This window comes from Hakea prostrata, chromosome 3 (genome assembly GCF_041222555.1).
Source record: "Hakea prostrata isolate BN-2017 chromosome 3, UWA_Hpros_2, whole genome shotgun sequence".
NCBI classification, from domain to species: Eukaryota; Viridiplantae; Streptophyta; class Magnoliopsida; order Proteales; family Proteaceae; genus Hakea; species Hakea prostrata.
In genome coordinates this window covers 23,076,210-23,148,298 of record NC_142602.1, presented here as the reverse complement: position 1 = coordinate 23,148,298, position 72,089 = coordinate 23,076,210, and the positions used below count along the sequence as shown (strand labels likewise).

Here is a 72,089-nt window from a genome sequence, read left to right as displayed (position 1 = left end):
ACATCTTCGACTTTAGCCATGGTTTCTCATATCTGACGCTCCATCAACCTTTCTACAATTCGTAGATAATTTTTTTTTTCAAAACTAGGGTTTTTTTCCCTTTTTATTTCTCTTCGGATTTCTCGTCAGTTAATGAAAATTTACTTTTTTCAAATTCTTGAATCTTGTTTCCACTTACCTGAGTTTTCCAAAGTAGCCCCGTGAAGCAAGAGAGTTTAAGCTAAGGATTCAAAGTTTAAATGAGTTGAATGAAGAAACATTCAAGTGTTTGATGTTCTTAAAGCAGTTGTGGTGTTTAGCTACAGTTCTGAAGAACGGGATTTTGAGAATCACAAATGAATATTAACTTCTTCTTCTTCTTTTTTTTCATTTTTATTTCCTATGTTTTTTGTTTAAATTAAAAAAAAAAAGGGTAAATTTGTCATGAAAGTGATAATTTGTCCTTAAATTGACTTTTTCTATAGTACAGGGGAGGTAGATGTAAAGTTTCAGTTTTTTTGGACTAAAAATGACATAGACCAAACCTCAGGGGGTCCAGATGAAAATTACCCTTCTTTTTTATGGTGTGAATACAAGCACTAATCCTTAATAGTACCCACCTGAATACATGCTGGAATTGATAATGTTTTCCTTTTCCACTCTCAATCCTCCTCTCGTAGTTACCTTAATGTGGTCAAGGATCACATTAATTACCAACTTAAAATAAACTGGAACAGGAATGTTGAAAAAACTAGAAAGCTATATCAAGGTTTATGTTCTGGTTAATTAAATTCAACCTGACTCATTTTGGTTAGAGGATAAAAGCATATGGACTATAGAGCTTTAAAGCATAGTTGCACTGGTGTGACAGAATCTTGAGAGTGACTTGACTTGTAGCTCAAACCTATTTGAGTTTCCATGGAATCTTCAAACTCAACTGCTGCAATTCTTATCAGGGTTTTCCACTTGATCTGCGTCCATGGAAATCTTCTTGTAACTTCAATTTTCTGGAACTATGTATGGATAAACATACACCCTCAACTCCAAGTCCCAACTCCATAGTCTCACTCAGTCGAGTCTATATTTTAATTGCTGTCTCACCCTATTGAAGTGTTGTGATTTAGTAGAATCATATCTAACTAATCTCATCATAAATATAGGATCTGCAGATCGTTTTCTACAACATTCTTCCAGATCTCCAGTTTTATCTAGCTGTATTGAAGCGAAGGTGAAGCGATACTTCAAAACTATGTTGGTCAAGCTAGTTCATTATCTTTTTGTTTGTAGGATCAAATTCAACCTAAGGAAGCAGTTGCATTACAGAATGCCCATAATAATCCAACTATCCATCACAGACCATGAGATGGATTACAGAAAATAATAAAAACACAAGCAAAATATTTGTTTATATCATGAATATGAAGTTAGAAGCTGTTAATCGAGTGAACAACAACCGGACTTCTGACAGTATGAGTGCCATCTGACCACTCCAGGGAACCAAATGCAGCAGAAGATGCTGGAAATTTGGTCCCAGAAACGAGGTGACCATAAATGATTTAACCTGATTCAATGACTCGAAATGCAGAACAGTAGGATTAACCGTGACATTAAACACAGACTGGGAAGTGATTGATGTCTCGTATGTGGAGTTTGCTGAGCCAACATTCTTAACTGTCCTTGTAAAGTTACGAACAAAAGGCTCATCTTGTTGAAGAAAAGCTGTCATTGCTGGATAATTGAGATCCAGCTCCGTTCCATTAGTTCCTGCTGCTTGACAAGTAGTGTTGTTATCTCCTGCTAAAAGTCTTACCTTCTTGGTATCCCAGCCTATATTGCAGAGGAATTTGATATAATCATCTTCTACAATTTCATATACCGGACCCGGATTTATCGCTTTCACGGGATCAATATTCCCAAGACCATATGCAAACTCAGCATCTGGGTTCTTGGTGGCGTTCATCCGCAAAGCTGTAGAGATTTTATGAGAAAGAAAAGTTGGATTAAAGCTAATAAATACGGCAAAGCAAATTAATGTAGATAGAACGAGCGTATCACCAGTGGTCATGAGTGCAGATTTGATGGCGGAGGGCGACCAATCCGGGTGAATGGATTTAACATAAGCAAGCAGCCCCGGTAGCATGAGGGCACGCCATGGAGGTTCCAGATATTATACCGTACTTCACACTCCTTTCATCACCTTCAACGGTTGATGGTGAAGCAATAGGTGAATATGCAGCCAAGATATCTACCCACCGGGGCGCTTATATCTCGGCTGTAAGATTAGAGAGGGAGACCTTGTGATCAGAAAGATATACTAAATGAATGAGAGGCAATGAAGCAACACAGAGAAAGAGAGAGACCTTGAGAATAGATGGTGTAATGCCATTTGGTCCACGAGAAGAAAACGAAGCAACTTCTGGAGCAGATGAGTCGTGTATCGCCTCACTCTTCAAGATGTTTGCAGTAGGATTTCTATAGATTAAAAAGTATAAAAATGCTAATTAATTGTGCTTAACTAATTATCCTAATAAAATCTTAAAAATATCTACTAGTCTAGAACCCACATATTGACCAGCTTTATGGGTTCCCAAAGCATCACCAAATAACCAATATTGATCATTAATTCATACTCAAATAACAATTTTGAACTTACATTGTGGAGTTAATGTAGGCCTTGACCTGATCACCCTTTTGGAGGATTAAATGTGTTGCAGCAATAGGAAATATTGAAGAGAAGTCAGAAGATTCATCATCTAGTACTATTGTCCCTGAAGCACCAGCTCGAAATGGTTCTTCTCCCAAACTCAATTCATCACACAGCACAATCTTTCCTGTCACATTCGTCAAGCAGTTACCACTGCAAAGTCTGAAACACAAAAGAAAATAATCTTTGCATATTATTGTCAAGTAAGATCCATACACAATCTACGCTTCCTTATTTTGATTCTTTCATAACAAAAATGATCCGTTTAGATTTTTTTTCTTCTTTGTGTGTGTGGGGGGGGGGGAGAGCGAAAAAAAGAGTAATCCAAAGGGTTAGTAAATTCATTACCGTGCATCCCCTTCATCACATGGTCGTGATATTACATCTTTTCCATATACTAAAGGAAGACTTGTTCCATTCGAAGTAAAAGAATTAATTGCCATACCCTGACAACAAAAAAGATAACACTTGAATGTGACCATTGTAAATTCGAAGCCTACAACTTTTGGTATTTGACTCCAGTCCCAGGAGGAAACCTCCTAATGAGTGCCCAATGAGATATAGATTCAACCATATATAATATTCTAATCCAAGAGTAGTTATTAGATTTGTCGTAACTCTAGGATTAAAATATTACATGTGGATGAATTCTCTAACACATTGAGCACTCATTCTATTGCTCTATGAATATCTAAACTGAGCAATAAAAGATTAAAAATAAAATAAAAGCCAAAATAGATTTGGTAGGGCATTATTTCTTGATTATTGCCTGTTTGTAGTGCACTTTGTGTCTCCCCTTAATGCCCATGTAGAGGGTGAGGGTATGCAATTCCACTATATGTGTTTTTATTGAGCTTGCCAGATTATTATTATTTTTTATATATCTTTTTCTATTTTTCCTCTAATAATGAAGAATAACATATGGTCACTTAGATGGTGCTAGTACCTGAGTATAGCAATAACATTCATCCCCACCCTCACCTAAAGGATAAAAAGAAATAGAAAAATTGCTTACCAAAGTTGCATAATGCTTCTTACCTGGATGACCTTTCCATTCCCAAGAACAACCTCATTAAAGAAGCGCCGGTCAGTATTGCTTGCTGCAACAGATAGTATCCAAGGTGCCACACTTGCTACTGTTCGCTTGAACGGACCCTCATTTCCACCGGCCTGTGATGTGAGGATTCCTTTCTGCATCGCATGAAATGCCCCTATTGAAATAGGATCAGTGTCGAACGGATTAAATAAAGCCGGTCCTAACGAAACTGAGATGATATCCACTCCATCGGCAATGGCATCATCAAAACCTGCCAGGATATCACTCGTATCGCAACCAGTTGCTGTGCAAACTTTGTAAGCTGCAATCCTTGCTGATGGTACACCACCCTTTGCATTCCCTTGTGCCAATCCATAAAATCCCACATCATATACTAAGGTACCAGCAGCTGTGGAAGCAGTATGTGTTCCATGTCCATCTAAATCCCTTGTTGAGTTATTTTTCTTGGCATAAAATCGAGCACCAATAATCTTGCTGTAGGAGATTAATCGAAAATTGTTACAATACATATGCTTTCTTACAATGGAGATAACATATTATAATCGACTAATATTAATGAACTATTAGACCAAGAGATTTACTTGTTGCATGTAAAATTAAAGCCACCTTCACAAGCACCCTTCCATTTCTTAGGGGGAGCACTAAATCCTTTATCACTGAAACTTTCTGATTCTGGCCATATTCCAGCGTCAAGAATGCCAATAATTAGATCACTCTCAACTTCAGGTTTTCTTATCACAGCACTCGAAAAACCAATGAAGTCCCAAGATCTGGTTGTTTGTAATTGGAGAGTGCTACTAGGAAAAACGGATACCACACCTTCTTTGCCTGGCATTTCAACAAAGATATTATGATGATATTGTCAAAAACTGAAATCTAATTTATAAATTAAAGTTCTTTGGTTAATAACCGGCAAGCTTTTCTCTTTCTTGTTCATTGAGCTTTGCTGCAAATCCATTGAAACTTCTATGATAGCTTCGCACAAAGCTATTTGTTATAGAGCTGCACAAAAAGGTTGATATATTGATAAGAATTTTATAATATTTTTTTAGGTTAATTTAATTGTAGCAAACCATGGAAATACATAGCTGTATCCTCAAATGAACCACTTAATTATTATATATGAAATGAAAAATCTTTATCAAGAAGATTTGATTGTTGATTACATTGCTACAATTTTGTATTAAGTTAACATTCCCATATAACCATTTTGCTCATATTCTTTTATGCTCTAGATTTCATGTGGCTATATGAAATTTCTAAAAGAAATAAATTGATCAAATTTCATTCCAAAACCTGAAATAAATAAGAAAGCATATTCGAGAATGGCATTAGGTTCATCAACAGAAATATAATTGGAAAAAAAATGCTTTGGGGAGGAGACTTATGGTTAAGATTTTAATTGATCTATCCTAAATTTTTCCCAAAGGAAAATAAGGAAAAAGACTATAGATTCAACTTATCTATACCTTTGCTTATTCTTTATTCCCTCTAATAAGGAAGTCTTGCATATTGTTCTCCTCTAATCTTTTAAAATGGCTAAATTACCCTCAATTTTTTTCCCCTTTGTCAATTGAAGTAATTCTTTCTATTTTTTGTGTTTCCCTTCCTCACTTTTTCTATGTATGACTAGCTATGTTTTTATTTCCATTTGATGGCTTCTAATAAAAGTGGGGGGGGGGGGGGAAGTACATCTAATGTTGCTTAAAGGGTTCTGATAAGAGGAAGTAAGAAAAAGAATTACATTTAATCGCATTGGATGGAATCTTGTTAAATAAGAAGGAGACAAGAAAACTTAAAAAAAAAAAATCCTAAGGAAGAAAAAAATATAAAAAATGAAAACCTATGTCCTCGTTAATATTCCTATTAAAGGAGGGAGAAAAGAAAATAAATATTATATCAAAATAACCAATTAAGAGGGTAAAAATACGAGGTAATTTTGCCAAAATATTAAGGGAAAAAAGAGAGGTATCATACATTTTTCCCAAGGGGAGGGGGTGGTAGTAGTGAACTTTTGAGAGTGAAATTAGAGTAAATAGAGAACAAGTACAAGGGAGAGATTGAAAAATTTTCACGGAATAATAATCAACTTCTTAAATAATTAGCATCTCAAGATGAAGAACAAATATCACCTAATATTGCTTGAACATGCATGATTGATAGTGAAAAACATTTTAGATAATTTTTAAAAGTATTACCTTTCCTCGAGAACTTCTTCCAGCATGCTTAGGTGGTTAGATGTAGGAGAATATGCTCCTTGAGGAAGTGCACCCATATACACAATATAGATCTGCACAGATTATCAATATATGCATGCTGATCAACAACATGATAGAGCCATGAATACAATTTTATTCATCAACTGCATAATATCCATGCTAATTTAGTTAAGATAGGATGAATTATATCAACTAGTACTTAAGGATACCACTAATCTCATCAAGTAAATATTAGTGACATTGGCCACATAATTCAGCATGATCAACAATCCTACAATGATAATGTCTCTATCAATACTTATATGTAATTCTCCGTATCATAAGGATTAAATAATTTGCCCTCAAGATCAGCATAAAAGATCAGCATAAGAACCATCAACATAGATAAAGATTTCACATCTTATAGGCTCATTGGATAGAAAAGTGCAAGGATAATAATAGAGATTCACATATTACTTGCCTTTCTATCTTCTCCGATGGCACCACACAAAATGCATATTGCACAAATGAAAACCGCAAGAAAATGAGAAAATGAAGGTGCAAGGAAGTAAGCCATTCATAAAGGTCTGCTCAATGCTCAATTAGAACAAGCTTAAAAGCATTCAATGAGGAGATTCATTTTTTTAAAGGGGCGAGGTGCTCATATATAGTAGATAGAATATCGTTTGGTTAGTAAGTTGGCGCATTTACAATCTCTTCTGTTTTTCCTATTTTAGTTTAAGAATATTATTTGGTTGGTAAGTTGATGCATTTACAATCTCTTCTGTATTTCCTATTTTAGTTTAAGAATATTGTTTGGTTGGTGAGTTGATGCATTTACAATCTCTTCTGTTTTCCCTATTTTAGCTTGTCATCCGTACCCGTATATTGCTTTCTTGCCATATTTTTTATCAATCAAATATCAGCCTACTTTGTATATACTCCCAAGACATTAACTACTATATATATTTATCAAATTTTTAGCAGTAAAATAAATTTTATTTTTAGATCAGAAAAAATAAAATCTATTTGAAAAGGCAAATGTTTGACACAAGGTACAGGATTGTTTAGTGGATCTCATAACTAAAGAGTGGAGTTGGGCTACAATGTAGTTCAAGCTAGGGAAATAGGGAATTGCGCACAAAACTCAATTCTTTTAGTACAAAATTAAACACACAATCTTCAAATTTGCTAGCGAGCACATCATTTTTTTTTAAATGAATTCAACAACCACATCTAGATCCTCCACAATACACGGGATCCCAAGTGGGCTTACTGTCAAACCACTTTATTTGTAATTGCAACAGAGGGGTTAAGTATTTCTTTGTTTTTTAATTTTAATATAATGGAAGAAGTTAAACATTTCAGTATATATATATATATATATATATATATATATATATATATATATATATATATATATATATATATATATATATATATAACAATATCAGTTTGGGGAAAACATCCTCTGCTATGCACAGCGGTGCACATATATACCAAATGATTGGCTGAGAAAACAAAGTAAATATATACAAGACTATTGAGGATTTTTAAATTTTAAAATTAAGCTTTTAATCTCAGCCAGTCATTTGGTACAAAAATGCACTATTGTGCATAGCAGAGAGATTAAAAGGTTAATAATTTTAAATTTTAAAAATCCTCAATAGTCTTGTATTTATTTTGTTTTCTCAGCCAACCATTTGGTATATAAGTGCACTGCTGTGCAGCGCAGAGACTTGTGCACAGTAGGGGATATTTTTCCTAGCAGAGGATTTCCATCAATTTGTAACCAAAATTGAATATCAAATCCAAAACCAAACCAAATTAACTGGGCTAGACCTAACCAAATTAAATTGAATTGGATTTGGATCAATAAATTGCAATCTTAATCGAGGATTCAGTTCAAATATGGTTTATAGACTAGAACCCTTAGTTCTAACTAAAACCAATTGAATAAACGAATTGATTTGACCTATTCAATGTTTTATTATAAGGGCAAGGTGCTTATATATGGAAGAAATAATATTATTTGGTTGGCCTTTTTTTTTTTTATTTTTTTTTTAATTATATTCATTAAACCTTTTTTTTTTTTTTTTTCTTTTTTTTTATCAATCAAATATTACCCTACTATATATGTACTCCTAGACATTAATTATTATATATAATTTTCTGTTATAAATAATATTTATTATGGATGTCCATTACCCCAAAGAGATTGTACTTCCAATTGAAGATCTCAACTACCTCAGGATGCAATATTGGCGAAGATCACAACCATCTCATTACACAATGTTGGCAGTCAATATTTCCATCCTATGCACCTTCTATCTTGGGTAGCAATCTATCCTTCCATATCAAGAATATCTTATTGTGTGCAAGAATCATATATTGTATTTCTATATCAGAGTAGATGTTCATTCTACTATAAATATGTAATGCACTCAATTGAATGAATCACTTCTGATTGATCTTGTTATAGTTTTATACTTTGTCTCTGATATATTCTCTTTATTTTATAATACGTTATCGCGATTCTCGCTCAAGACGAATCAGCTCGAAGTATTGCGTTTTGAGAAGAAAGACAGCAGACTATGTATCATTATGTTTTTTATTCCAAAGTGAAAAGAATGATCGACCTCCTCGCACGTTTTTGTAAACAACGGAGTTTACCTTGTCCATCTTGAAATGTAAGTGCATCATGATAAAAAGGTATGTGTTTTATTGAATCTAAGAATCAATCAAATAATAAGATATTATGTTGCTTTAACGATTGTGGTTTTATTTATTGTATATAGTGGTTGCTAGCTTTGCACCACAAATATTGTTAAATGCACATGAAGTTGCAAGATTTGAAATTGTAAATGAATACGCTTTCTGGATGCATATGAAGTTGCAAGATTTGAAACGTAAATAAGTCGTTCTGAGATCACTGAGTTGCAAGATTTGAAGCGTAATGAATCGAAGATGCACATGAAGTTGCAAGATTTGAACGTAAATATACTTCTAAATGCACATGAAGTTGCAAGATTTGACTGTAATGAATACGTTCTACAAATGCATATGTTGCAAGATTTGACTGTAATAATACGGTTCTACAAATGCACATGAATTGCAAGATTTGAAACTGTAATAAATCATTCGTAGTTTTTGAAATTAATTCTCTTTTGAAATTATAAGGAGAAAATATTATTCATGAAAATATCCCAGCAAATTTTCAAGTTTCAGATTTGTTGTTACAATAGTAATATTGTAAAAGGAGTTTTAAGAAATAATCTGAGATATCATGCCTATTTGTGGTGGTAAAATAATGGACTATTAATGAAAAGTCATGAAGCTCGTCTTATTGGTTCTGTTCCATTCCCTAGTGAATGCAACAATTCATGATTGCCCGAAAGAAGGCAAAATTAAAATTATGGTCATGACTGTGGAAGAGGATGAGACAAAAGACGGAATAATTACCGTCATTATTATGGAAATAAATAAGAGAATAATAAGGATTCTCAATATAACAATTCAAGGAGTGAAGATAATATTTGTTACCAATGTGGTATGAAAGCCATTAGACATGTATCTGTCATACTCCACAATATTTAATTAAGCTTTGTCCAGCCTTAATTAAAGAAATAAAAATAATGTGGAGATAAATTAGATTTTCCAAAATCATGATACTTGAGTAATTTTTGCCTATAAAAGGAATGATTTTGATGGCCTCACAGATACTACCCATCTAGATGCTGCAAACTTCTTTGAAGATAATAGTTGAAGATTTGATTATGTAATTCTTTTCTCTTCAAATCTCATCTCATAAGTTAGTTTATCATAAATTTAATCTTTTTCCTCTATTATTTTTTTTTATTGACTTTCTATATATCTTTTAATTATTTTGTTTCATTTTTTATGAAGAATGTGAATATTCTCTTATATCTTTGTGACGCATATTATATTGAGAGAAATATTTCTTTTATTTAATGATGTGGAGCCAATGTTCATATAAAATCGGTAGTACAATATTGATTGAAGCTCTGGAAGAGCTAATCTATTATTATTTGGGAGATAAAATTGGCTATGAATAATTCATTATTTTGTAGTAAGTTTGAAACTTATTAAGTTTCAAAGCTATTTGTCAAAATGATTATCAAATTGAGACTACAAATAATGGTATAAGTAAATATCTATTCAAAGGTATTAGATATTTCTCCCAATTTGTACTACCGTAATATCGCATGGTTGAAACACATGCTTGGGTAAATCAAATGAACATTGATTCCAATAATTTTATTATTTGGCATGACCGGTTGACCATCCCGGATCAAGTATGATGCGAAAAATTATTGAAAATTCAATTGTCATCCATTGAAGAACCAGAAGATTCTTCAAATAAGTGAATTTTCTTGTATTGCTTATTCTCAAGAAAAAATTATTATTAAATATTCACCAGCTAAAGTTGAGATTGAACATTCTACGTTTTTGAAACGTATAGAGGGTGAAATATATGGGCCCATTCACCCATCATGTGGACCATTCAGATAATATATGATTTTAATAGATGCATCTATAAAGTGGTCACATGTATGTTCATTATGAACTCGCAATTTGGTGTTTGCGAGATTGTTTGCTCAAATAATGAGATTAAGAGCATAATTTATGAATTATAAGATAAAGACCGTTTGTCTTGATAATGTTGGTGAATTTACATCTCAGGCTTTATGATTATTGTATAACAACTGAGATCACAGTTGAATAGCCTGTTGTTTATGTTTATATCCAAAATGGTTTAGCAAAATCATTTATTAAATGTCTCCAATTAATAGCTAAACCATTGGTTATGAGAACAAAGCATCATTTGTACGCATCGGGCCAAAAGGTTGTCATAAATTCTCCTCTCTTTACAATTGGCTTATGGTCGAAGCCAAATATTTATCATCTTAGATTTTTGGATGTGCGGCTTACGTTCCAATTGCTCCACCACTGCACAAAGATGAGTCCCAAAATAAAGTTGGGAATATATGTTGGATATAAATCTCCTTATATAATTCAATATATTGCTAAGGATAGGAGATTTATTTAATACAATACTTGTTGAGTATTATTTTGATAAATTAGTTTTTCCAACATGAGGGGAGAGAATAAACAGTTGGAAAAGAGATTGATTGTATGCATTATCATTATCTCATTAGATCCTCGCATCGAGCACTTGTGAACTTGAAGTTCAAAGGATAATGCAATAAATATTATAAATCAACTGCCGATTTGTTTGACTGCTAAGAGTTACTAAATCTCATATTCCAGCTGTAATGCTCCAATTAGAATTGATGTCCCAGGACAATCTATCGTGGCAAATGAAATTAAACCACGTTTAAAACGTGGAAGATCAATCGGTTCCAAGGATAAAATCCTAGAAAAGGAAGGAGCAAATGATCAAGATGGTCATAATATGGAGACAATTGATTATGAAGATCCTGACATAACTTTCTATAAAACCCCGAAGAGGTTCGGTACCTAAAATAATGAAGAGATCTCGATTAGTTATGTCATTGCGGAAAAGATGGACCAAGATAAAGTTGTTGACAACATTTTTGCATATTATGTTATTTTTGAAATAATACATCAAGCGAGGATCTTGAACATAAATTTGTTGATGAATATAAATCAAGAAATGATTGGCCAAAATGTAGAGACGCAATTCGCTATTGAATTCGCTTGGAATTAAAGTTTTTGGACCTGTAGTCCAATATCTAGGTATAAAGCCGTGGGGTACAATTGAGTTTTCTGTGCGTCGTGATATATAAAGCATGAATTATGGCACAATAATTTTCGCAGATGCCTGGCATTGATTACATGGAAACATGTTCTCTTGTGGTGGATACCCCTTAGATATCTTATTAATCTGGCAGATATGAAAATTTTGGCATGCGTCTAATGGATATTATTACAGCCTATTTATATGGCTCACTCGAGTGTGAAATATATATGAAAATCCCCAAGGATTCAAAATGATTGAAGCATATAAAAATTCCTAGGAAGTTTGTTCAATAAGGCTTCAAAGATTATCAAAGCATATATGGTAATCTCCTTAGTGGATATTTACTAAATGAAAAGCATAAAAATGATCCAATTTATTATTGTGCCTTTATTAAAGGATATGGATCTAATTTTAGTAAGTATATATGATGATGATTTAAATATCATCGAAACTCCTGAAGAGTTTCCAAAAGCAGTAGATTATTTTAAGAAAGTTGAAATGAAAATCTTGAAAAGACAATGTTTTGTCTTGATTTGTAAATTGAGCATTTGACGAATGAAATATTCGTTCATCAATCAACTTATATAGAGAATATTTTGAAGAGATTTTATCTAGATAAAATACATCAATTGAGTACCCCAATGGTTGTGAGATCGCTCAATATAAAGAAAGATTCATTTCGACCCCAAGAAAATAGTGGAGAATTTCTTGGTCCTGAAGTACCATATCTTAGTGCAATTGGGGCATTAATGTATCTTGCTGATAATACACAATCGAATGTAGCATTTTCTATAAGTGTATTAACAAGATTTATTTATTCTCCAATACGAAGACACTGAAATGTTATAAAACATATATTTTAGTATATTCGGGAAATTATTGACATGATATTATTTTATGAATGTGGATATCAACTTACTAGTTTTGCAGATGCAGGATATTTATGAATGTGGATATCAACTTACAACTCTTGATCTTCAATGAAATGGTGAAATCTATGTTCATTGAATTCGTTCAAGTGATAACTTGACAGGTTTATTTATTGAGGCGTTGCCTACTTCAAATGTTGAGAAGTTGGTATATGATAATGGAATGTACGTATTCAAAGATACTCAATGATGTTATCATCAGGGGGAGTAAAATACGTGCTGCACTCTTTCCTTAACCAAGGTTTTGTCCCACCGGGTTTTCCCGGTAAGGTTTTTAATGAGGCGATTACCAATACGTATTATTTAGATATGTATACTCTTTTTCCTTCACTAAGATTTTTTCCCACAGGGGTTTTTCTTAGTAAGGTTTTAACGAGGTACATTATCTATTAATGGACATCCAAGGGGGAGTGTTATAAATAATATTTATTATGGATGTCCATTACCCCAAAGAGATTGTACTTCCAATTGAAGATCTCAACTACCTCAGGATGCAATATTGGCGAAGATCACAACCATCTCATTACACAATGTTGGCAGTCAATATTTCCATCCTATGCACCTTCTATCTTGGGTAGCAATCTATCCTTCCATATCAAGAATATCTTATTGTGTGCAAGAATCATATATTGTATTTCTATATCAGAGTAGATGTTCATTCTACTATAAATATGTAATGCACTCAATTGAATGAATCACTTCTGATTGATCTTGTTATAGTTTTATACTTTGTCTCTGATATATTCTCTTTATTTTATAATATTTTCAAATTTTTAGCAGTAAAATAAAATTTATTATCAGGGGAAAAAGATAATAATAATTATAAATTTATTAAAAAAGGCTTATGCTAGACACAAGGACAAGGCACAAGATTGTATAGGGGATCTCATAACCAAAAAGTAGAGTTGAGTCACAATGTTTTGCATACTATAGCACAACCCTCGAGCTAGGCAATTACCCACAATGTTTTATTTTCAAAGGAATATTGGTGTATTACCATACTAGTCTAAACCTTATCCTTCAATTGTTTCATTAACGAATCAAGATTTCAACAAATCTTTTTTTTTTTTCTTTGGTACAAAGGAACTTATTAAGCCAGGGGATGGGGATATTAATATGCCTCAGCAAGAGTCGAACCCATGACCTTTGCACTAAGAGGTGTTGGTTTCAACAAATCTTTCATTTAAAATGTATGTGTATTATTAGTGGTTGACTATCTTAACCTTTACTTAAGGTCAAGAGTTGGAATTCCCTTGGGCCAAAAGCGGAAGCCCGCCTTATATTTAAGTTATATGTAAAGCTAACCCCTTCAAGATATAGTCAAGGGCATGCATGCTACCCCAAGCAAACCTCAGTCCCCCCCCCCCCCCCAACCCCCAACCCCCATATTTTATTTTATTTTTCATTTTGTTGTCTTTTCATCAACTTTTTTGAGAGATTTAAGACCTTGTTTGGTTACTTGGGTCTAAAGATTTCAAATATCTAGAGATTCCAAATCTATGGAGTCATGGTTCATAATGTTAACTGTTTGGTTAACCTGAATCTATGGTTCAGAGAGTTCCATCAAGGTGATTTTGTGAATACACAAATGTTTAGCATTTTTATAGTAAGGGTAAATTCTTTGGATTTCATCTTATACCCATAAGTTTACATATTCACGTTTTTAGTGTAAAAAGGTGAATCCCTAGATTTCATAAATCCAAGGATTCCCACAACCAAACGAGTATAAATTTCCTATTTATGAATCCAAAGATTTGAAATTTTTGGATTCATGTAACCAAACAAGCCCTAAAGAATTCTATCCACATAAGAACCATAAATGCAACTAAGCATATTTCTAACTTTTTCATCTTATAGACACATCGATACAAATATGGGAGGATATAAATATAGAAATTCAAAAACTACTTGCCCTTTTATCTTCTAATATTGCAAAAGCAAAAACCAATAAAAAGAGTTTCTCCCAAAAAAAAGTATATATGTATATATATATACACCAATAAAAAGAGAGAAAATGAAGTTTGCCATTGTCGGAACCACAAAGGTATGGTTGCTGCATTGCATTATATAGATATTATATAGTACAATTCATTTCTATAGTTCAATACAAAGCACTTCTATCGGGTCGGGCAAGGACGGGTTGGCCCGAGAGCTAACCCCCCCAAACCCAACCCGACATTGTGTTAGTTTAATTCAATGATTGTTGTATTTAAAATTTAAAATTTTTCCATAATCTCATATTTCCATATCTAAATATACTTCTCATTATTATTGTCTTTTTCTATATTCCATATCATAAATCTCATATTTCCATTTTCCATATTCTATAAGAGTTCATATTTTCATAAATCTCATATGTCCATATTTCTACATATCATAGATCTCATATTTCCATATTCCATAAATCTCATATTTCCATATTTATGGCTAAATATACTTTTTCTCATATCTAAAAATATTTTTTTCATAAATCTCATCTTCCATATCTTTTTCCACCAATCTCATATTTCCATATCAAAATTATGATCTTTTTCTTAAGAAGTGACTTTTTCATAGGAGTAATCAATGGCCCTAATTCATTAAATTAACCCTTCGATAAAAAAATAGGGTCAAGATTAGGGTACATCAGTGCCAACCCGACCGTACTAATAAGTTTGTTTTATGCATACTATTTTGAGAAATTAATTGGATACATTTTCATGTGTTCTCAATCATTTTGTATCATATTACCCTAAAGTCACATGCAAATGAACATTAGATGCATTTTCCTTAAATTTTGGTCATTTATGTTTATCCCGGCAAATCTTGATTCAAATTTATTATTTGTACTCGTAGTGAATCATGTTAGTTCGTGGACTCCTTCAACAACTAGGATTTGCTTGTAATGGAGTTTGAAGGTTGATCAATGAAGGAAAAGGAGGAAAAAGAATCCTATTTAGAGAAGGAAGAAGGGGAAATCCCATTTTTTAATGTGCTTTGTCCAATTGCGATCAAATCCTTTACTGGATGGTCATCCGGTGTCCAATCGAGCTAATTTTTGGATAGAAGCTTCATGACTCTTGCTCTTTAAATCCAATGGTGGGATTTTGCATTTGAGATCTCTAAGTTAGTGCAATTTATACGCTACCTAGACAAGCCAATTTCTTAGCTAAGTTAGATTAGGAACTGATCATAGTTTATTTCAAATTGTGTCAAGAATCAAATACAATGTAATATAGGAAACCACTCTATAAAGGGGAGCAAACTCCAGCCATAAGGGACATTTCTATAAGGGTGGGAATGAATTTCATAGAGGAGGAGCTGTTGGAGACAATTAGACTAGCATAGTTTGTTTGCAGTGGAATTTAAACTAAATTGATTCTCCAATGGAATCCAACCCCATAAGAACACTCCTGGCAAAGGCATAAAGCTCCATGCAAGTCTACATCGTCTTCAATCACTCCTTCAAGAAAGTCTACCAGCGAACGAATCCTCCACTGGGAAGGAGTCCTCATAACCTGCAATATATTCTTGCCCTCTTCCCCTTGATTTCTCCTCTTCCCCAAGCCTCAGCCTCCTTCTAGCATTAGAAAATGCGTTTAGAGGAGAGTTGAAACATAAAATATGGTTTTTAAACCCGAATTCCTAATTCTGCCCCGAATTGGGTAACGGGTGGTCGACCGGCAGTTCAACCGGTCCGATCGACCCGCCCTTGGTTGAGGGGTCAACCAAGGTCCGATCTCGGTGATTCTCGGCTTGAATGAAAGGTCTTTCGATTATCTACGCTTGGGTGAATTACCTCATCATTCAAATCCTCCATCATCGATTTCCGAATGTGCCAATATCACCTTTTAAATCCTTCATGACTAACCTTCTCTCTCTTTTTTAATTCTAGGAGAGGTGTAGAGTCACCACTAGGGTCATCCACAAGCATTGGGTCCACTTCCAAACCTTCGGACTTGACTCGAATGGTCCACGATTGTCGTTGACTCGAGCTCCGGGTTCGCAATCTTGAAACCATGAGTTTAAGTGTTAGAAATCTGGGGGATTTCACACAACACTTCTAGACACCTGGCATTCATGCACTTAGGTCAAAATGCATATCCACATAAGGTCACTAGGGTAATGGGCGAATCCACAACCCTAGTTGGTTTATAATTATAAGAGAACTAAGTCTCAAAACCAATCCCTCACATTCATTTATCATCATTCACCAAGAATTGAAAACGATATAAACAAACATACTTTCTTACCTTTTGTTCGCACAAAGTCATACAAAATAATCACACTATATAAGATATCAAAGGTAATGCAAGATATCAATAATGAAAGTTAAATAACATCATTAAGCATACAAGATATAGTTGAGTATATTCCTCACCTTTCAAGTTAGTATACCTCTCCAAAGTCCCACAATGCACACCTATGTAATTAGACCCAAAATAACCCTAGTTACATAAGAGAAAGAGTAAATAACAATTGGGAATCAATTGGGGTTCAAAAGAGGTCTAAAATACACTTCCCGAATATGGCCGGTTGCATAGGCTTATAGGACCTGTTTGACGGCCGGGCAACCCACCATCAACCTAGTTTTGAAAAACAAACTCAGATTTCGGTTCCGATTCAAAATCGGATCAAAGTAGGACTTTGGGATCTTCTATTAAAAGTAATGGGGTCCTAAAAGTACCAGCAATTCATGTCAACTAGGCCTCAAACTAAAAGCCCCAAATTCGACTCTCACAAATGCCCGTAGGTTCAAAACGATTTTGAATGCAATGATTTACATAATCGTCTCTCAAAAACAATGGTAGACATAAAGGGGAGTAAAAGAAAGCATTCATTGCAACCTATTAACTCCAACTACCAAAACCTAGCATTCAGTGATGAAGAAACCATTAAAACTAGGTTTAAAGAAGAGAGGTTTCAAGAACACTCACCTTTCATAGCATTACCGTGAAGATTCAAGCCCCGAAGCGATGCCGCATGGAAGGAATCCAAATTCTCGCTTTGTTTCCTCATCTCCCAAAGCCTCAACCCCACTTTAGCATTAAAAATTACGTTATAAGATGAGTGGAGGCATAAAATAGGGTCTTTAAACCCGTTTTCCTGAAACTGCCCCCAAACTAGGCATGTTCAGTCGAACCAGGGCAATCAACTGGTCCGATCGACCGCCCCTCTGTTGACACCTCAACCGAGGTCTGATTCTGATGATTTTTTGTTTGTTTGAAAGGTCATTTAACTGCCTACGTTTGGGTTTATTTACCTTGTCATTTGGATTTTCCTTCATCCGTTTTAGGATATGACAAAATCTTTTTTTAATGCCTTTGTGAATAACTTTCTCTCTCCTCTTAAACTCTAGGAGAGTGGTCGAGTCATCACTAGGGTCATCCACTACTATGGGGTCCATTTTCGAACCTTTGGACTCAACTCGAAATGTCCACAGTTGTCGCCTACCCAAGTTCTGAGTTCACGGTCCTATAACCATGGGTTTAAGGGTTAGAACTTTGGGGATTTCACAGATAAGCCCTGTTGAAATCCCAAGCAGAATACCACGGCCAAACCACAAAGCAATGAATGAGAGAACAAGCTCCTCTTAGGTTCTAAAACTAATGTTATGTGTCTCTGTTCAGAAACTAAATTGGATACACAAATCAAAAGCATAAAAAATGAAACAGAATGCAATAAAAAAATTACTTTTTAAGGAAAACAAGAAGGAACTCACTCTAATGGCCTGATAAAAATATCTATGACAACTGGATAGAACATTCAAGTAAAATCAATAAATCAATAAATAGAGAATAAAAGAAATCAAGTAGCATTAATTTCACCTATTCACACACTGCAGTTGAACGCAACATTTAATGTCTTTAAGGCTATATTACACCCTAATATGTATATGTATTGTTTTAGAGTGGATGTTACAATGTTACCAAATCCCTACCCCAAGCACTGATAGACCATGTATCACACCCCACCCAACTGGATCCTGTCATACTCAAATACCCGTGGGGTGATACACTTCAGGTCCAAATTTCAATGATAAACCCATACAAACATATGATATAGCACAATCCAACGATAATAATAAGTCCAGTTCAAATACCAAAGTTATAAAATCTGAAATATCAATGTTTACAATCATCAATGTCTAAAGTTAATCAAAATGAATATCAGAGTTTGAAAAAAAAAGAAGAGTTTTGTTGCGGAAATAACTAAGTGTCTATAAAACATGCCCTCTCCTTTCTCAAAGGATATAAGGCTATAAATGTAAAATAGTGCCATGAAAGACACTATTGAATCCTAAAGCTCTACTAAATTCCTATTGGAGTCCAGCTCCAAAGGAGCAGTCCTAGCACTGGCACGAAGCTTCATGCGAGTCTACTTCCTCTCCAATCACTCCTTCATGATAATCTATCGGCGACGGATCCTCCATTTGAATGGAGTCCCCGTAGAATAATATAAAACAAACACACATATAAAAGGAATGAGTTCAACAGAACTCAGTGAAATCAACTCAACATTTATATCATGCATTCGTTCACAAATTCTCAAATCACACATAAAAGATTAATAATGATAATGTAGTTAATAATAGCACTATAATAAATTAATGATTATGATATTATGCTTATAACTCTATCATGAAGTCTCTATGATAGACACGCATTAAGTTAAACATCAATCTCCTCTGAGCGGTCTCACTCACTCTCCCTCACGGCACTAGAGCCCGTATTTTGGGTTCTCCGCGATAGTTGGGTAAAGTCATACAAATCCACGATTGGGGGTATAAGTCACCACTCTCTCACATCACCGTTTGGCATGAGATCTAACGCGTATTAAGGACAACTCTAAGCCCAATGCATTGTCATACAGTCTTGTACAACATATGATCCGGATATTTCCCCTCATGCCTAGTGCCCTTTTGGTTCAATATCTTTCCCCACCTAGAAATAGTATCCTCAGTGGGAGGCATCTTTTGGATTCTATTCCCCAACCCAATAGTCATCCACATATAATAGACAAGATGCTCTCCATGTCCTCTCATGAGTTAGGTACCGGTCTTGAGCGTCTATGGATATTATATGCAACTCTACCATTCCATGATGACAGTGGGCATGTTTGGTAATCACAAGATCTAGCAATTGACATCACGGGTTAACGGTTTTAATACACCTACCGAAAGGGTAGTAGTACTCATATGGTTATCTAGCCAAACACTTCTAGACACCTAATATTCATGTACCTAGGTCTAGATGCACATTCATATAAGGTCACTAGGATAATGGGCGAACCCACAATCCTAATTGGTAATTAGAAATAAGAGAACTAAGTCTCAAACCAGCCCCACACATTCTTATTGTCACACCCCACCCGCTGGTTTCAGTTATCCGCTGGACAACCCGTGGAAGTGAACCATCACAGGATCCACGGTCTTACCCATCAATAATAATAAACACATGTATAGACAATCAAGAGCAAGAATAAGTGCAATAATTAATAAAAAGGTTACAGGAGTCCAAATACTCCAATAAATATCCAAGATAGAATCAAAGGAAAGAATCAAGAATCAAATGTAATATCGAGTTCAGCGGAAGCAAAATAAATGAACTAAATAATCTTCTTTCTGGTTTTCTTTTCTAAATCCAAAAACTGGTTTTCTAAATTAGCAAGTAAAGGGAGTCCTTCAATCTTTCTCCATACGATCACCAAAATCCTGGCAATCTGCCTCCGTTGGCCATCAATAGGTACTAAAAGCGCACACCAAGCATTTTCAAGAGGCTTCATGCTTTGCAAGTTCATGTACCACTGTCTGTGCCACATCAGCTTCATACGAGAAGGCTCTTTCATACGAATCATCTCCAACTTCTGATGTTGTGCCACCATCTGTACAACTCATATAATATATACAATGAAAGGAATGAGTTCGGCCGAACTCAGCAAGGAATAGACAATTCTCATATATATGTCAATACAATCCACGAATGCATACACGAAATGATATGAATGATATGCAGAAATATGAATGCTACTAAGATCTAACTATGCAAGTCTCTAACAGTCGCATGGGTGATCCTCATTTAAATAAATAAATAAAAGACGCAAGGTATAGTATTATCTAGAAAATCCCATAGACAAGGAGTATATTGGGCACAATGTCTTGCAAGCCCCAATACAACCCTTCGAGTCAGGAATCATCTACAAAGTTCAGTTCTCTTGGCACAAAAATAAACACATGATCTTCAAATTTGCCTCCAAACACATCTATATCCTCCATGAACAAATTCGGCCCAAATGGGTTTCCTACCAAGTTAATTGAATTGTAAATGCAACAGAGCATTCAGTATGTCTTTGTTATTTATTTTGCAAGAAGTTAAGTATATTTCAATTCATATATTAGGGTGTAACTAAATCCAAAACCAAAAAAAATTAACCAGTTCAGACCTAACCAGATTAAATTGGATTGAATTTGGATCGACAAATCGCAATCTTAATGGAAGATTGATTTATAAACTAAAACTGTCGGTTCTAACTAAAACTAAATTGAATAACTGAGTTCACCCGAAAACAAATTTTAAATAATGGAACTAATTTGACTTATTCAATGTTTTATTTTTTGAAAAGTATTAATTCATTGCCAATTAAGTCTAATTCTTATCCTTTAAAATGTTAGCAGAACTTGATCTTTTTTATGGTGTGAGTACAAGACACTCCATAATAGTGAGGCTCAATACTTGGTGGTATTCTTTCCCCAAAAAAAAACAAAAACAAAAAATACATGGAGGGATTGATAATGCTTTTCCTGAAAATACTTCCGGTTCTCATCAATCAAAACCCATTTTCCTTCTCTACTATCAATCCTTCTCTCGTATTTCCATTTTTAAATCTATCCTTAACTTTCAAAACCAACTCATTCTCGATTATGCTTTCCACAATGAACAGGCCAGCTTTTGAAATACTTCCCTTGGCCAACGATCACGTTCCAAATTTGGAATGACCTACAACAGAAATGTTGAAAAAAGTTAAGAAGCTATCTCAAGTTTTTCATTCTGGTTACTTAATTTCAACCTGATTGCATGCTTTTGGTTTGAGGAAAAAAAAAACATTTGGATTCATTTTATGAGCCAAAATTAACCGAAAAAATTTCTTATTCGCTGTGTTGTTCCTCAGTGCTTGCTGACTTTGCTAGGCTCTTCTCTGTTTCGCTCTCTTATATTCTCCCTCCCTCTCCTTTCCTTGCTTTGGTTATGAACTCTTTATTCATGAAGAAAACAAAAACAAATCCCTTAATATTAAATATATATATACTTAAATTTGGAATTTGATCCAGAGGCGCCTTTCAGCAGTTGAGCTTCTATTTATGGATCTATACGCGAATAGAAGATGCAAATTAAGTCTCATTCTGGGAGCAATAAACACAGTTTAATAAACCCTTATAATATATTAACTATATAGATATTGTTTCAGTTCATGCAGTTACAATCGCATTATTTGTAAGTAGACAAAAAGACTTTATACTACTAATGATTCGTCTTCCTGCAGTTGTTTCTGATCTCCCCATCAGTACCAGTGAGTGGACCCAGATCTCCCATTTTCAGGATTGCATTCGCAAAATCAAACAAGAAAGCAGACGAGTTGGCACCGTAGGTGATGACCTGAAAGTCTGCAGACCCACCATTGTAGAGCTGCTGATCAGAATGCAGCAAGCCCTTCAAGCTCAGTAGGTCCTTGTACTAAGCATTATCAAAATTAGTTTTGCTTATTTCATCAAGAGGAGACAGATTGTTGTCACCGCTGGTAACTGGGCACCTTCTCTTCATGGATGAGCGGAAGGATCTATCAATGTTTATTTCCCCGTAGATACGAGCTCTAAAATTTGCACACCTAGCTTGTCCTATGGTGTGAGCTCCTGAAAGAGCCACCATCTCCTCCATAGTGAAGCCTTTGTTGGAGAAACTAAAGATGAGGTCACTCAGATTCGATGCTGGGGAAGGGAGGTCAGTGTTTGCTGCGCTAAAGCTTGCTGTAGTCGAATCTCTTCTTCCCAACTGAACTGTCCATGGAAGCCCACCCAACTGCAAGACATGCACAAATCTTGATAAATATGAAAGCATATACATACGAAACAACCACTATAAGCTAGCTAGAGGTGATGAGTGATGCTTACAGCTACAACCGAGTCGCGAGCAGCAACGGCGACAATATCGGCACACGAGACCACACCAGGGCAGATGCTCTCGACTTTGGATTTTATGATGTCTATCTCATCAAACCCTCCAAGTGAATTATTGTTTGGCTTAGCAGTCTTCTCTCCAGTGAAGGTTGGGGTGTCGTCCAAAAGTACAGATGCATCACAACCCTGTAGGACGTACACGTAAACATGCAACATACACTGCTGTTAATGTCTCTGAAGTGCACTGTAATGAAAATATATAACCGGTGAAACAGAAGGAATGGAAAAGAAATGCTAAAAAAGAACGAAGATCGATTGATGGAGGTAGGGTAGAAAAACTTGCATTTACGAAGCAGTCGTGAAAATGCAGGCGGAGAAAGTCAGCACCCGTCTGAGCTTCTTTGAAAAGCAGGTCCTCCACAGCGGACTTGATGGTTGACAGAGCATTGGGACATGAAGAGTCATAATAGTTGGGGGATAGCTTAGCAGAGGCCACCCCCAGAACCAGAAACACTGAGAAAATTGCGACCAAAGAGGAAGAAATACAAGCCATGACTTATGAGTCTCAAAGAGAAGGAAAACAGTGAATGAAAAGCACTGCCTCAGACTCCCATTATTTATAGACCCTGCGCGAGAGAGAGAGAGAGGGAGAGGGAGAGAACCGATCACAGTTGGCCTATCGGGCTACTCTCAGTTGGATAGATATACTGATATAGCACTGAGGAAGTTGAGTGGAAATTTCCTTTCTACAAAAATAGATAAAATAAATGGAAATTAAGAAGAGAAATCACCCCTCACAAACATTGTCACTTAATGCAACATTATCTCTTCCTACTGTATCGGCTAAAAATAGTTCTGAGGAAGTGCAGGAGGAGATAATTTCCTATCTACAAAAATATATCAATTAAATAAATGTTAGGAAATTAAAGAAACTACCCCTCACAAACATCGTGACTTACAAAATCATCTCATCTACTGGATGAAAATGTTGCTTTATTTGACATCCATGATCGAATCATTGGTAGTTTTGATAATTGTTTTAATTTCTTTATTTATTTTTTTGAGTTTCTTACATGGGTGTGTAATGGTGCCAATTTATTACTCTGACCAATCCCATTCAATTTGAGTATGCAAAGCAGAAAGTTCAATGTCAGATGATTTCTCATAACGGACAATTGGTGTTAATTTATTTTCGTTTCTTGCATCACTTTGCTTCCTCTGTGGGTTTGATTTTCCATTTAAGTATAGGAGAGAATAAGTTATCCATACCATTGAGGATATTATGATTTTACCAACTATTTGTAGTCAAAATAACTATATTATCTCTCCATAATGCTTTTATGCATGTTTTCATTGGCCTCTGCATGCATAAAAGAGATCATCACACCAATGTGAATCACCTTCTTTCAAGGATATTATTGTAAACTACCTTTTATGTATACTCTTTACCACAAAATCACATATAAATCTCACCTTTGAAATTGGATAATTAAGGTAGGATTGATCACCCTAAACGTATGGTGGCTTGAAAAAGAGCTATTCATATGACATCAGAAAATAAAACTAATTCCAAAATTGTTTTCTACCTTTTTATTTATTGTCCAACCCAACTAAGGGAAGTGAGTTTGTTTTGTGTCATTCTCATGCATCCATCTACCAACAAATAGGCCTCTGGTGGGAGGGGGGGGTAAATATCTACATGTAGGTTGATGACTACATAAGTCACCTTCAACATTAAACTATTAATAATTTTTTTAAGGATTAAGTTTATCCTATATATTCATTCAAATGGTTGTTTTGAACCAACCCAATCAGGGAAGGCAAGAATTCTCAATGCATTCTAATGGACCAAATGTTTTATCTATGAAGAAGATTTTAAAGAAAAATCAACTTTGAAGTGAAGAAAAGCATGTGGGGACACAAAGATGGTGCAAAGCAATTATGCCTTAAGTTCTCTTCGTAGTAGTAGTACCTACATGCTAATGGTAGTATGTGGCTAATGTCCTAGTTTAATGGATTTGTCCATTCATCTTATTAATTCCAAATAACTTTAAATCTTATGTTTACAAGATGTATGAATATTATTCTAGCCAAATCTGACCAACTAGTTGGATCCCCCATTAATCGAGAGTCAGATCGGACTTGATTGTGTTCAAAAAACAAAAAAAGTCGAGTGAGCCAATCGTGTTGATCGACAAAGCCACCTTCATTGCCAAACTTAAATTGTGAAGCAATACCATTAGCATTGCGGTTTTAAGAAATCAAAATGCTTAGACAATTAGGAATTTAGAGTTTGGAGTGTGTACTATGCATTGCATTGATGGGGATATTTCTACTCACCTTACTTACAGTAAACGTGTAGGACACACAACCCCCCCCCATAAGGCTCCCGTCTGATTGTCCACATAAGACAAGGTACAATGGATGAAGAGTTTGATATGAAATGACATGCAAATGATGTTAAAGATTAATAAGTCTAGATGGATATATATATATATATATATATAATACATGAAAGCAAAGAAAATTAATTACGTTAATCTAAATTCAGGTTTTTAAGGGTGTTGAGGAGTACTTGATCTTACACTGCATGTGAACTTCCATCATCTTTGGTAGATAATAAATGACTTTAAATAAATGCAGTTTTCCTTCACCTAATGTACAGGAGAATCTTTTACAATAAAGAACATTGCCTCAATTTAGTCTACAAAATCAGTTATGAGATCAACTTGCTTGGTTAATTCAAACAATCCAATTCTACTTTTAGAGTTGTTCTACCCAATTTTTTCAATCAAGTTGATCAGTAAAAATCTCATCCTAGTTAATGCATGTGAAAATAATTGGAGCTCTTAATGGAGAAGCATCTCTCTCAATAATTGGAGCTCTTAATGAAAAAGCATATATCTTTCTTTCATATTAATCGAAGAAATTTTTATCTTTTATATCTTGGCCATGGAAAGAGTGGGGCTGTCTTTTGAATTTTAAAATTTATATATATACTAAGATGTATAGCACCATACGTATGATATTAGTCTAACCATACGTTGGGTTAAGCCTTTTTATGTCACGTGTTTTAAAAAGAAAATGTGACCATTACATGAACTCATGCAAGGATTAATAATTCATTTTACTTGAAACTGATGGTGGTGTGATAGGTAGGGAGTTAAATTTCTTAAGTGTAAGCATAATAGTTTGTCAGTGAAAGGATATATATATATATATATATATATAATTTGTCTTTTCTATATATTTTTATGTAACCCAAATATTATTAATAACTGAGGTAGCTGAAATTTGTGGAGCACTACCTCAAACTCCCATTACTTGTAGATCTCAATTCTTAATGATCGAGAGAGAGGGAAGACAAAAGGCAATCACAATTGGACCATAATTGGCCATGAAAGCATATTGAGCTACGCTAGTCAGCCTGTCACAATGAGGAAGCTATAATAATAACTAAATCAAGAGAAAGTTTTCTTTTTATAAAAATAAATAATCAGGAAAAGAAATTTCCACCTATAAATATTGTGGTTTGCATGTCCATTTCTCTCCTAGGGTAGATTAAAATTTTGGTTTCTAACCCAATTACTGTAGTTTTGAAGTTCTTTAGATTAAAAAAAATAATAATAAAAGGGGGGATTGTAATGGTGTCAATGGGTTAGTCTAGACCAATTCAATTTAATTTCTAGTATGAGAGGGAGAGAACTCAACATATGATATCCGATATAGAATGGTCAATTTAGTTTCGATGTTAGTTTCGTTTCTTGCATTACTTTGCTTCCACTTCGGGTTTGTTTTGGGTTTTATTTGCCATACATATATATTGGAGAAAAAGGTCTCACATACCACTTAAGTTATATCCAACCTATTCACTTTCAAACAAGAGAATTTATTTAGCATGTGAAAGTTTTCTTTGAATTTTTCCATGGCAGGGTTATTTGGAAAGCAATGAAGGTGACCCATAATTACTAGTTTTCATCCCATGAGTAGCGGAAAACATCATCTGTTGTACAACAATGCACATATATACCAAATGATTGGCTGAGAAAACAAAGTAAATACAAGACTATTGAGGATTTTTAAAGTTTAAAATTAAGCTTTTAATCTCAGTCAATCATTTACATAAAAATGCACTATACACAACAGAGAACTTTTTTTTCTTCCCGTGAGTAGCACCCGTTGTTATCCCCTTGATATTTCCTTAAATGGTAATTTTATTGAATCTCCAATCTTTTTAATTATGTATATAGTGAATACATAAGAGATTGTAAATACTCTTAAACTAAAATAGGGAAAACATAAGAGATTGTAAATGCACCAACTTACCAACCAAACAATATTCTTCAACTAAAATAGGGAAAACAAAAGAGATTGTAAATACACCAACTTACCAACCAAACAATATTATTTCTTCCATATATTAGCACATCAACCTTTAAGAAGTGAATCTCCTCATTGCAATGCTTTTGTGCATGTTCTAAATGAGCATTGAGCATACCTTGAGGAATGGCTTACTTCCTTGCACCTTTCATTTTCTCATTTTCTTGAGGTTTTTATTTGTGCAATAAGCATTATGTGTGGTGCCATCGGAGAAGATAGAAAGGCAAGTAATATCTGAATCTCTGTTATTACCCTTACACTTACCCTCAAGATCAACATGAGAACCATCAACACAGATAAAGATATCACATCTTACAGGCTCATTGGATAGAAAAATGCAAGAATAATAATAAAGATTCAGATATTACTAGCCTTTCTATCTTCTTCGATGGCACCACACAAAATGCATATTGCGCAAATGAAAACCGCAAGGAAGTAAGTCATTCCTCAAGGCATGCTCAATGCTCAGTTAGAACATGCGCAAAAGCATTGCAATGAGGAGTTTCATTTTTTAAAGGTTGAGGTGCTCATATATGGAAGAAAGAATATTGTTTGGTTGGTAAGTTGGTGTATTTACAACTTCTTCTGTTTTTCCTATTTTAGTTTAAGAATATTGTTTGGTTGGTAAGTTGGTGGTTTTATTTTTTTGTTTTTTTTAGTTTGCATCCTACTTTTGTTTTTCCTTTTTTGTCATCGTATCACCCTCTTTGTATTCTCCCCTTTTTTTTCTTTTGTGTTTTTATTTCGTTTTTTTTCGGCCTGCTGTGTGGTCGTTGTTTGTGGTCTCTCCGGGTTGGTTGTTTGTTCTTGGTGGTCCTTCCTCTCCTTTTGTGTCCTCTTTTTTTTTTTTTTTTTTCCCTCTTTCCTCCCTTCCGCGTGGGTTGTGTCCCCTTGTTTGTGTTGTGTTTGTTTCTTTTTTTTTTTGTTTTTTGGGAGTTCTTTCTTCTTTTGTTTTCTTGTTTTTCTTTGTCCCTCTCCTCCCCCTTCCCTCCTTTTTTGTTTTGGTCTTGTTTCTTTCTCTGTTTCTTTTGCTGCCTTGGTTTTCCCCTCTTTTCTTGGTCTGTTCTTTCGGTCCTTTCGGCCTGCTTCTTCCTTTCTCCCTTCTCTGGTTTCTTGGTCTCCCTCTCTTTGTTTTCTTGGTTTTCCTTCTCTTTTGGTCTCCTTCTTGGTCTTCCCTCCTTTCTGTTTCCTTTGGGCCTCCGCCCTCTTTTCTTCTTTCTTTCCTCCTGTTTTGCCCTCTCCTCTTGTCCTTTTCTCTCGTTTTCTTTTTCTTCTTCCCCTCCTCTGCTCCTTTGGTTTTACTCCTATTGTCCTGTTTGGCATTTCTGTTTTGTTTTCGGATATTATGTTTACCATTTGGTTTACCTTTCCTTCTTTTTCTCCTTTCTTTCACTCTTTTTTTATTTTTTTTTCTTCTTGTTTTTCTTGATCGTTTGTCTCCTTGGGCCGGGTGGCTCGCTTTTTTTTTGTTCTCCCTTTCGGGTATGTCGGTCTCTTGCTTGGTTGGGGGGGCTGTGGGTGTGGCTTTTTGGTGGTTTCTTTTTAATATTTATTATTATTTTATTTTTTATTATTATTATTATTATTTTTTTTTCTTTTGGTGGTGTTGGTTCTGTTTGTTTTTTTTTTTTTTTGGTTTGGGTGTTTTTTGTCTTGTGTTATCTTGGACTTGTTTTGTTGGCCTGTCCCGCTGTGTATTGATTTTTTGATGTGGATAGAGCAGAGGTGTAAATGGATAATCAAAATCCGCTTCCGAATTTGCATTTATCCATCCAATTACTAATAGGACGCGGATACGGTAATACCTTTTCCAACTGATTATTATCCGTCTAATAGAATTATCCTGATTAAATTACTTTATGGGATGCGTCTTCTTACTTTTATAAAATTTGTACTTAAGATTTGTGAATATCTTCTAGAGTTTGTAGTAAAATAAATACAAAGGATAAATAATGGTGAAGAAATTTTAAAAAATAAACGACTATACTGAGCAAATTTTTTTAATAATTTTTTCAAATTTGCTTGTGAACACATCTATATCCTCTGGAATACACCAAATCCCAATTGTTCCTTCGAATTAAGTTAATTGAATTGTAAATGCAACAGTCATTGAGTATTTCGTTGGTATTTATTCTGGAAGAATTTGAATTCATTTTTATAATTGATATATTTAGGGTATCAATTTGTGACCAAATTCAAAACTGAAACAAATTAACCGGTCCAGACTTAACAAAATTAAATTAATGGAATAAATTAACCGATTGCAACCTTAATCGAAGTCTGATTTATAAACTAGGACTGTTGGTTCTAACTAAAAATCCTTTTAACTGAATAACAGATCTGATTTACCAACTTAGAATGAACTGGAACAGGAATGTTGAAAAAACTAGAAAGCTATATATGTCAAGGTTTATGTTCTGGTTAATTAAATTAAACCTGATTCATTTTGGTTAGAGGATAAAAGCATATGGACTATAGAGCTTTAAAGCATAGTTGCACAGGTGTGGCAGAATCTTGAGAGTGACTTGACTTGTAGCTCAAACCTATTTGAGCTTCCAATGAATCTTCAAACTCAACTGCTGCAATTCTTATCAGGGTTTTCCACTTGATCCTACGTCCATGGAAATCTTCTTGTAACTTCAGTTTTCTGGAACTATGTAACAGATAAACATACACATTCAACTCCATAGTCTCTCACTTAGCAGAGTCTACATTTTAAATGCTGTCTCACCCTATTGAAGTGTTTGTGATTTAATAGAATCATATCTAACTAATCTCATCATAAATATAGGATCTCGTCATTTTCTAAAACATTCTTCCAGATCTCCAGTTTTTTCTAGCTGAATTGAAGCGAAGATGAACCGATACTTGAAAACTATGTTGGTCTAGCTAGTTCATTATCTTTTTGTTCGTAGGATCAAATTCAACCTAAGGAAGCAGCTGCATTACAGAATGCCCATAAATAATCCAACTATCTACCCCAGACCACGAGATGGATTACAGAAAATAGTAAAAACACAAGCAAAATATTTGTTTCTATCATGAATATGAAGTTAGAAGCTGTTGATCGAGTGAACAACAACCGGACTTCTGACAGTATGAGTGCCATCTGACCACTCCAAGGAAGCAAACGCAGCAGAAGATGCTGGAAATTTGGTCCCAGAAACAGTGACCATAAATGATTTAACCTGATTCAATGACTCGAAATGTAGAACAGTAGGATTAACCGTGACATTAAACACAGACTGGGAAGTGATGGATGTCTTGTATGTGGAGTTTGCTGAGCCAACATTCTTAACTGTTCTTGTAAAGTTACGAACAAAAGTCTCATCTTGTTGAAGAAAAGCTGTCATTGCTGGATAATTGAGATCCAGCTCCGTTCCATTAGTTCCTGCTGCTTGACAAGTAGTGTTGTTATCTCCTGCTAAAAGTCTTACTCTCTTGGTATCCCAGCCTATATTGCAGAGGAATTTGATATAATCATCTTCTACAATTTCATATACCAGACCCGGATTTATTGCTTTCACGGGATCGATATTCCCACCCCATATGCAAACTCGATCTGGGTTCTTGGTAGCATTCATCCGCAAAGCTGTAGAGATTTTATGAGAAAGAAAAGTTGGATTAAAGCCAATAAATACGGCAAGCAAATTAATATAGATAGAACAAGCGTATCACCAGTGGTCATGAGTGCAGATTTGATAGCGAGGGCGACCAATCCGGTGAATGGATTTAACATAAGCAGCACACCGAGCGTGAGGGCATGCCATGGAGGTTCCAGATATTATACTGTACTTCACACTCCTTTCATCACCTTCAACGTCGATGGTGAAGCAATAGGTGAATATGCACCAAGATATCAACCCTCAGGGCACTTATATCCTGGTCTGTAAGATTAGAGAGGGAGCTCTTGTGATCATAAAGATAGACTAAATGAATGAGAGGCAATGAAGCAACACAGAGAAAGAGAGAGACCTTGAGAATAGATGGTGTGATGCCATTTGGTCCACGAGAAGAAAATGAAGCAACTATCTGAGCAGATGAATCGTGTATCGCCTCACTCTTCAAGATGTTTGCGTAGGATTTCTATAGATTAAAAAGTATAAAAATGCTAATTAATTGTGCTTAACTAATTATCCTAATAAAATCTTAAAAATATCTACTAGTCTAGAACCCACATATTGACCAGCTTTACCTATGTGGCGAAGAGCAATTTTCACTAAGTGAAATGTTCCAACGTCCATTTCGGGGACTAAACATGCTTGGGTGGTCGCTTTTTTATCTTGGCGATTCCTGTATTGGCATGGATCTTGTTCAGAAATTTGAGTTCTTCAAATTGACTGGTTGAGGAGTTCATGTGTTATCCATTTTGAAAATTTTTGGGTACAGGGGTATTTCAGTCTTTCTACTGCTTAAAGCCCACATACTGACTAGTTCTACCTGTTGTGGTGAAGACCAATTATTATTCTGTCACCGTGTGAAATGTTCAAGGGCTCAATTCGGGGCCTAAACTCATCCAAATGGTCGTTTGGTAGCCACGGCTAACAAGGTTAGAGCCTTGTTCAAAATTTCAAGTTTTTCAAAATGACTGGTCATGGACATTATGGAGAGGTCATGTGTTGTCCTTTTTAGGTGTTTTTGGGTTTTAGGTGCATTTGGCTCTTTCTATCTACAGGTCTAAAACCCACTTGTTAACCAGTTTTACAGGTTCCCAAAACATCACCAAATAACCAATATTGATCATTAATTCATACTCAAATCACTATTTTGAACTTACATTGTGGAGTTAATGTAGGCCTTGACCTGATCACCCTTTTGGAGGATTAAATGTGTTGCGGCAATAGGAAATACAAAGAGAAGTCAAAAATGCATCATTTAGTACTATTGTCCCTAAGCACCAGCTCAAATGGTTCTTCCCCCAAACTCAAGTCATCACATAGCACAATCTTTCTTGTCACATTCGTCAGCGGTTACCCCAGTCGAAACACAAAAGAAAGTGATCTTTGCATATTATTGTCAAGTAAGATCTATACACAATCTACGCGTCCTTGTTTTGATTCTTTCATAACAAAAATGATCTGTTTAGATTTTTTTCTTTGTGTGTGTGGGGGGGAAAGTATCGGTTGTAATTCATTACCTCTTCCTTTCATTACATGTCTATATTGCATCTTTTCCATATACTAAAGGAAGACTTTTCCATTCAAGTAAAAGAATTAATTCTCCCACAACAAAAAGATAACACTTTGTACCTTATATTTGAAGCCTACAACTTTTGTATTTGACTCTTCTCCCGTAAACCTCCTAATGTGCCCAATGAGATATAGATTCAACCATATAAATATTCTAATCCAAGAGTAGTTATTAGATTTGTCATAACTCTAGGATTAAAATATTACATGATGATTCTCTCACTTAGCCTCATTCTTTGCTCAATGAATATCTGGTAACAAATTTTTATAAGTGAGCAATAAAAGATTAAAAATAAAATAAAGCCACATAGATTTGTAGGCATGATTTCTTGATTATCTCTCCTTTGCCTTTGTTTCTCCCATTAATGCCTTGGTGTTTTCTTCCCTAGTTTTTTATTGAGCTTGCCAAATTATTAGTATTATATTTATATTTATATATATAATTATTATTTTCCCTCTAATAATGAAGAACAACATATGGTCACTTAGATAGTGCTAGTACTTGAATATAGCAATAACATTCATCCCCACCCTCCCTAAAGGATAAAAAGAAATAGAAAACTCGATCAAAGTTCATAATTTCTTACCTGGATGACCTTTCCATTCCCAAGAACAACCTCATTAAATAAGCCCTCGATTCTTCTTATAGTATCCAAGGTGCCACACTTGCTATTGTTCTCTGATAGGACCACTATTTCCACCGCTTGATGTAGGATTCCTTTCCATCCATATGCCCCTATTGAAATAGGATCAACATCAATTGATCAAATAAACCTCCTAACGACCGAGATGATATCCACTCCATCCAATGGCATCATCAAAACCGGATATCACTCGATCGCAACCGATCTTGCAAACTTTGTAGCTCAATCCTCGATGTACACCACCTTTGCATTCCTTGTGCCAATCCATAAAATCCACATCATATACCAAGTTACCCAGTGGCTTGTGTTCCATGGCCATCTAAATCCTTGTTGAATTATTTTTCTTGGCATAAAATCGAGCACCAATAATCTTCGTAGGAGATTAATCGAAAATTGTTACAATACATATGCTTTCTTACAATGGACTATGGAGATAATATATTATAATCGACTAATATTAATGAACTATTTGACCAAGAGATTTACTTGTTGCATGTAAAATTAAAGCCACCTTACAAGACCTTCCATTTCTTTGGGGGAGCACTAAATCCTTTATCACCAAACTTTCGATTCCCATATTCCACATCAAGAATGCCAATAATTAGATCACTCTCACTCGTTTTCTTGTCACAACTAGAAAAACCAATGAAGTCCCAAGATCTGTTGTTTGTAATTGGAGAGTGCTACTAGGAAAAACGGATACCACACCTTCTTTGCCTGTCATTTCAACAAAGATATTATGATGATATTGTCAAAAACTGAAATCTAATTTATAAATTAAAGTTCTTTGGTTAATAAGCCAACCTTTCTCTTTCTTGTTCATTGAGCTTTCTCAAATCCATTGAAACTTCTATGATAGCTTCACAGCTATTTGTTATAGAGCTCACAAAAGGTTGATATATTGATAAGATTTTATAATATTTTTTAGGTTAATTTAATTGTAGCAAACCATGGACATACATAGCTGTATCCTCAAATAAACCACTTAATTATTATATATGAAATGAAAAATCTTTATCAAGAAGATTTGATTGTTGATTACTTTGCTACAATTTTGTATTAAGTTGACATTCCCATATAACCATTTTGCTCATATTCTTTTATGCTCTAGATTTCATGTGGCTTCTATGAAATTTCTAAAAGAAATAAATTGATCAAATTTCATTCCAAAACCTGAAATAAATAAGAAAGCATATTCGAGAATGGCATTAGGTTCATCAACAGAAATATAATTGTAAAAAAAAAATGCTTTGGGGAGGAGACTTATGGTTAAGATTTTGATTGATCTATCCTATATTTTCCCCAAAGGAAAATAAGGAAAAAGACTAGAATCAACTTATCTATACCTTTGCTTATTCTCTATATACCTTTACTCCTCACTTGAAAGTTTTAACTTTGATTCCCTCCAAATAAGGAAGTCTTGCATATTGTTCTCCTCTAATGTTTTAAAATGGCTAAATTACCCTCAAATTTTATCCCCTTTGTCAATTGAAGTAATTCTTTCTATTTTTTGTGTTTCCCTTCCTCACTTTTTCTATATATGGCTAGCTATGTTTTTATTTCCATTTGACGGCTTCTAATAAAAGTGGGGGGGGGGGGGGGGGAAGTACATCTAATGTTGCTTAAAGGGTTCTGATAAAAGGAAGTAAGAAAAAGAATTACATTTAATCGCATTGGATGGAATCTTGTTAAATAAGGAGACAAGAAAACTAAAAAAAATAATAAAAAATAAAATCCTAAGAAGGAGGAAGAAAAAAAATATAAAAAACGAAAACTTATATCCTCGTTTAATATTCCTATTAAAGGAGGGAGAAAATAAAATAAATAATGTATCAAAATAACCAGTTAAGAGGGTAAAAATACGAGGTAATTTGGCCAAAATATTAAGGGAAAAAAGAGAGGTATCATACATTTTTCCCAGGGGGAGGGGGTGGTAGTAGTGAACTTTTGAGAGTGAAATTAGAGTAAATAGAGAACAAGTACAAGGGAGAGATTGAAAAATTTTCACGGAATAATAATCAACTTCTCAAAGAATTAGCATCTCAAAATGAAGAACAAAGATCACCTAATATTGCTTGAACATGCATGATTGATAGTGAAAAACATTTTAGATAATTTTTAAAAGTATTACCTTTCCTCGAGAACTTCTGCCAACATGCTTAGGTGGTTAGATGTAGGAGAATATGCTCCTTTAGGAAGTGCACCCATGTACACAATATAGATCTGCACAGATTATCAATATATGCATGCTGATCAACAACATGATAGAGCCATGAATACAATTTTATTCATCAAATGCATAATATCCATTCTAACTTAGTTAAGATATGATGAATTATATCAACTAGTACTTAAGGATACCACTAATCTCATCAAGTAAATATTAGTGACATTGGCTACATAATTCAGCATTATCAACAATCCTACAATGATAATGTCTCTATCAATACTTATATGTAATTCTCCGTATCATAATGATTAAATAATTTGCCCTCAAGATCAGCATAAAAACCATCAACATAGATAAAGATTTCACATCTTACAGGCTCATTGGATAGAAAAGTGCAAGGATAATAATAGAGATTCAGATATTACTTGCCTTTCTATCTTCTCCGATGGCACCACACAAAATGCATATTGCACAAATGAAAACCACAAGAAAAGGAGAAAATGAAGGTGCAAGGAAGTAAGCCATTCCTAAAGGTCTGCTCAATGCTCAATTAGAACAAGCTTAAAAGCATTCAATGATGAGATTCATTTTTTAAAGGGGCGAGGTGCTCATATATAGTAGATAGAATATCGTTTGGTTGGTAAGTTGGCGCATTTACAATCTCTTCTGTTTTTCCTATTTTAGTTTAAGAATATTGTTTGGTTGGTAAGTTGATGCATTTACAATCTCTTCTGTTTTCCCTATTTTAGCTTGTCATCCGTACCCGTATATTGCTTTCTTGCCATATTTTTTATCAATCAAATATCAGCCTACTTTGTATATACTCCCAAGACATTAACTACTATATATATTTATCAAACTTTTAGCAATAAAATAAAATTTATTATTAGATCAGAAAAAATAAAATCTATTTGAAAAGTCAAAAGAATACTAGAACAACCAAAACAATCACTTTTCATTTAGGTTTGACTTCAAATTCACCCTTACTATAGCTAGAAGGTGACATAGATTTGATACCTAACAAAACTGGTTGACAACCAAACTTAATTTTGAAGTAATTTGGAAAGGGGGTTGTTGAAGGCGTTAAGCCTGGCCAATGGCGTGTTTTAAAAAGTAAGAAAATGTGACCATTACATGAACTCATGCAAGGATTAATAATTCATTTTACTTGAAAGTGATGGTGGTTTGATGGATAGGGAATTAAATTTCGTTAAATGTAAACATAATAATTTGTCACTGAAAGGATGTATGGATAATTTGTTTTTTATATATATTTTAATGTAACCCAAATATTATTTAATAACTGAGGTAGCTGAAATTTGTGGAGCACTACCTCAAACGCCCATTATTTGTAGATCTCAATTCTTAATGATCGAGAGAGAGGGAAGACAAAGGCAATCACAATTGAACCATAATCGGCCATGAAAGCATATTGAGCTACGCTAGTCAGGTGCTCACAATGAGGAATCTCTGATAATAGCTAAATCAAGAGAAGATTTTCTTTTTACAAAAATAAATAATCAGGGAAAGAAATTCTCACCCATAAATATTGTGGTTTGCATGTCCATATCTCTCGGAGGGTAGATAATTTTGGTTTCTAATCCAATTATTGTAGTTTTGAAGTTCTTTAGATTAATAAAAAATAAAAAAAAGAACAAAACAAACAAATCAGGCTTCTTGCAAGGATAGGTGCAACGGTGTCAATGGATTAGTCTTAGACCAATTCAATTCAATTTCCAGTATGAGAAGGAGAGAACTCAATATATGAAATCCAATATAGAACGGTCAATTTAGTTTCAATGTTAGTTTCGTTTCTTGCATTACTTTGCTTCCACTTAGGGTTTGTTTTGAGTTTTATTTGCCATATATATATAGGAGAAAAGTTCTCCCATATCACTAAAGATTATACCATTTCACCAATGTATTGGTAGTAAAATAATGATGTCGCGTCGTCCCTCCACAATACTTTCATGTGTGTTCTCATTGGCCTTGTATGCATGTAGAGATTACCACACGAAGGTGAACAAGCTTCTCTCAAGGATGATATTATATACTGCCCTCCATGTACACTCTGTACTAAATAATCATGCATGAGTCCCACCTTTGAAATTAAGAGTAATTAAAGTGAGATGGATCACCCTAAATGTATATTTACTTTGAAAATAACTATTCATATAACATCAGAAACTAAAACCAATGCAAACATTATTTTTCTTTCCTTTTACTTATGAAAGGATCAAATTTGAACCAACCCAATCAGAGAAGTGCAGTGCACTTGTGGGTTTTGGTTTTGTGTTAATATCATGCTACAACCGTCTCGTTTTAATATTATGTTATTATTAATTTTGGTAAAGGCAAAGTGTAACCTAACTACTAATTTAAATGGTTGTTGTGAACCAACCTAACCAGGGAAGGTATAGATCAAGCTCTTAATGCATTCTAACTTATGGAACAAATCGTTTGATCTTTGAAGAAAATTCTAAAGGAAAAAAATCAACTTTGAGGTGGAAGGAACCATGCGAGGACATAAAGATAGTGGAAAGCAATTGTCTCTTATAATAGTAGTGTTTGGCTAGTGTACTAATTTAAAAGATTTAATTTGTTCATACATATAATTAAATTCCAAACAAATCTCGAATCTTTTTGTTTATATTATAGAGTTTGAATATCATTAATTTGAAACCTTGGTGGCATTGAGATTTCAAAAGTGTTAAAGAGGTTTGCAAATTATTTTGTTTGCATCTCTCAAAATTATTATATTACTAATATTCCTTTATGCCTAAATTCAAAACAGATTTGAGGTTAGATGAGAATAATTTGAAAAGTTTGAAGATGCAGTAAGTGTTAAGTCATCATTTAACTCTATTACTCTTAACAGTAAGGGTTTAATTGGGGTACACGAAGGTAAACATAATAAAATAAATTCCCTTAAAGAAAATTAATCAACTACTAAATTTAGCCAAGGTAAACATAAGGGTGTTAGGGAATAAATTGGGTGCTGGGTGTAAAGAAGCAAGGAAAAGAAGTGATTCACCTCTCTCTCTCTCTCTCTCTCTCTCTCTCTCTCTCTATTTTCCTCTGTTTTATAATAAGTAGAGAAATTTCAATGATATTATCCAAATCTGGATATTTTATATTCTGGCCATACATAGGGTGGGGCTCTCTTATGAGTTTTGAAATTCATATATACCCAACTGTGTCCACGACGGTTAATGAGAGTATGAGACAAACCCAGAACAAACTGAAAGCCCAAACCCTGAACACAGGTGTAGAACTTTCCCATCATAGTTGCACTCTTTATCATCAAAAAATAATAATAATAATCATAGTTGCGCCCTAGGGTAGTAGGATCTTGAGACTATCTTGACTTGTAGCTCTGGGTATCGAAGGAAATCTTCAAACCATTTTTTTTTTGGCCAATAAATCTTCAAACTCAACTCCTGAGATTCTTATATTGCTTTCATAATATACCATCAAGCATAATCGAATCCATGACGTCTTCACTAAGAGAAGTCTCACTAACCGAACAATCCTATAATGGTAAAATGGTTGATGTACTATCTCTTTCTTTTCTTTTTTTGTAGCTGATACGGGGAAATCATTACCAAACCGGGTCCATCCTCGGTTCAATCCTTGATTCCGCGAGAATGGTCCGATCATGGTTGGATTCGAGCAAACCGGACTAATCACTAGCATGATAAAGAAGGAACCTTGCAAGGTTAAAAGACAGGCGCTACCCCCATGAAACTCGAAATGGATAACTAATCAAGAAACGGTTATTATCGCATATGGGAGATGGCGATCATGCAGGATATGGTAATTGTCATGCACTCAAAGCAAGGGATCATGTGATTAAGGAAAATCACCCACCACTCCGCAAAAGGAGTCTAACTGTAAAGATATAACAGTCACCAAGATAAGGCACGAACGAATCCAACGATCGAAAATCCTAATAAGAGACTACAAAATCAAGTAGCCTACACAAGGCTGAGGTAATGGAATCGTATTCCCAATAATCGTATTCAATTTCAGCTCTGCAACTAGCCAAAGCTTTGTGATCAGTTCTTTAACTGACTTAGCCTTCGGAGATGGCCTCCCGACTCCCACGGTCGGTCCACGTTTGACATTGTTTTGCAAGTCATTCATCAATGATCAAAGGGCTAAGCAGATTTCGGACACATCAATAGCCAATGAGTTTATATTAGGAGAGAGAATATTATTAATTTAGGTGCCACCGAAAGAGTGCAAACTCATGACCTCTCCGTAGGATTAGGATTTTAACCGACCAATTAACCTACCATTGGCAGGTTGGCTGGTTGATGTACTATCGAACTTAGGTCCACATCTTAAAAATGATGACCCGTTAGATTGGTATCTTTAACGATAATGAGAATCGAGCACGTTACAACTTCCAATACCGTGTTCGCGCGAGTGACTGACACCGCAACGGTGTACGTTACCAAGAATCCCAGAGGCCACCGTTCCGCAGACGGCGAAAGGAAAGGAGGGAAAGAGGGAAAGAGGGAAAGAGAGAGAGTGAGAGAGAAAGGGAGAGAGAGAGAGGGAGAAAGAGATGGCTTGCCTTCACGATCATGACTGCGCGGACCATGATTGTTCTTCCAGTTGGTCTCTGTACAAGCACATAGATCTCCCTAAGGTGGGTTTTTTATTCGTTCTACTATCAGAAAATTTTCGAGTTTTGAGTTTTGACATTATGTATTGAAATGCTGATGACCCTGTTGCTCAAGCTATGAACTCACACTGTTTGATGATCAATTAATTTATAAGCAGCCTAACTTATTGTAGTTCTGTTCCATTATAGCATAAGCAGTACAACGAATTCTAATTCACAATACAGAAAACTTCAATTAACATTCTGATTGCGGCTTAGATGCTTTTTACATATCTGCAAGTGTACCCTAATTGATATTTCTCCAGTACTTAACTTCTGGTGAATTGGGTGACAGTTTATTGGTACAAATTTGTTTACGATGGTTTCCAATTTCTTGAGATGAATGTGAAAGCGTTCATTTTGTGATGAAATTGCGATTCATTCAATAAGCCTCTTCCCATCTAAATGAGTTTAATTACATTGATCATGTCTCGCTGCTATGCTTTGAATGATTCAAATATTGCTATTTCAAACATTTGCCTTGGCGGCAGTATCCCTCGTAAATGTTACTGATTAGGAACAACTTCATGAGTTAGTTATGGGAACTGTGACAAATTTACTCTTCTCTAAATGCTTATATTGATGATGCATGAACCATTAGGAAGTTGTTGAAGCACGAATTAATTAACTGATGATCTCCTTGAAATATTCACAGTTGGCTCGCTTAGGCAGTCTCCTGTAACCGGCAATGGTTGCAATTTTTTAGTTAAACTTGAAATTTTGGAAGATGACAAGATAAATGAAGTCTCAATCTTGAATCTGACTGTTCGTTTACTGATACATTTCTTGTATTAGACATGTGTTCAGTTTGAGTTTAATCTTTTCTTTGCTAAGATATAGTATTCTTTCACAGATATTTTACAAAATAATATAATAAATAGCATAAGGATTTGAAAAGGTTTACCCATACATAATAATTATTCTTGTTTGAGAAAATCACTATAAAACAATTGTTAACCATTTATCTACTCTATTAGATTTGTAGTCATTATTTCTTCGTAATGTTAATTGGTGGGTCATTTTTTTTTCAATGGTTAGCCTGTTACTCAAGAGTTGTTGATGCTAGTTAATTTTCGTTTGATAATTTTCCCAATAATTTGCATCTTACTTCTTCTCAGAGAAATGATGGTAACTGTTTCAGGTGTCAGCTTTGAATGAGGCTGTTTCAGGAAGTGTAAAGTCAGTTTTCAAAGCTTGGGAGCAACGTCTGGATTCCACTGGGGTAAGTAGTATACATGTTTTAGCTTGGCTAATTATGGTAAACCATAGTTATTTTAGTGCTTCCTGGAAGAAAAAAATTTGTTTATTTATTTGGGAAGGGGGTGGTTGGCAGCAGTATTAAACCATAATCCCTTTATTAGTAAACTAATACTTGAGTTCCATCTTTTCCTTGTGGATGGTGGGGAAGACAATTATTGTCTAGCATCTTTTAGTATGTGTGAACTGAACACCAAACTCTGCAACCAGATGTTCTAATTCCTCACCCAATGGCACAATTTCAATGGATGACTACCATTGAATTGTCATGTTTCTGAGAATTTATGATCTCTTGCTTTAAACCCATCTCCGAACTTTAAAATTGGATGGGTTTTTACAGCCGTAATGAAAGTTAAAACGTACTCCACAACCATCACCAAAATCAAAGGATATATAAAATCCCCTTTGCTGTTTTAACTAGTCAGTCATTTCCATCAGTTGTGCAATCCACACTAAGATTCAGGTTTGGACTTCTATGACAAATTTGTCCAAAACCAAAGACACTGCTGTTCTTATACTGAGTATTCCATACAATGAACCAGCAGCCATGATCAATGTCGAAAATCACTATTTGACTTTCAAGTTGCAAGTCATTGTCTTTAAATCTCTATAGTATACAGCCTTTCTTAACGGCTCTGTCATTACATATTAATCGTAGGTAGATGTCAACAATGCTGTAGATCATCCTTCCCTATTCCCGTATATCATCTTTAAACTTTCTTTCTTTTTGGAAACCTATGATCAATGATTTTATCCATAAATGTGCATTGGATGTTGAGATGAAGTTGTGTCTCATCCCCCCCCCCCCTTTTCCCCATCCTCTCCCATTAGGATAAATATCCAAGTATCCATGTCCTTGTTTTGCCTCTTTGTCTGTGATCATATGCAGGATTCCCGTTATCTTCAATCATATTCCGGTCTCCCCTTATTTTACCCTTACTTGTGCACGTAATGAGGGGGCCCTTCCACTATGTTCTAGAATGTTGGACTGATAAGAGATCACATCACCAAGGTCATCTGCGAAGCTTATTAGACAAGTCCCCATTGCCGAGATCTGCTTACACTTCCTAAACTTGAGAATCTTCACATCCCAATATGTCAAAAGGAAAGATAAACATCCTAATTCCTCAAATTATTGAAAAGATGAGTACCAGCCTCGTGAACTTTCTGCAGCTATGTCAAATTAACAATTCTAGATATAGAGTTTAGAAAAAAATGAAAGTTTTGTTTGTTCAACATTTGGTTTGACTTTTATGTCTTTTAGTTTTGTCCCTAGGTACCAGTATTATTTAATTGGGTTATTGCATTCTCTGCATCTTTTTCCGATAACTATTCCAGGAAATTTTAGTTCTTTGGTATCATGTGAAACAATTTTCAGCCTATTCACTTTCGAACAAGAGAATTTATTTACTGTGTGAAAGTTTTCTTTGAATTTTGCCATGGCAGGGTTATTTGGAAAGCAATGAAGGTGACCCAGAATTACTAGTTTTCATCCCGTGAGTGGCTCCCGTTGTTATCCCCTTGATATTTCCTTAAGTGATAATTTTATTGAATCTCCAATCTTTTTTAATTATGTATATTTATTTTGTCTAAAATCAAATTCTGTCTCAAATAGAAAGCTGCATCCATATGGTGGAGAATTCAGATTCTGTATCCTATAATGGTCTATGAGATATTTTATCTCATTACCTTGGTAAATAGAGTCATTTGTTTCCCTTTTTTTTTCCCTGGTGGTTGGAGGTCAGAATAAATATGGTATCAAGTGGGTGAAGAGGGCCAAATGAGCGAAGTTTTCATTTCATTACCATTTGGCTTTGTTATATCTCAATTTGAGCTTAGAATGTGCTAGTGGGTCCAATAGAGAACAATGTTGCATGGAGCTAAAGAAATGAGGTGCACACCTCACTGGATTGGTTCGGACATTGAATTTAGGAGATGTTTTAAATGTCTCTTTAGTGGACACTGGATTAATTAGGAATAACTTATGCTCTTTTAACTTTCGAGAAGTACTCACATGTATTTATTATTCATTTTCTGGAACTGATTGTGAACATTAGGTTTACTTCTGACGTTAAGATTAAGAGTATATCAATTGTTGGAGGTGCTGATGGAACAAGTCCTTCAAAAATGCGAGCGTAAGTTTAATCTGTATGATATTGCTCATGCTGTGATTTTTGTTTCTTGTTTGATGATCAAGTTATTAGCTAGAGATAAACAGTGAAGTTCTCTAACATTGTTTTAGTGATCTTAATGCCAACCATATACTCTGATCAAAGAATTCTCCTGAGGTTTGATTTGGTAGGTAATTTTCTTCTTGTCACTGCCAAGGGTTGGTGGAGTGGTAATGCCATGATTTTATTCTGATTACTTGTCTACAGTTGTTAGGTTTGTCCCATATTATGTAATACTGGTTTAGAAAACTAAAACAAAACCAATAACATCAAATCCCAGAAAGTAGAAAGCCAGATTAAGTTGAACAGAGATGTTACCGAGTTAGATGTTCTCGTCTGACTAAAACTCAAATTCAGTTCTGATCTAGAGTTAAAGAACCTTGCTGAAAGTTTCAGATCAGTCCGCTGGATGAGACTGAAATTATGGATCAACGTAGATGCACTAAGAAAAAGGTATTATAACACAATCTTGTATCTTTTAACAATAAAAAACAGAATTACAATGAAAGATCAAACTAATGTGATGAATTAATTGTTTTCAAACGCGCACGAAAATGTTATGATTAGTTCTCAGCAGTCAGCAGTAATCATTTAACAGAAACTGTAGCTCAACTTGCCAATTAGGTGGATGGTATTTACATCTTAGACAAATCAGACTGGTAAAGATAAAAATTGAGTTCAGAAAGCTAAACCTATGAAAAGAAATTCTTAATGAAATAAGATCCTACGATACTAACATCAGAATATGAAATTGATCAATTGTAGAGAAATTTTTGAACTGAATGATTCTGTGAACATTATTGAAAGCAGCACCACGAATCAACCAAAATTAGGCATTCCTAGTTGTACCATAAATGACAAAAATTGATAGGAGACACAAAATTGAGAGGTGGTTACTGTAATCAGAACCAGATCAAGTATGGGCACTACTTAGATCCAGCATGTTTAATAGTGATTCGATTGGAGAATTTCAGAGATCAAAGATGGATAAACTGCAGAAGTATTAGCTTCAGCAGTACCATAGAGAAACCAGAGGGAGGTTGCAATGCACACGAGCTTCCCACTGCTAGTTGTTCAATTGGATAAAGCACCAAAATAAACCTCAATCATACATGATGAAGAAAGCTCTACTGAGAGGCAGAAGCAATAGCAATCATTAATCAGAATTTCATGTACAATGCGAAACCCTTTACAAGCTTACTTAAAAAAAAAAAATACAAATAATAAAAAATAAAATAAAATAAAATAAAAAACTAAAGAAAAAGCCTAATCCAATCCTTAGTTAGTTAGATAACTTAAACTAAGGCATACCCAATGATATGGGATCCAGGGAGGGTCACATGTATGAAGCCTTAACCACACTTCACAGACTGAGTTTTTTTACTTGAACCCCATCTGTGTCATGACGGAGCAACCTTACTCAGGCACTTTGGCGCCAAGGCTAAACTGAAATAATAAAGCAAAAGGCTCAAAACATCACCGGACTTCTAAGATCATAATCCTGCCTTAATTAAAACATGAAATAACAACTAAAATATAAAGTAATACATGCAATTAACTAACAGTCTCATATGCCTAGCATATACCCATATTATAAGCCCATTATTGTGGGCAAGCATAGCGCTAAGGTTAAGATGTGTTATTGCAACCTGTTGGTAGCAGGTTCAAAACTTGGAAATAGCTATTCTGCAAAGCAGGGGGTAATAATGCATACCTCTCCCACACCCTATAGCAGTTGGAGCCATGTGCATTGCAGTGTTCTTTCTTTCTTGTCTTTTTCCTAATTAAAGTGATAATTGCCCATTACTACGGAAACCATTGGAATAAAGGCCTGACAGGTACAGAACCCTACCCAAGGCTTATTACTTCGATAATAAGTCCATGCAGGTGATATCTCTGCATCACATAGCCTAGTTTGATGACAATCGCCATGGTTCTTGTGATTTGCTGCTTAAGATATCTTCTGCCGGAAGCTTTATTGTCTGGAACTAGGATGCAGCAGCATTTAATGTATAGTGTTGTACTTCTCATTAAGAATACCTGTTGCTGGTTTACCTGATGGTATATGTTTTGTTGGCAGTTAATTCATTTGAAAAACTGATGACAATAAATTATGATCATGTCTTTAAGCATGGAATAGAAGATATAGAATGCTCTGTTCTTTTAATGTCTTTGTAGAACGTAATTTAACAATTACCAATGTATGATTGACAGAGGAATCATTAATTGAACTCCAACCCCACCCTCCAAATAAATTAAAATAAAAATAAAAATCAATAATACAGAGAATTCCTTTGATAACTCACCAAGTGTTTCTGCTTCGAGAAACACCAGGAACAGTTCTGAGTTTTTTAGGCGTTTGATAAAATTTGCTTATGGAAGTAGAAAATTTGAAAATTGTAGTAAGATTTACGAAATCTGCCATTGTTATGTTTAGAATGCCATCTTCAATAAAAACTCCTTCTAAAACTGTCTCACTTAAACCCAATCCGCACCTAGTTTTGCTTTGAGAAATAGATGCAACAACAAATAGTTGTCGCGTTGAAAGTGTTTCTCAAAGAAATTTTTTTCATAAATTTCAATTTATGTTGCAAATATCATATGAAACGAAACGGTTTTCAGCCAATTTTTCTGCTTCTCGAAGCAAGAAACACCTGAAACTGTTTTTGGGTGGGTTATTAACTTTCCAAAAAATAACTATCTCATGTTTCTCTTTCCATTTCCTCAAACACATCTAACTTTTTAAGAGCCTTTTCCCCCCTTGTACCATTCCCAGCTCCCTATAATATATATAGATGCTTTTGTCTTAATGATCTGCTTTTGCCTCCCTTTTGCCCTCATGATTCCAATCATTGTCTGGTTGGTGTAGTGAAAGAGAAGAAGGAGCTTCGTCTTTAGTCTAGGAGCATACCTAGGCAATCAAGATTGGGTTGGTGTTCAGTGTACTGTACTGCCTCGTTCATCTGTGGTCTTCCATGAAATGAAAATCGACCACCCATGCAAAATGAGGATGAGTATTGCATTATGATCGACTTCCTGCCGTCCTTCGTGACAGCAGCAAGGGCTGGAACAGCATCATCTGAGGTTAAACCAGAAATAGTTAGCAGAACATATGTGCCTTCTGAATGTTTTTCTTTAAGTTGTTAGCTTTTATGTTTGATTATTTTTTCTCTTTAAGTTGTCATACATGTTTTCACCATTTATTTTGTGTATTCCAAGCTGTTTACTGATTTTTACATGGGTCAACATGTTGTTTGTTCATGTTGCAAAAAAAATACTCCATGGTTTATCTTCTTAGTTGTGGGCTCATCGCCAAATTTGGAAAAGAACTTGTATAGTTTGATAAGTGCAGCTTTTTACAGAAGATTGATTTCTATTTCAAACTTAGGTTCATAAATCGAGATGGCATCGACTTCTCTGATGCTCAGAGCATGCAACCCGTTCAGGTAATTGCATCATCTTTAGTTGGTGGTGGGGTCTATCAATATGTTAAATTCATCTAAGACATTTCTTCATTTGTTTCAAGGAGTGGGACTTGGTAGAAAATTTTCAAGGAATGTTGGAATACCAAACAAGGTAATTATACCCAACTCCTTTTTAATTCTCTATGTAAAGGTGTAACTGTAGCCTATATGTTCTATGGTTGAACAGTGACACAATGATTTTATTACATTCCAGTTTGATTTATCTAATTATAGTCAGAAGTCAATCATAACAAATTGATCGTGGTGGAAAAAAAATTTTGGGTGAGGACTAAACTGGTGGATATGTGATGAATTGCATATATGCTTATAGATATTAAAAACCCATCAATTTTCACATCCTTAAATCAGCCAAGTAGGAATATATTGTAGTCCATGCCTCCGTGGCAGAATATATTTGGATGTTCACTTATATCTTTTTCCAAAATGGATTTAGAAGTTCTATAATGTACACAGCTGGCAGCAGTACTACGTCTATCTGGAGTCCATGCCAAATTGTGTGTACTTCCTTTTCAAAATTGGCTTTGAAAGATAACTCTTTATGATGCTGAAATTGGTTTCCTCATTGAATATTCATAATTAATAATTTTTTTTAAAGTTTCCTTGTGATTCTATGGTCTTCAACATAAACTGCTTCAAGTGCCTGCTTTGTTGGAAAGTTATTAAGAAGAATTCCGAGTCATTATTTATCTGAAAAAATGGGGAATGGATCTAATTGAGGTTCCTTTAAAATAAATAAATAAATAATAATATATTAATAATATTGGCAAGTTAAGGAAATGCAATTTGAAATTGCAAAGAAAATGAGACATGGATAAAAAGATTCTTAAGAAAATTTGACTGACTTAAATGTATGGTCTTTCTCAGCCAAGGATCGAGCATAATATGGTTTACTGCTCAAGTATCTATAGCATGTATTTAGGGCACATGTTGAACACTAATTAGCTATTCAAGGAGATTTTCCTGTGTTGACTTGAAATCATGCATTTTTTTTCTCAAGTTCATTATATATATTAGTGGGTTTCTTTTGCTCTATCTGACGTTATCTCAAAATTCAATCAGATATGCTAGATTTCAAGGTGTCGGCAATCTCACTTTGCATTTCCCTGAAAATCATGGTGCTGAGACAACTCAGATACACTATATTGGCTTACGCGGTGAAGCCACTCAGGTAATCCCACAGCTAAGAAAATAAATATACCAGTTGGAGGATCTCTTATAGACGAACAAGTATTTATAGCGGTATGTGTCTGTTTCTATTAAATACAGATGAAGAGGGATGTTGTTGCGACAATTGTTTATGAGCTTATGCCGAACCCATCAGATCACAAGTAAGTCTCTCATTGATATCTTAATGATGTTCTTGTTCTGGTTGCCGTAAACTTCTGTTATTTTGGTGCTTGGTGCTTTCTCAACCACTTCTGTTAAATCCAAAAATACACTAAGCTCATGCCCCCTGTCATTTATAATGGACGTTGCATACTTTTTAAATTGTTTGGTTTCCTTTGACGTATCAGGTTTCTGTGCACATATCAGCATATGGGTATTTTTATTTTGCACTTCCACACACTGTGTTTCACCTTGTAGCCTTGCAACTTACATGGTGGTTTTGTGTACAGGACGCGGGCTGAGAGTGGTGGGGGTCTTTCGCATGTAGAGTGAACAATGGAAGCGAAGTAGTTGGCAAAGGTGCTTTCCGTTGGAAAATGGCTGAGATTTCTCAAATGTTAACTCTTTGGATATAGAATCAGCAAGTCCATCCTTGACTTGGTAACATTTTATATCACCGTTCTTCTAATTCCATGGAAATTTAGATACCAGTAATATTGATGATGATAAATGATCTAAAGGAGTTGAATCCAATTATTGCCGAGTGGTCTGCTACAATCTTGTTAGGTGGTTTTTGGTTCCAGAAAATATTAGACAATGCTGCCTAGGATTTGGACTGCACCAACCCATGATTATTAATCTAGAACTCATTTTGCTGTGATCAGCAGTGCTGTTTTATGGGAAGACAAGAACACAATAATACAATAAAGGAAAATGTGTTTGTACAGGGTATTGTTTCCTTATATGAGGTACCCTCAGGATTATTAAGAATTATTGTCATCAAAATCACTGCCGTGAAATTCGTAAGTTGAATAAGAATTCAATTAGATCAACTTTTTTCAATGTTGTATATCACCTTGATAAACCAACCACCTCATGTAATTCTTCTATCCATGTCCTAACCTAGAAATTCCTCATTGATGTAAACCTAGGCTCCCTGTGGGGTCTAAATGTTGAATGATGGTGTATGAAACAGAATAGTGAGACCCATGATGGCTTGTATATTAATTGACTAATTAAAGGGCTCGAATTTTATTATTGAAACTTCATCCCCTAATTTTGAGGATTTCACTAAATCCTTGCAGAAATTTGACCTTTTTTTTTTTTTTTCTTTTTTTTTTTTTTTGTGGTTGGGGCTTGTGGGTGGCAAAATTTCTGATTTAGTATTTACTTTTACTTCTAGTATGTAGGCCTATTATAGCAATTTTGTGATTCCTGTAGGATTTACTTTTGATGTGAGCATAGGGTCCCTTTCTAAAACCCTAAGTGGGGCCCCCATAAAGGATCCAAGAAGCCTCTTAGGCTGGCCAAACCTTACGAGAGGGGTATTTTGAGCATTTTTGCCCTTATTAGTCAGTCAAGTCTAGTTAGGAGTCGATTCGAGTAGTTTGTCATGAGTTGGGAATCTTCCATTGTGAGCTAAAGAAGTCCAATTTGTTTGTAGTTTGGTTGTTTAGGTCTTAAGTTATCTAAATAGAATAAATAATATATGCTTAATAACACTTAAACTGTATGTGTGAGATCTCAAATCTAAGGGGTGAGATTATGTAGTAATTTGATTCATTTTGATAATTGTTTTAAAGAGTCCAATTGAGTTGCAAAGGAATCCTTATCTGATAAGGAAGTCCTAAGTTAAGTCAGAATTAGTTATTTATGCTATAAGTAGCCTGTCATTGTAAGTTATTTTTTAGTTTGATGATTAATTGAATTGATTAAGGACCTGGGTCTCCTTCATTGGGTGAGCATTGGTTGAGAGTTTTGAGTTCGGAATTTGTGCTTCTCCAACTACTGGAGTCTCAAGAGATCCTCAAGACATTCCTGCGCATGGAGCAACTTTCCGGCAACTTTCCGACACCTTCCCAAGTAAGTTACAAGCCTCCCTAGGAAGCTCCTCCCCTACAACCGTAGCCTTCCAGCCCCTTCCCCTTCTTGTTGAGACCTAGAATTGCCCCTAATCCCATTGCAAGTCATTCCCAATGCCTTCCCTTTAGTTTCAGCCCATTCCCAAACCTCCCCATGCCTCTTAGCCCTCCCCCATCTTCTTTCAGCCACAGCAGGTGCTACTCCTTCTAGGAGATCATCAATCTCAGCCCCATTCCCCGTTCCACCCCCTTTTAATCTCCCTAGGATTGCAAGAAGCTTTAGAACTAACATTAGTTTCTGCAAACTGTTTGCAAAAATTCTACAGTTCAGATTTTTGTTTAGAACATGAATTTAGTTCACAAAAGGGATTCAATTCACCAAAGTGATTCAGGTCTGCAATTGAGCTACAAAAGAAAGGCCATATCAAACCCTATTTCTTCTCCATTCCTCGCTGCATCCATCAAACTCTAATTTTATTGTATACCCTAAAAGCTTTCCCTTTTCGTTGGAAGTTCCTTGACTAAACCATACGCTTTCCCGCAGACTTGGGTTACATCACTTTTTCTTGTTGACCAGAATCTGCAAGAAATGAAGAATTTAAAATAAAAAATAATCATACTACAATTATAAAAACATGAATTCAAGAGAAATTGTTGCATTTTTATTTCCTTAAAAGTATTTAGTCATTTAATCTGTATACAATAATAAATAATGCCAAAATATGTAACTTCATTTAATTATATAATAGTAATCAATATTAATTGCAATTCCATTTTTAATAATACATACTTACTTAATAATTATTTTCTTTATTTTGTGTTAATTAATTTTTGTAATACCTTTTTTCATTTTTTTATCATTTTCTTTAATTTTACTACTTAATTATTCTCTTCCTTCTCAATTATCTCAATTATAGGAGATAAGATAAGTGACTTGCACACTATTATGGAAGAGAAAAAATAAATATCTAATTTTTTTAATCAAACTTAGAATATCAAACACTAAAACTCTTATTAGTCTAATACCACTTCACTTCATAATTGTAAATTATAATTTTCAGTTAATTCTAATATACAATACTTCAAATTTATTGTTTATAATAAAAAGAGCATGTCAAGAACCACCTAAAAATATATGAAATTATGTAATTGAAGGATTTGGATGATAATTCAACTCATAAAAAATAAATAGTCTAATTTGTTCATCTTTTTATGAAATTAGAAATAAAAATTTACTTGAGATTTTTTTCTTACATGTTAGTACTAATTTCAATTGCCTCCAGTATATCAAATTTATTATTCAATAAAAGATAAATTGAAAATCATTGTATTCAAATATAACTAAACACATAGAATAACCAGAGACAATAACCACAAACATTCTGATTATCCATGCAAATTTTATATGATTATTTATTTATCACAGTCATGCATAATATATTTCTAAATAAAAAAGAAAATTTTTCAAAAGACACTCCAAGACAATTGGCAAAAAGCACAAACACCCAAAAAATATATCAAATTGGCACACAACCTAAAACGTCTCTTAAATTTTCACAATGGTACATTTCGTTAGTAAATTTCATTAAGTCATGGTTAGATAATTTCATAATTCTTATATTATTCTTATTCTTTTTTGACTTTACAATGTTGCTTCTAAGAAAATTGAATCTTAAATTTCATATTATTTCTTCCTTTCTTCTTCCTCAATTCGCCATTTTGTATTATAAGCTATAGAATAATACATATAATGATATACTCTTCATTTCTATTAACTAATTAAATTTTCTGATGGAAAAGAGGGTGATTGCCAATTTGGCATAGTTTTCGGGTATTCATGTTTTTCACCAATTATATTGGGGTGTCCCTGAAATTGTTTAGGCAAAAAAGCATGCATAATGTATGAAAAAAGCAATTCTAAATCACCAAAAAAAAAAGAATGAAGTACTCTTAAAATGCTTCACATGATTAGCGTTTTTAATAAACATCACAATTTTAACATTTCTTTGCGTTCACTTAATTCACTTGTATTCATTACTTTACATTATATAGCTCGAAATATTATTTTTCTTTCATAATAATTCTAACAACGTAAATCTATTAGTAATTTTGGACATAAATATGAAAGTTAATTAATTACCTTTTTTATAGAAATTAATTACCATGCCATATATGTGAGAGATATTACTTCTCTCATAGCTACTCGTGTATCTACAAATGGAAGTTTACTAGTGTACTTAAAAGTGACAACTATTCAAGCTCACCTAGAACCTAAGTGAGTGACAGTATTTATAAACACAATAAAGCTTGGAAATACAATGAATTTTGGAAACTAGTGTACTTAAAACACAATTTTGGAAAATTTACTCATATATTACAATTATGCATTTATAAACACAATAAATTTTATGTCCTTACTAGGGTTGGGGGAAAGTTACGCCCTAACAAGATTTGAAAACACCAGTGCTCGTTTAGTAAGTTGTCAAAACGTTACAGTTATGCTCCTAATAGGAGTTATCTAAACTGTTATAATAGTTAGACTCTAAGGCTTTAGTGGCCTTAGTATTAAAAGGTTGCATTAGCCATTAGGATAGGGGATTTAAAATTACAAAATGCTGGATGATCTATCTGTAGTAGAATTTTTGCCAAAAGAGGGGTGTATTGTATAGGCCAAGCATGTTATTTTGGTTTGGATAGTAATTGGATTACCCTTGGTTGATTGCACCAAATTTCTTTAATCCAACGATGTGACTGTTTAGTGTTTTGTAATCCCAGCCAAATTGCTAGTAATGTAGCCTGTATTTCATCTCCCTCCACCAGTGCTCGTTGTCTTCCCCAACCAGCCCAATCCTTTCCACAAGGCTTTGTTTCCAGGTAGAAAGCCAGTAAAGGAAATTCTCCATGTAAATTTCTACTGAATTTATTCTCCAGGTGAAATCAATGTAAAAGTAAAAATCTACTGAAACTTTTCCAAATGCTAACTTTCCATTGACGAGAAGTCAAAGGCATGAGTGTTGCACCATTCTACTGTTTTCTGCATGGAATATCCGTTGCAATGCTAACTGTGGCTGTCGATGGTTTCGCAATGATTCTCTTTTACTTTGATGCGTCCTTCATCTTGAATCTGTAACTGATTCAAATGGAAAATATACATATGAATGATTGATTTGCAAAGAAAGAAATGTATGGTTGATTCAACTCAGAATCAGCACCAATCGATATGGGGAAGTTTTTGGTTCATCAATCATACACATCTGTTCCATAGACAAATTTGACGCTTCGAGTGAACTACAGTTGAATCTGGCTGGTCGGGCAAATGGATGTTCCATAGACAATAATGAGAGCGGAACTGCCTACAATAATCAAGTCAGATTCAAATACAACACCATCTTGAAGATGAGGATTTAGAGATCCAAGCTAAGTAACTAGAGAATGGTAAAAAAGTAAATGAGCATCACTATTAAATGAGAGTTATGCTAGAGGAACTTATAGAGTTGCTTAACCAATTAGGATTTTGAGATTGTCCAACAAGCCTGGATTTCTTCTAAACGCCTCTGAAGGTAGCATCTTGCTTCAATCCTACATATTTAATGCACAAGATGGTTTAGCAGACCATTGCATCAAAATCTGGTCGTATCTCAATCTCCACCGTTAATGCGCAAGACATAGGCAAGGTCCCAGAATGTAAGGACCCATGACCCGATGGATGTGTATGCATGAAGCTTTGGTATGCAAAAGCGATGTTTGGGTCCTTTGGGAGGTCCAATCACACGTTCCTAAACGCTTGATCTGCATCTCCAAGTCCATGATTGAGCGCCCCTCCCCCCTGCCCTGTTGGTGGAATCTTATCAGCAGGATATTATTCAGAAAATAATAATTTTAAAAATTATTTTAATTTAATCTGAACCTTTAGATATAATTTATGAACATATACCCTTCATCTATAAAGAAATGAATGGTCCATTTCTAATCAAATCATGTCCAACCTGGTCTGACCGCCAATCCACACGCTTAGGTCCTCTCTGTACGAATTGGTACAATAACATCCAACAAGGATGTCGTTCAAGGCCTATAATAATTGATTTTGATAAGACTAATTATATTTCTCAGCCTTTGCCAGTTACCATATCCACCAAGAGTTCATTTGGTTGCAAAACGAAATACAAATATTTTAACGTAAAAGTGAAATTTACTTCTCTAGTTTGTTGCTAGCGTATTATTTTTCCCACTCACAATAATTTTCACATTTCAAATGATTCAAGTGTTCGTGTTTTCTGTTGATATAGCGGATCTTGTTTTTAACATTATACTGGCAATTAAATCACCTGAGGATTTTAGATTCCAGCAACTTCTAAGCAGCAGGATTCTCCAATAAACGTGCCAGCCCCATGAGTGCCTAATGTAAGGGTGGCTTGCACAGGCATCTCTGAGTGTATGCCCAGATGTGTAATTTTGCTTGGGTCATGCGCCTTAAATGCGCATGACCATCAAGCCAAAATTTCGACCATCCGATCCGATATTTCGGTCGAAATTTTGATCTCGACCAAAGTTCTGATCTGACCTCCCAAAATGCTTGGCTTGATGGTCATGCGCATTCGCATGACCCAAGCAAGGTCCCCAAATGTGTACCACACACTGCCCACTGAGTTAGGATCCTCTATTGGGACAGGTAGAGAATTGTGCTTCCCTCAATCCCCTTTACCACACATTTAGGAGATTTGAGAGAAAATAAATCCCCTCCTATATGTGTAGTGATTGGTGTGAGGGAAACACAATCCTCTAACCCAACGGGTAGAAGATCCAGACTCGCAGCCCAGCAGTGAGATGCCTCCTCGGGCGCTCACCAATGAATGAACCACGTCTTACAAGGTACCTGGGACTCGGATACTCAAGAATAAGATATTTAAATAAATAGGAAACGTAAATCTTTGACCTGCTAATTGTAACCTGCAAATAACATTCCGAGAAATTCAAGTAAAGGCATATAAAAATGCAAATCACGTCCAGCAAACTCAACCATCTTGCATGTAACAGAAGCACAACAATGCAGACAAATCATAAAGAAACAGAAGCTTTAACTTTTGCAAGTATAACACCAGTAGACATTGAAAGATGTCAACAGTATTCGAGAAAGTATAAGAAACACTGAAGTGCGTCAGAAGCAATAGCAACCAACAACAAAAGCATGTAGATTAGCTTTAAACCAGCCTAGATCTCTCATTGCTCATACTATGGGAGAGGAGGAGACAACTCTATTTTGACTCTTTGTCTCTTTCTATGCCCTCAACTAACGAAAACATTACGCTTGGAGTACAAATATGCTGGTATCTTTGCCAGTACAGAATTCACCGAGGCAAGTGACTATGCTAAGCTGGCATTCTATGAATTCACTGAGGCCGGCATAAATGATAAGCTATTGTTTTCTTTGCCAGTACAGAATCATTCATTAACTGTAATTGCTCACCCTTCATGGTCTAGTTATCTTAAAAGCCCTTCTCCTCTCTCCAATTTGATTTGATCTGATCCTCCACCCTTCAACATTTAATTCTAATATATCATCTGCATGCCAGTTTAAAATGGGCTTTTAAATCTCTCAGTGCTACTACTACAAAGAAGAATAAGGAAATAACAACTGTAACTTTTTTTCGGATGAGTTCATAACTTCATTACCAAGACTCCAAGGGGAGAAAAGAGGAAATATACTTGTCTGTGTGTGTGTGTGTGTGTTTTTTTTTTTTTTTTTTTTTTTTTTTTGGGGGGGGGGGGAGCTTTGAAGAGGAAACCACAAAGGTGGAATTTAAACCCCAGTGTAACAACAATGAGCCTATTCATTGGGGGTGTTTACAACAGGGGGATGGGGAAGTAGTTGACTAGTTGTGGTTTTGAGGAAACATCAAAACAAATGGTTTTCCAAATAATGTCAACAGATCTGGAGTTGAAGTTCCATCTTCCAAATGATGTAAAGTCGCACCAAAGACCTTAAAAACTATTAAATTTTAAGATTGTGACTACAAATGCATTAGTCACTTAGCTACAACTTTTAAGAAAGCAACAAATCACTCAGCTAAGCTAACTAAGAAGTCAGTCTGGCCGGCATAAAAAGGTACTAAAGCAGCTCTGCTCCCCCCCCCCCCCACCACCAAGGTTTGGTTCTCTTGAAAACCTTAATTCCCAAGTATACTTCTATCCATTTCTCCACTCTTCATCATCTAATTCCAACAAATCACCCCAACTTCTAGTTTCAATCCTGAGGATCTAGACCATGCAAAGTCATAGAAATCAGCCAGCACAAACACAAGAGGAAAAGAAAGGACGAGAGGATGAGGAATAACTAATTCCCACCTCTACAACTCTCTAACCTAGCCTTCCCCTTCACTTTACCCTATTTAATGAACCCTTCCCACTCACCACAACCTTAATAAACCATTCCATGAGACCAACTCTACATATTCTCAAACATACTATAAGGCACAAGGTCCACAATGTGCAACCTATCCTTCTCAAATCAAACCCATTCATTATAAGAATCCCAACTCTCCTTATATTAATTTTGACAGAATTCCTTGTGTAGAATTCGGCAATATCTGATCCAAAAATTTAAATCAACTTTCATGAAGACAACACACTACAGAATTAGGACACAGAAACTACTTGCATTTTTGTTAAAATCATCTTTTAAAGTCAAGTCCCCATAATTATGAAAGCCCCAACTCCCCCTATCCCATTAATTTTGAAAAGTAGACTCCACTTCTGTAAATACCTGACTGATATGAGTAGGATCCCACATCATCTGAATGCAAAATGCAAAATTATAAAGCACCCATCATGAGAATAGTGCATCACATAACATTCTTCTTCTTCCACATCCTATGGCAGGTGAAATCAGATATGGAAATCATGACTTCATTGGAGGAAAGCGTCTAAGAAACATCACTGCTAGAGGGGAGTAGCAAAATGGGGTGCAGTGATGATAGAAAACAATCATTTCAGGAAGAAACAAAAGGAATACCAACTTTAAATGGATTCAAAATGTTTCCTGGATGACTTCTGACTATAACAAATGGTCCAATTGATAGCAGTATTCCTGAACATCTTGACATGCCACCTAATGCCTATGAAACTTCAAATTTCTGAAGAGAGTATACTGCCAGAAAGTTGAACGAATTCACAGGTTCCATAATCCAAAGAAATGGATAAAAGAACGAAATGGGAGAGGGAGCTGGACATCAGGCAAGATAGATCGCAATGACAGTATAAATGGTACACACCTAATAAAATGAAGAATGTACCCTCCTGCAAAATCTATGCAAACCCAAAATCCACCGAGACCTCACTCGGTTCCATGTATAAGATGCCAAATGTTAACGTACCACCTGCAAAATCTATGCCAATCTCAAAAAATCCACAGAGACCTTACTGAGGTCATGTGCATGATACCAAATGCTGTTTAAGTCATCATTGTACATTGAAAAACAAAAACTGGGGTGAAAAGAATTTAAAAACTTACAGAATTACAGATAAGCTTCACAACAAAGGGTAGGTGACCCCGACAGGTCATCCAAAATCAAAATGCATAACTTAAAAGACAACAAAAAATCAAGTAAAGCTCGAATTCCAGTTAAAGACGATTTCAGCAAACATATTCTAATTTGTTGTGAAGTGAAAGTCACCACATAGTAAGTATACAGATCAATAAGAGAGTCTATATGACTGCATTAGAAGTAAAGGGAACAGAACAGTAAACAAGTCGATATACACAGATATTAGCTAACGCACCCCAGGCAAGTATTGACTCACTAAATAAACGATCTACCCTCTGGCCTTGAGGTCCGCAAGGCGTCTGGAGAGGTCGTCCTCATCCACCTTCTCCGACGACTTGGTCGGAATAGCGTGAGCTGCAGGCTGTGGCAGACCAACAGAGACCTCCAAACCATAATCATCAGCCACCTGTTGCATGAGGCTGTTGACCTCGCCTTCAGGGGTGGAGAGAGATGTGCTTCCAGCCATCGAACTCTCCATGAATTCAGCCTGAACCTCCATGTTAACGAACTGCTTCTCAAACTGGTCCATGGTCTCCGACATCTTCTGCAGGTTTCCAGAAGCGAGGGTAGAATCTAGGGATTTAACAATGGAACCCATGGACTTAGTGATCGTATTCATCTTAGCCTGTGTGTCTAGCCGAGCAACAACGGCATCGAGACGAGAGGCTAATTTAAGGTAATTCATCTGTTCACTACGCTTACGAATAGCATTTTCCGCATAGATTCGAGCACCATCCATGTTACCCTTTTCGATTGCCTTCTTGACCTTGAGCTTCTCGGCTTTCTCTTCTTTCTCGCATTTGCGGGATTGCCGTTGCAAGCTTTTAGCAGTAAATTTAAGCTCCATGATCTGGTTCATCAGCTTCTCCGTGTTTCCCATCACGATCGATTACGCTGCTTCTCAATCTCTCAAACAGAGCCTTGTCTGCAATTGCTAGGTTCTTCTTTCTATCTATCGAGCTGATCGGAGAATTTCCACTCTCCCCCCAAATCCCAATTCGCTTGTGGCCCAAAAACGCGTTAGGTTCCTTTATTTGCTTTCTCCTTTCAGATGGGACATTTTATTATATTTTGTTAGGAAGAAAAAAAAACAACTGCACGAATTCGAAATCAAAGCGCTAAACCAACCACATTGGTAATTCAGAACCAAACCAAATTACCAATTGTCACATAAAGCCGAAATTATTATTATTATTTTTTATTTTTTTTTGGGTGCCGTAGTTGATGTTAGATGCTTGCCACGTATACACAGCTAAATCTAACCATCTAAGTAAATATTTTATTTTCATGTTAAGGGTTTTAGAGGTTGTAAATTTGCAAAATTGAGCCCTTGGCTCACACCCGACTCTAAACCACCATCCCCAATTTTATCGCCTTATTGAAATGATGGTCTCCTTGGCAAGGATGTTAATTTTTTTATTTTTTTTTTAGTAGAAAAGAGAACTTTATTTATTCAAGAGAAAATTACGAGGGATCTTACGTCGTAGAGAGTCATGGAGCAAGGTTTATGTTAAAAGGGGGTGAGGTATGGTGGTACACAAACCAATTTTGAGATAGTGCTGCAGATTTGGCCAACACATCAGCGGTGAAATTTGCTTCATGATATACATGTGTAAATGAACTCTCTGTGAAGGTTGTTGCTAACTTGAGATATCATTGAGCACATGGAAGATTTTCCAACTGTGACAAGATGTTGGATATGTAATCCCCTGCAACAGCGTGAGGTTGTCACTTTCCACGAGGATATGGAAAATCTAGGGCAATACTGAGTCCATGCCTGATGGCTAATGCTTTTGTAGTAAGAGAATCCTGATAGCCCGTTCCTTGTCCAAAAGCAAACACCACCTGATGATTAGAGTCACGTGCTATACCACTTATCTCAAAACGTATTGAATCAAAAAAGGAGGATCCATCTAGGTTGAGTTTGATGTTAATTCATACCATGTGCCTTTTATTGAAATCAAAATTGTGTTGCTTAAACTATATCAAATTGATGCGTCGAAAATTTGCTCAGCCCTTAGATCTCCTGTGGATGACCTACGAAAACCAACGTCAGATGTAGCCCGATCGCTAGGATCGAGAGTCCACCTCCGAAGGCTAAGTCAGTTGATGAACTTAATCACAAAAGGCTTTGCTTGAGCACAGAGCTAAGGAATGAATAACGAGAATACGATTCAAATTGTATGTGTGTGTCCTTCTACCTTGTGAGTAGGTGATGTCTTATATAAAGTGTACCTTCAAATCTCCTTCGTTCGATGTATTTGAGCCTTCTTCAAGATAGTCATCGATCTTAACGGATAGATCCCTATTAGATTGGACTAGTAGATGACTCTTTTGATAATACGATCGTTATATGGTAGTTATCCATATAATAGTGATAAGCATCAGCCGCAAATGTTGTTGCCCGTCTTTTTGACGATTAGTTCATTCTGATCGTAGCGGATCAGGATGTGCTTGTGACTGAGTTAGTTTTCTTCCTCAGCAAGCTACCTATTGGACCCTGCCCGCTAGGAATCGAGTCGATTCCTTTCGTCCCGACCAGGGTCGAGGATCGAACTAAGATTGAACCAGGTTCGGTTATATTTTCTCCATATCACAAATATAATAATAGAACAACATCATTATGCTAATTACTATAAGTAAAAACACACACACATATAAATTTGATATAATTGTACCAAATGACACAAATGAAACCATAATGCACCTGTACCATATCAAATATCAAAACCATTTTGTACTGAATAAATATGATATAGTAAACGGTAATGATACATTTGCGTGATTTGATATTTGGTACCATACCAATACCTTACCAGATATTGATCCATAGGTATGTGATTTTCATTTTATTTTGTTTATGCTTACAATATTTGTTGTCTATCTTGTAGCTTTTTCTATGTGGATGTTTAGAGATTGTTCTTCAAAAAATTATCATTCTATTGTATTGTATGGTTCTGAGTGTCTCGTGTCCATGCTCATGTTCTATTGTACACTGATTACCATTAGACTTTAAATAAAGTCGCCTACTTTACACCCCTTTTTTTAAAACCAATACCTACTTTATACCAATAGACGAGTGCCCAACCTTTTGATTGTTACAGGTTTAATCTCAACCGTCTTTGTGATATAATGTACATTTGTGGTGATACACTATTATACATAACAGAGAGATATGTGATGTGAAAAGCAAAAGTTTTTAATTTAATTATGACCTTTAGTGGAAACTAAAATTTTAATGTCAACTGTAAACCTATAATATTAATGTTTCCTCTCTACTAGACTATTCCTTCGGGCTTCGATCACTCATCCCTTGTTTAGTGGATGTGATACCGATTCCTGTCCATCTCTCAATTATAAATTTGACCGAATCCGATTCCCTGAATTTCCATTTCCATTACCATCGCAAAAATTATTCGGATTTCGAGCAATGGTTTGAGCATTTTCTAGCTTTACATCAAATTTCATCACAGGAAAATCGCTGGAGCACATAGAACACTTGCTAAGCTCACTCAGTGTCATGAGACATCACTCACCTGTAAACAAAACAAAATTTTCTGGCAATCCAGAAGCGAAACCACAATCAAGAACCGTACCCAGCAGGACACGATTCCGCAACTCACTCAAAACCCGAAAATTCTGCATTTAGCCATGGCAAAGAAACGGCCATTTCCAACCAATGTCACCACCCACGTGTCTCCTTCGTTCTGCAACATTTGTGTCTCAAGACTCGAGACAGTTTCATCTCTTTCTCTCTTGCTGTAGTTCTCTTCAATCGTGTGTTGTTAATTTCAACGTTTTGTCTTCTCTCCCTTAATTCGTTCTTATCTTCCCAACCGACTAGACCCACCTCACCGCTTGACCAGATGTTACAAAACTACAAAACCCATTAGGCCATTTGAGCTATCTGATGTTTTCTTACATGGGATTTGGTTTGGAATGGTCGTGACCCAGATGGAAAGCCATCACGAAGAACAGACTGGTTTTGAGATTACGATCGTCGTTCCAAGGAGGAAATCTAAAGGAGATGATTGCAGAAAATGCGTTGAGTTTCTGGTGTTTGAATTACGGAAGTCGGGATTGATTGTTGAGAATGTCAATGGGCTTTCAGATGAGTTTATCAAGGTTTGATCCTATTATTCCCGTTAGGCAATAATGTGGCTCATTCATTGCACGTGCTTTTCGAAAATTAGGTTTTGAAGTTTGATGCATTTGATTTGATGGTGTTTTTGTTCCATGGATATTTGAAAGTAGGAACATGCAAGGTGTACTAATGGTTGTTTTAGCAGAAAAGGGAAGAAAAAAAATTCTTGTCCAGTTTGACGTTTTTTATTATGTGTAACAGAAATTTAGGATTTGGAGTTCAATAGGGTAGGGCCATTGAAAGATAATATTTTCTTTGTGTATTCCATAAATTCTTGTTTTGGGGTACCTTTAGTTGGCAGCACCTTTGGAGATACTGGGGAGAGCTGCAGCTGAGTTGCAGATGAGAAAGCTTACTTCCATTGGTAACAGTCAGTTTCCTTTGTTATTTTATTGGATTCAGCTCGTTTGCCATCTTTAAGGATGAAACTATCTTTTTGCAGAAGATCAATTATTGTCAAAGAATTTTATCTTCTTGTTATATTTAGTAAATCTCACCGCCCAATTGTGAGCCACATATACTGTTCTTGGTATTGGTTTCAGGAATGGAATTGCAATTTGAATGGGATGAGGCTGATGCATTTGTGAGGCAGCCTGATGGTTCATTATTTAGTTGGTGTGAGCGGTATCATTGCTTCCATCACATTATTTATGGAATTGTGAGTCCTTAAAAACACGTAAACTCTCTCTCTCTCTCTCTCTCTCTCTCTCTCTGTTCTAATTAGAGAACTGAGAAACTGGCTCTATCACCATCCTTCATGTGATTTTTCTCTGCTTTTCATTGAGCGTAGATTTGGTTCTCCCTCTTATGGTCCCACATTGATCAGATCCTCAAGAGGTTAAACATCGCAACCTCAAAACTCGTTTCATGAGAGCAATTAACAGGGGAGAAACTTACTAGGAAGAAGTTGCTGATGGAGGATCTATAAGTGGCATTCATAGCTGATAATAAAAGATGCAGTTGAAAACAAATACATATAGATAAAATTAAGGCTCTGAGTTTTGGAAATACATTGACAGTCTAGTTATTCTTGTTGAATCTTGCAGGTAAACAGGAAGGATTCTGCTGTTACTCTAAACTTTGATGGAAAAGAATTTGGTTGGGAACCAGGGGAATCTCTACTGACAACTTTGCAATCAGTAGGTGTTGTCAAACAGGTTTTCCCTATCCATGGTATGCTCATTCACATCTCCTCTGCTAGTCACCAATGAAAAGTTGCAGCTTCAAAAGTATGATGGTTCCTTTGATTTATAGATGAACCAACGAGGAAGCAGCTCTTAAGGAATTGGGCACTAAATTGGAAGGACATCACACGTCAACCGATTGATGAGATCTACTCATATTTTGGGATGAAGGTTGAACATACTTATGGTTGTGGACTATTCTTCCAGTGTTACGTTTATCTATTTATTTGTTTTTAATTAAGTTTAAACCATGTTGTCTGTCTTGACATGTTATAAAAGACACTAAATGTCTTTCATGTAGGTTGCCACATATTTTGCTTTTCTTGGAATGTATACAAAGTGGATGTTCTTTCCAGCAGTATTGGGGGTTACTCTGCAATTATTTAATTTTGGGTAGGCTTCAATTCCCCCAATTTCCATGAATGCTGTTACAAATTCTGTAACATTTGTCTTAGCAGATTCAATTGTGTCTTGTGTTGCTTGACCCGTTATTGTGCTTCGTTTACATCTTCTCTAGATCATGGCAGTTATTGGGACTTCCAATTTTCTTCATATGCATTACATCATGGGCTGTGTTGTTCCTCCAGTTCTGGAAGCGTAAGAACTCTGCTCTTTTAGCCAGGTATTTAGTTATCAGCATCTATTTCCTAGCTTTTAGGTTACATTGTCATGAATGAAGGCTAATATCTTTCAAATTCTTGTTAAGATGGCAGAAAAGTTATTTGGTGGAAAAGGAAAGGAGTTCTGTCCAGTCCTCCATGGAGTGGTTTGGCCATCTTTTACGACTCAGAAATGATGCAATTTTTATCTCAAGTATAATTTGTCTCCAATTGCCATTTGAGCTGGCTTATGCTCACCTATATGAAGTTCTTGGGTCCGATATGATGAAGTAAGAAATCTAAGTTGCATTTGGCTTCTCCCTTAAATAGGTTAATTTGTTATTGAGGGGATTTCCACTTGGTCTGCTGGCTGTATGGTCATATAAGTTTTGGTGCTCCTAATAGAAGTCAATCTGTTTATCCATTCCTATTTGGCTTGGTTATTTAAGAAATATAGACCACTTTTTTTATACTTTTAACATTATTGACTTGTCATGTCATTCCAGGGTTATAGAATTTGCTTTTATACATTGTAAATTCATATATGATATTTTTGCAGATGCTATTCCCATGTTTAAGCACATTTATATGATTTTTTATCGATATAACTTTCACAACTTAATCTAGGTTTACTCAGCACTATTTTTCTGTAAGCTGCTATATGCATCTGACGATTTCACAATCTGCATGCCATTTTGATTGTTTTTGGTTCTAGTTTGATTTATGCTGTGTGGTGAGTTTTCATGAAGTTCAATTGTGGCATTCATGTACTTTTCTTTGGTCTTTCAGGTTTGGGCTTACAGCTTTGTATCTCTTCATAATTCAGTATCTCACCAGGATTGGAGGCAAGGTTTCAGTCGAGCTCATTAATCATGAAAATAACAAAAGCACCGAATATAGGGCTGAAAGCTTGGTCTACAAGGTAAAGTAATGACTCAAGAGGACTCTTTTGGCACATCATTTTGGTGGAAGCACCAAAGCAGTACTTCCGGTAGCTGATAACGAAACTGTACCTTCTCCTTCCCAGGTTTTTGGCCTATATTTTATGCAGTCATATATTGGTCTGTTTTATCATGCCCTTTTGCACCGCAACATAATAACTCTTCGCCAAGTCTTGATTCAACGTCTAATTGTGTCTCAGGTAAGAGCAATCCAAATTCTTTAGTGTGATCTGATCTGTTTCTTTGTTTTTGGCTTTATATGGCTTGGACATTGGGTGTGATTTTTGCCAGGTATTTCAAAATCTAGTGTGATCTGATCTGTTTCTTTGTTTTTGGCTTTATATGGCTTGGACATTGGCTGTGATTTTTGCCAGGAATTTCAAAATCTACTGGAGAATTCCATTCCATACATCCAATACAGCTATAAAAAATTTAGAGCTTTTAGGTAAGTTGCATGAGTTGGGGAATCTATTGGGTTTATCTTCCATATCAATTACCAGGACAAACATTTGATTGTCTCCTCTGTCACAAAGGAAGAAAAAACACGAGGGTGGATCGTCAACAGGGAAGATTAGTCTGGCTTCTAGAGTAGAAAAAGAGTATTTAAAACCTGTTTACTCTGCCAGCATCAGTGAAGAACTTGAAGATGGTTTATTTGATGGTAACGAACCAAAGTTTTGAAAATATCAGTTTGGTTGCAATCCCTGAGCTGTTGGCTGATTTGAGATCTGTAATCCCTTGCAGACTATCTGGAGTTGACATTGCAGTTTGGAATGATCATGATGTTTGCATGTGCTTGTCCTCTTGCATTCTCCTTTGCTGCCTTGGTTAGTAGAATACCTTCTTTTTAATCTGTGATTGGAAATGTAATAGTGTTCTTGTGATGGTTATTTTGAAGTATTTGTTATTGTGTGGTACAGAATAATATCACGGAGATCAGGACCGATGCACTGAAGCTGCTTGTCATGTTTAGGAGGCCTGTTCCTCGTCCTGCTGCAACAATTGGAGCTTGGCTGAATATATTCCAGGTTTGTACATGTCATCGTAGTTAGGAACATTTGTTGTTAATACTGGAGGTGCACTGTGGAATTACCATGCTTTTTGGGTCTCATATGGTTAAAATAGGGAGGGGTGGGGGTCAAATCTGTGTTTTGATGAGTTCTAACCATATACTAGCGATCAAGTTTCCTGGTCGATCTTCTTTCCTGCATGTGAATAAAAGTTCTTTTGTAATAAAGAATCTGGAGATAGATGGTTGACTATAGGTATGTATTTGGTTAGGTATGTACTTGGTTAGAACATAGAAGTAGCCCCGAGGTCAAGGCATTGAGACAGCCTCCCAACAAAAATTGTTGGGGTACAACTGCATACAACTGCATAGGAGAACTACCCCCAGATTCTGCTTCTGCGAAAGCCTTTGGCACTGGATTCGCCCTTTTTATAGAAGTAACTTGGAATTTTGTCATGGAATTGTAACTTTCGCAGTGGATTCGCCCTTTTTATAGAAGTAACTTGGAATTTTGTCATGGAATTGTAAAAAAATTGAACGCATTGGTATCAACAGAAGACTTCATTAGCACCCCCTTTTTTCTTTCTCTCTCTCTTTTTTTTTATCCCACATTGTTCTTTCATACATGTAACATTTGTTTAAAATGATTGTGTGGGTACTTCAGTTTCTTGTAGTTGTGTCAATCTGCACCAACTGTGGGCTTCTCATTTGCTTGTATGATCTTGAGGGTAAATGGAGTATGGAGCCAGGCCTAGCAGCTATTCTTATCATCGAGCACATCCTCCTGCTCATCAAATTTGGGTTCTCACGTTTTGTGCCAGAGGTGAAGTACTCTTTTCATAATCTACTGAGGCTGCTTATCTCAATCAACATTTTCCATCTCGTTCCTCATTAGTTTACCCTGGTTCATGTCAGCTGGTCTCTTGAGTATGGATTGGTGATAATACAATATTTACTTGGGAAGGCATTATGTAAACTAAAAGCTCAAGAAGCAGGGAAATAGTAATAGTTGTAGCATTTGTTCTTTGTTGCAGGAACCTGCTTGGGTAAAACAAAACCGTGTGAAGAATGCAGCACAAGCAGAGGAAGTGTGTTCTAAACAACTTTTGAGGACCATCTCTGGGAGGAAAGTAGAGTGGGGGGAATGAATGAGATTTCACAAACCTTAAAAAAAAAATTCTGTTTTCCATTACCAAGCGGTTTCCATGTCAAGAAATAGAAGCTGATGCCCTGGGGAATGTCAGACTCCATTGGATGATGATGCTAGTAATACTAGTACTGGGTCTGATCTGGAGTTTTGAAATGCTAACATAACAGGTCGTCTTGTAGATACAAATGTACCAAAACTGGTTAGTTCTGCTGTTATGGGTTGTAGTGATCGAGGGGATTGACTACTGTATTGCCTTGAATGTTTTGTTTCTTTGTAATCTTCAAGTTTTGCTATGGATCTAACAGTCTTTGTCAACTAACCACACCCAGGTTTCATCTCTTTGTGCCTTGTCATAACAATTGAAATCATCATGGGTGCAGGAACAAAATCATTTTCTGAAATATGCTAAATGAACTATTTTTGGTCTCTTAATGTGCTCTTGATTCTTTTGTTGAGCGAACTGATTCCACATTTGATGAGAATTTGAATGAATTGTACATTAATCAATCAATAAGACCATATTTTTCATATTTTAAATCCAAATACAGTCCAGGAAGGGATGGAATATTCCTGTTTTTGAAGCTCTTAAGTCTTCTGGCCTGCTGGGTTTGTTCCCTTTTTGATTCTTGAGAGTTTGAAATGTCTGGCAACTTGCTGAAGCCACCTTCTTCAAGAGTTAGTTCCTCCATGTTGAAGTCTCAAACGAACTGATTGTGAAGAGAAACAGAAAGAAGAAACACCAAACAAGGGAACCCACAACAGAGATCCTTGCTTGAAGCCATCGACTTTAGGGTATGGAACTGCCCAAGAGTCTTCAGAGCTCGTCAACGTGCTGGTGATTAACCATTGGAGCTTCCAAGATGATGATCGCTGACCTGTTGAGCATATCTTACAACAGTTTTAGCCCATTTCTTGATTTCCATTTCCAGTTCATCAGAGTCTAGTTCCTTCAATGACTTCCCTGATTCAATTGTTATCTCCATGAAGGAGAAGCGTTTATTCAAGCGTTGGCGCTTCGATGATGAACAGAGCTCCTTCTCTGCATCTCCATTACTCAGAGCAAGAACATCTCCAGATGACATGTTTCCTGTGCTATGAGTACTTCTGACTGATTAATGCTTCTAGTTTTCAATTTCTGAAGAAGACTTTGGGTAGGTTTATATAAGGCTTTGAACTTGTGTGCTTCACAAGCCAACTCAGTTCATGAGTTGACTATCCAGGAACATTCTCTTAGTTGCAGAAGCTTTCTTACATTCAAATGCTCTGATTCAAGTATCTTATATAATATAGGTCTATACTTTTTATAATAATTTAAAACAAACAAAATTATTAAAAAAAATGTTCATTTTTGAAGGGAAAATAATTAAAAATAGCCATGAGATGGTCAGGCATTCGACACCTATCCATGTAAACATCATGTTTGCTTTTGGTCCTTAAAAAATAATACGGTAAAGAAGCCATAAATAAAACGATTTCCCTAGTTGATCTAAATATTTTCTAATATAAAAAACTATTTTGTCACATGTTTGACATTGAAATTAAGTGTGTTTAAGGTTTGTAATTTTCTACACGTTTGGACTTCAGTGGTTGTGGTGAAAACGTCTAATTAAAAAATAATAGTAATCAGAATTTTTTTTTTCTCATGCCTTTATCATTCATCAATAGACCAGTCACAACGACTAGGGCTCGTAGCCCGAGCGGATTGACGGGGAGGCTAAGTTGAGATCTTCTATGTGACGAATAGAGAGGAGAGTCTAAATCTTCTCCTTCATTGTTGACCACAATTACAAGAGGGGTCTACAGGATTAGGTTTCTTTTAATATTTTTATTATTTTTTACATGTGGGTCCCACATGGTCGTAAGGCCTTATGGGGAAACGATCCGAACTCCTCTCTATTCGTAGGGTAGAAGATCTCAACTTAGCCTCCCCTCCCCCCCCAACCAAAATCGGCTCAGCTATGAGCCCTAATCATGTGACTGGTTTGTTGATAGGGTATCGGGAAAGAAAAAAAAATTTCTAATTACTATTATTTTTTAATTAGATGTTTTCACCAAAACCATTCAAATCCAAACGTGTAGAAATCACAAACCCTAAACAACTTAATTTCAATGTTAAACATGTGACAAAATAGTATTTTATATGTGCTCCCTCGAAATGATACATACTCAATAGAGAGTTGTGTGACAGCTCCTCACATTTTTAGGACAACATGTTTAAAACCGGATCCCACTTATGGTTCACTTTGTTAATACTCAAAAGTAGATTCTCCCTTAAATATGTGGTGAAGAAATATAAGGAGAATATTGATACAAAACCTAGAAATTGGACCAATGATTAATCCTTAGTATATTCATATATAACGGAATAAATTATATTTACATCGTGTTTCTAAACAATTAAATATTTTTTTTATAAAAACAGATAATTACATTTACACCAAAAGATATACTTATTTTTGGTGAATCCTATTGTAAATTAAAAAATATATACACATAAAAAGTCAGTCAATTTTCGGGATGAATCCATTTTTTTTTTTTTTTTTCAAAGAAAGTGCTTAGAAAAATAATTTTTGGGTTATTTATTTTATTTTTCTCTCTTTTTCCTCTAAGATTTGAAATAAATAAAGGTAATAATGAAAATTCTGAAAATGTAGAACATGGACTCCTCACTTAAGCCTACGATTCTAAAAATAGAGGTACAATTTGTTATGTAATTCAAGAGATAAGGGGTGTAACTGTAAGAGGATAAACTCTACGGGGTGTAAGCATAATTGTCTGAAAACAAAGGAGGTGTAAATGTAATTTATTCTATATAATATTTTCCATATTACAAACATATAATACAGGTTAATTTTTTTTCTTCTTTTAGTAATTATACAATTTAACCTTATCTTCAGTGCAATATTCTATATAGTACATACAAACTTCCCTCTTTAGGGGGGTGGGGGGAACAAAAACAAAACCAAACCAATATTGGACACTCAATTACTCTTTATTGATGTGATATTCAATTCATTGTGGGCTTCTAAATTTTGAGCTAACCCATTTAATTACTAAGAAAATCAAAAGTTACTTTTGAAACCACTCGATTGATCAAATTATAATATTTTTCTTTTAGACTGGAAGAATATAAATTGGTAAAAAGTGAAGATGCCTAAATAATTTGATTAGATTATGTAATACTTTTCATTATTGGTCCGGATAAATTAGTGACATATGTAATAATCTTTTACTTTTGTTTTCAATTAGTCAAAAGCAATTGAGTCTAGATTCTCCACTTACAATGATAAAGGATTATGCTCTTTCAATATTTCTCTATCACACATTTAAGAGGATTGAATTGAAATCCTTTACCAATAATAATAAAGGAGTTTATTCGCTTTATGTCCTTTCTTTTTTCGGGTAGAAAAGAGAAGGGTTGTTAGGTTTCAGAATCATCCACTGATTTGGGAAAAAACCAAATCTCAAAGAGGGGCAACCACCCTCAAAACACCCCATCTCCACGAACGAGTCTCGTGCTTGAAAATTGCTTTATATCCTTTCACCATACATTAAAGAGGAGATTTACTTCTGACCATTGATAACGTAGACTAGAGGTGTGACTTCTTATGAAATACCTGGTGGAGGGATATGAAAGGAGGATCATAGTCTTCTACCACGAGGGTAGCATCTCAACTCATCACAATTTTAGCCTCTTTGTTTTGATTGAGTTAGAAGACAAGCATGGAGAATAAATAAGCAATCAATTTGTTTGTAAGAGAAAAAGTGTGGGAAATGGGGGTGGGAACAGAAAAGAAAGGAAAGAAAATAATTACATAGAAATGTTGAAAATGTGGGTCTCATGATAAATAAAATAATATGGGTCTCTAAATAAAAGACTAATTACACTCTAATTGAAAAAGGAGTGGGATTAGTGATTTGAATCGGTTTTTATGGTCTTGCCCCTGGTTTTTTTTTTTTTAATCCTACGGTTTTACTAATAGGGATCAACCTAATCCATACCATGTTGGACTCTTCTCCAGGGAGAATATCTCCCAAAGAATGCTCATTAAAGTCTAAAAATTTACAACGTAGATTATACAATCCAATGATTAGCATAGAATTTCAGAGACACCCCAAAATGCATAGCATAAATCATAGACATCCCAAAAATATATCAAATCACCTCAAAATGACAAAATTGTCAATTATGTTAGTAGATTCTATTATTAAGTCATTGTTAGATAATCCATAACTCTTAAATTGCCTTTAATGTGTTGTGGCTTTATAGTATATTACCTTTAATCACTTGTCTCTATTTATTATTATTATTATTTTTAATTTTACAATGTTGCCGTACTAGAATTTTAATCCTAATACACTAGCATCTTCTTCTTTAAAAAAAAAAAAATCATTTATCGAATCCATTGCAAACATTCTAGGGTTCCGTTGGAAATGAGGATGAGGATACCACTTTTTTCAACTACTGCAAAGTAAATAAAATCTGCTAAACCCGAAGGGTAAAGGTGGAATTTTAAACAGATTTTCGTTTCAATTTGCTTCTTTAGTAAGATTTGACTGCTATGCGATTTCTTCTTCTCTATCACTCATCTTGTTGAAGTGCATCAATTGATAGATTTGACTTTAATTCAAGATTGCAACCAAAAGAGTTTAGATTCATAGTTCGAAAAAGAAGAAAAAAATTATCGTAATTTTAGAAACAACTAGGGGTTTTTCGTTCTTATAGCGAGGGAATGTCTTATTTATTTGTTGTTATTTTTTTAAAGGAGGAAATTTTGGATTTTAAACCAGATTTTATTTTACTTAGATTCGGCAAAGAGTAATAGTTTTTTTTTTTTTTTGGTAAATATCACTTACCTCCCCTCTTAGCTGGACAAATAGCAAGCACTTACACCCCCTCTTAGTTAAATAATATCACTTACCTCCCCTCTTGTCTAGCAAATATATCAAATACCTCCCCTCTACTAATTTTTTCAGTTAAATTAAACTTTTTCCGTTAAATATTTTTCTAAAACCCCAAAATACCCTTGGCTAAAAAGTTAAACTACTAATTTACCCTTAATTAAAATAATTATTAAAAATCAAAACACTATAGTTAAACCTAAATTATCTTTAATTATTAAAAGCCCAAAATACCCATTTTAAAAAACACGTATTAGAATCAAGTAAAATAAAAAAACGAAGGGTATATTGATAAAATTAAACACATACTCCTATTTTGGGTTTTTTTAATTGTTTGATAATTTAAAAAAAGAAGAAGGGTATATTGGGCTTTTAATAATTAAAGATAATTTGATTTTAGTTATAGTGTTTTGATTTTTAACAATTATTTTAATTGAGAGTAATTTAATATTTTAACTAAGGGCCTGTTTGGTTACATGAGTCTAGAGATTTCAAATATCTAGAGATTTGAAATCTATAGATTTGAAATCTATGGAGTTATAATTTATAAAATTAGATGTTTGGTTGTGGAATGAAATCTGTGGATTCATCCTAAAAAATAATTTGATCGACGTAATTTTTGTGAATGTGCAAATGTATAGCTTTTTTGAAATCTCTGGATTTCACTCCCAATCCCATAAATTTAGATTTTCTTTTTTTG

The 72,089-nt window shown here is 35.1% G+C and overlaps 4 protein-coding genes and 2 pseudogenes across 5 annotated transcripts; 2 read left to right on the top strand and 4 right to left on the bottom strand.

Annotated features, from left to right (window-relative positions):
• Positions 1–1,403: 1,403 nt before the first annotated feature.
• LOC149021691 (subtilisin-like protease SBT4.3) lies at positions 1,404–6,515 on the bottom strand (annotated as a pseudogene).
• A 15,595-nt stretch (positions 6,516–22,110) lies between these two features.
• Positions 22,111–23,316, bottom strand: LOC149021690 (cationic peroxidase 1-like; annotated as a pseudogene).
• A 6,880-nt stretch (positions 23,317–30,196) lies between these two features.
• LOC149021689 (subtilisin-like protease SBT4.3) lies at positions 30,197–33,295 on the bottom strand. The gene is made up of 4 exons (XM_089147474.1): positions 33,157–33,295; positions 32,920–33,068; positions 30,965–31,229; positions 30,197–30,735 (listed from the first exon to the last, which is right to left on the bottom strand). The coding sequence occupies exons 1-4, from the start codon at positions 33,293–33,295 to the stop codon at positions 30,197–30,199; spliced, it is 1,092 nt and encodes a 363-aa protein (XP_089003600.1).
• A 6,311-nt stretch (positions 33,296–39,606) lies between these two features.
• LOC149021688 (PITH domain protein (DUF1000)) lies at positions 39,607–49,098 on the top strand. 2 transcript variants are annotated; one of them, XM_089149902.1, is made up of 9 exons: positions 39,607–39,803; positions 40,960–41,040; positions 42,522–42,571; positions 43,133–43,210; positions 46,635–46,692; positions 46,773–46,822; positions 47,791–47,899; positions 47,998–48,059; positions 48,348–49,097. In XM_089149902.1, exons 1-9 carry the CDS (start codon positions 39,720–39,722, stop codon positions 48,388–48,390), a joined length of 615 nt encoding a protein of 204 aa, XP_089006028.1. In that variant the 5' UTR covers positions 39,607–39,719; the 3' UTR covers positions 48,391–49,097. The 2 variants fall into 2 exon arrangements, with proteins under 2 accessions (XP_089006028.1, XP_089006029.1); XM_089149903.1 differs by lacking the exon at positions 43,133–43,210 and having other exon boundaries at positions 48,348–49,098.
• An 8,109-nt stretch (positions 49,099–57,207) lies between these two features.
• VPS46.2 (SNF7 family protein) lies at positions 57,208–58,499 on the bottom strand. Its single transcript, XM_089149901.1, has one exon. It carries the CDS (start codon positions 58,338–58,340, stop codon positions 57,729–57,731), a length of 612 nt encoding a protein of 203 aa, XP_089006027.1. The 5' UTR covers positions 58,341–58,499; the 3' UTR covers positions 57,208–57,728.
• Positions 58,500–60,883: 2,384 nt separating this feature from the next.
• LOC149021686 (anoctamin-like protein) lies at positions 60,884–67,259 on the top strand. Its single transcript, XM_089147158.1, has 16 exons — positions 60,884–61,585; positions 61,899–61,968; positions 62,147–62,262; positions 62,651–62,777; positions 62,859–62,959; positions 63,090–63,181; positions 63,306–63,410; positions 63,495–63,677; positions 64,177–64,309; positions 64,415–64,528; positions 64,703–64,773; positions 64,862–64,989; positions 65,073–65,155; positions 65,249–65,356; positions 66,002–66,160; positions 66,372–67,259. The coding sequence occupies exons 1-16, from the start codon at positions 61,400–61,402 to the stop codon at positions 66,483–66,485; spliced, it is 1,890 nt and encodes a 629-aa protein (XP_089003284.1). The 5' UTR covers positions 60,884–61,399; the 3' UTR covers positions 66,486–67,259.
• The last annotated feature ends 4,830 nt before the right edge of the window (positions 67,260–72,089 follow it).

Coding starts and splice junctions, on each gene's coding strand:
- LOC149021689 (XM_089147474.1), bottom strand. CDS start 33,295: ATGGCCATGGAACACAAGCCACTGGGTAACTTGGTATATGATGTGGAT. Junction 33,069..33,156: donor TTGCGATCGAGTGATATCCG/GTTTTGATGATG, acceptor CTATTTCAATAG/GGGCATATGGATGGAAAGGA. Junction 31,230..32,919: donor GGAATGGAAAGGTCATCCAG/GTAAGAAATTAT, acceptor TTTAATCTATAG/AAATCCTACGCAAACATCTT.
- LOC149021688 (XM_089149902.1), top strand. CDS start 39,720: ATGGCTTGCCTTCACGATCATGACTGCGCGGACCATGATTGTTCTTCC. Junction 42,572..43,132: donor GAATTACTAGTTTTCATCCC/GTGAGTGGCTCC, acceptor TGTGAACATTAG/GTTTACTTCTGACGTTAAGA. Junction 43,211..46,634: donor AGTCCTTCAAAAATGCGAGC/GTAAGTTTAATC, acceptor TTTCAAACTTAG/GTTCATAAATCGAGATGGCA.
- VPS46.2 (XM_089149901.1), bottom strand. CDS start 58,340: ATGGGAAACACGGAGAAGCTGATGAACCAGATCATGGAGCTTAAATTT.
- LOC149021686 (XM_089147158.1), top strand. CDS start 61,400: ATGGTCGTGACCCAGATGGAAAGCCATCACGAAGAACAGACTGGTTTT. Junction 61,586..61,898: donor TTTCAGATGAGTTTATCAAG/GTTTGATCCTAT, acceptor GGGTACCTTTAG/TTGGCAGCACCTTTGGAGAT. Junction 66,161..66,371: donor TCTCACGTTTTGTGCCAGAG/GTGAAGTACTCT, acceptor TCTTTGTTGCAG/GAACCTGCTTGGGTAAAACA.